At 53.7% G+C, this 71,040-nt stretch overlaps 1 long non-coding RNA gene across 1 annotated transcript; it reads right to left on the bottom strand.

The window, feature by feature from the left end:
• Positions 1 to 35,144: 35,144 nt before the first annotated feature.
• On the bottom strand, positions 35,145 to 62,877 carry LOC125081634 (uncharacterized). Its single transcript, XR_007121765.1, has 3 exons — positions 62,671 to 62,877; positions 38,134 to 38,290; positions 35,145 to 37,210 (listed from the first exon to the last, which is right to left on the bottom strand). It is a non-coding gene; the product is annotated as an uncharacterized LOC125081634 (long non-coding RNA).
• Positions 62,878 to 71,040: the final 8,163 nt, after the last annotated feature.

Genomic DNA, 71,040 nt, shown 5'->3' with positions numbered 1-71,040 from the left:
AGGGTTGGCTCTGGGTTGCTGGAGGCCTCTCACCGCCCTGCCTGGCGATGACGTCCCCTGGCACAGCTGTCTGGCAGCACCAGCTGGCACAGGGATGAGTGCCTAGTCCTAAGACGGGGGCCCCGTGCCCACAGCTCCCCGTGGGACCAGGCCAAGGCCAAGACTTAACCTAAAACTGCCCCCTTTCCTGACTCACTTCCCCTCTCCCTCCCCAGCTGTTCCAGGAGCACGACCTTAGCCATAAGTCACCCTCATAGAACTGTCACCTCAGAGTCTGCCTCTGAGGAGATGGACCCGAGACACCCGTTCTGAGCTAGGAGAGGCCCCAGGACCTAATTCTGGCCAGTGGACGTGAAGGAAGAGTCTGGGGAAGGTTTTCCCTCCCTGATGAGCACAATTGTGTGAAGAAACGTGGCCATGACGGCCATTTTGAGCTCAGGAGGGGCACCACATGGAGTGGGTACGGGTCTCGGGTCCTCGTTGTTGCCACCGAGCTGGCCACCAATCCTGCGGCCACCTGCCCGTATCTCCACCTCTGTTCTTGTGAGAGTTACACTGGCCCTTTCTCATGGAATCTTCTAGTCAGATGTGGTTACTTGCAGCAGGAAGCATGCTCACTGACAGAGACCCCAAAGGCCCCAACCATGCCCGGGGTTGACCCCCAATGACCCTTGTCTGGTGAGTGCATTAGACCTGTGGGGAGACATTCACCCTCCTTCTGACCAACAACACGTGAAAGGAGGACTTCTGGGTCCTCCTGAGGAAAAGGTCTATGTGCGCTACCCACACCGTCATGGCCGCCAGGCCCAGGAGAATGTCACCCCTGGCCTCTCCCGTGGATGGATTCAGAGTCCGGCTACTATGCCTGGGACCCGCGGGGTTGGGGTGGAGGGGGGGCTGGATCTCTTGTCATGTGTGATGGTGAATTTTCTTATTGTCGAAGCAGGGAGGGTGACCGGGGCCAGAGTCAGACGGGCCCTCTGCCGGCTCTCTGTGTGTCCTTGAGCAAGGAGAGTGAGGGCTGTGCGCACGGGGTCAATTCCCACCATGGGAACCCTCACGGTGGCCCTTGGGGCCTGAGTGTTATGTGGAGGTAAGAAATAAGGAAAGAGTAAAGTAAGAGAGGAGGGAAGGAGGGAAAGGAGGATGTGGCCTCCACTCACCCATGCCTCTGACCTGCTCCTTCTTATTCTTGCCGATTTTTACAAGGGCTTAGCAGCCCTGCTCCTGCTGATTCGTTTCGCTTATTATTATCAATATAGGATATATGAGTATCAGTATTTTAAACACCCATGGGCTAAGAACAGAGAATTCTATCGTGAACACCACTACGCACCCCCAAATTGACCAAAGGCCTCCCTTGGTCAAAACTGCTTCAGATGCATCAGAAACCAATCAAACGTTACAGATCAGACGGAGCTCGCTGGCCCCCCGCCCCTCAGGTGTCCCCTCCCCGGAGCTGAGCACCACCCGGAAGTTACCGTGCGAACCGCTACCGCTTCGGCTGAGGGTACTTCTACCCCACTCGAATGCAGTCATGTGTGTTCTAAAACGTTACCTAAGTAACATCCTACAGCAGGAATGATTTTGTAATTAGCATCTTCTGTTCCCTATTATGTCTTTGCAGTAAGCCGCGTTGATAAACTTGGTTCGAGTTCTTCGATTCAACCACTACGGTGTATCCCATTAGCTGGCGCAGCTACAATATTTTTTTAAGTCACCGTTTGACGGACAGGCGGGTGGTGTTCGATTTTCCCCAGTCACAAACAAGGGAGGCTACCGTGAAAAATCCTATGCATGCTTCTTGAGGCTCAAGAGTTCTCTAGAGCTCAAGGCCCCCTTTGAAGCCAAATGTTTGGACTGTCGCCTCCACGATCCTGAAATGTGACTCATGACTACCTACATATGGTACGTACCAAAAATAACACACAGGCATGCAGGATGCCCTGTCTGAAATATCAAGGAAAGGGATTCCTATTAAAATAATCCATATTTCTATAGGTCAGTGCTCAAATACAGGCAGCCTGGTTGGTCCCAGAGGTGGGTTTGCACCTGTTTGAGGAATCACTCCAAAGGCCCCAGGTAGTGCACAGACTCACACAGGTGTGTGGGTGGTGGTGACCCACATGTCACTGAAGGCGATGTCATCGGATATATGGCTTGCCAGAGGGGCACCCGACGCTTGGCACGGCTCTGAACCAAATGGACCCTGCTCACCCCTTGATCCCCACACTCACCGGATTCCTGGAAAACCCCGTGCCCACCAAAAACCTTGCCAAAACTATTTTTGGGTTTTTTTGCACAACTGATTCTAGAATTAGGCTCTAGAATCAGTTTGGGATAGACAGGGTCTTCAACCAAAAATGCAGGAGGTGGGACCATTCCTTCTTTTAGGGGAAGATCCCCACATTGCGGGAAGATTAGCATCTCTCTTCTCTGTTCAGGAAAAGCCCTCCGCATTCCCCCTGGTTACTGCAAATCCCAAAAGACATTATCCAGGGGCCATTAAATCTCTAGACTCCACACCCACAGGACAGAGCTGAAGGGCTGCTCTCTGGGACATTTCTCCAGGGCCCAGAGGAGGCGACAAGGTTCATGATAATGGCCAGAAAGCTTCCTGGGCTTGGACTCCTCAAGATACACCACCAACCCGTGCCAAGACCAACCAGGTCCTCAGAGGGCGAGGACCGGGACACCACCACCTTGTAGAATGGGGCCGTTTTTCAAGGCATGTATGTATCGAGGGCTGTTCTGTGAACTACAAACGAGCTAGTGGATGGGCACTTTTAGGAGTCTTTGTTTCCTTTTAACTGGGCTATAGCCTGTGTGCAGAAAAACGCATAATGAATTTTTACATATGTACACCCGTCCCTCCAGTAAAGACATACACGAGTTCTAGCACCCTGGGAGATGCCCTTGGGGACCTACCCCACCTGCACACCGTCCCTGGCAACCACTGATCTGATTTCTGTCCCGATCACTTAAATGTGGCCTGTTCTAGAGTTCCCTATAATTGGGATTGTACAGTACATATGGTTTTCTCTCTGCCTTCTTTCATTCAGTATAACGTATTGGAGATTCATCTGCGTTGGGGCACATGTCGAAGGTTCATGACTACTTGTAGAATATCTTTCTGTGGCATGGAAGTCCCACGACATGGTTATTGGTCATGAATTATCGGGCTTGTGGTTTGTTCCCCATGTTGGGTGATGGTGAATCTTGTTGCTACGAACTTTGTTGTCTAAGCCTTGGTGTGGACATGTGTTAAATTTAACCCTCTTGGGTTAAATACCCAGGACGTGGGCTGCAGGGTCCTACGGTGACCATACGCTTCCCTCTGTAAGAAATTTCAGAACAGTGTCTACAGAACAGCAGTTCGGCTAGGCATTCCCACCAGCCACGCATGGGAGGTCAGGTTTTTCGCAGCCTTGCCAGCACTGGGTATTACCCGTCTTTTCAATGTTAACTGTCCCAGTTGGTGTCTGGTGCTTCCGCCCTGGGGTTTTATTTCCCTTCAGGAGTAATGAGATTGACGTGCATGGATTTTACAGAGTGGGAAAGAGAGGGCTTTCAGCTAAATCTCGTAATGTCAGGCTCAGAGGGAACCCCCAGTCCCTCTTGGGCTCCCCAACCTGGACTTAGGTTGGCAAAGCCCTCCTGTTCTACAAGCCCCCTGGGACCAGAGAAGGGTCCCTTGGGGCCACTGGGGCCTGGGCCAGGGATAACGTCCTGCACACTGGACAAGATAGAGGAGGCCACTCCCTGCAACCCAGGGTAACAGACCCCAAGACCTCAGCCCCTGCAGTAGACAGGTGTTGTAGTAAATAGCAGGGGCTTGGGGACTAACCCCACAATGGAGCACCCATGCCACTTCCCAAATATGGGACTTCGAGCGAAGAATTTCCTCTTTAACCTCAGTTCCCTTGTCTATAAATTGGGTCTAATACTGGAACCCCAGTGTGACCGGGCCACCTTGCAAAGCGTCTATCCCAGTGGCTGACACCCGGGAATGCTCAGGACATCAAAGGGACATTAACTCCTTCTGTCTCTCAACAAATAGAATAGCCATCCTTCAGAGACACAGCAGCAACCTGATACTGGAGTCCTTGCAAAGCCTGGTGCTTCCTTATTTCTGTCTCATTAACTTTTTTTTTTTTTAACATCAAAGTCTGATCTGGAACGGCAATTCCCCAATCTGAGCACCGGGATCCCCTGGAGGGCTTATGAAAACGCAGAGCTTGCTGGCCCCACCCCCGAGTGTCTGATTCAGCAGGTATGGGCTGGGGCTGAAAGTCGCATTTCCAGCAAGTTCCCAGGTGGTCCTGATGTGGACGGCCCAGGGAGCACAATTTGGGAACGACTGGTCTGTCGTATCAAAATTAACCTCATGAGTCTCCATCTGGCTAGAGAGTAGAACCCCGCCCCCCTCCCCGGGGAGTGCTTAGGACTCTAGATGCCTATCCCCGGACCCAGGAACCCAGAACCATCCATATATGTGAAAAGCTTCCCCCGTCTCGCGCCCCCCCTCTCCTCCACCCCCTCTCCTGGTGATTCTAAACAAACTGCCCAGGGAGAACCAGAGCCTTGGCCTGAAACCACCCCAAATGACGTGTGCCACATGGGATTCTCGAATCATTTATCCCGAGAGGACCCCGAGAAACTTAATCAGATCTAGCCATGATTCCGGGGGCATGACTTGGCATTCACAGGTGTTGGCTGTCGCAATAAACAAACCTTTCAAAGATCCCTTTAAAAAAAGCAATATAGGAAGCAGTCCCTTGCTCCAGCTCATTAATAATAGATACCCACAAAGCAAATGAAACAACCCATGTCCTAATTTATGCAAAAGGGTATTCGTGGCCTGGGATAACATTTCCAGTGGCTGCGTCATATGCAGATTCAAAAAACACCATGTCTGAGAAGTTCTAGACATAAGGAGAGCAGATGGGCTCAGCCAAGCTCTGTTTGATGACTCAGACCACCGTGTCAAAGACACGGGCTGGGGGGAGGGGGCTCAAAACACGTTACAGCGTCTCATGAAGGCAAGCACGGGACAGAAAGAACTGATTCTTAATGTATTACGTTACGTATATACGCTTATGTAACATGCGACTTGACACAGACGTAAATGGGCATATGTGACTCTTTTACTAATACGAACGAGCAAGTAAACATTTGTTTAATTTATACCTCCGAATGCTTACACTGAAGCTCATCCAAAAACACGGGACGAATGCCCCTCTCACTGGTATAAAAACAAGGCGTTGCCTTACATTTGTGCATCTCTTCTATTTTTTTTTTTTTTTTTGCAGCACAGTGGTAAATAAGACTGAGGAGTCTCTGCTTCCAGGAAGCTGCCATTAGGAGAGAGACAAGAAACAAATGGGATGTTATGCAGAGGGCCCTGGGGGGAAGGAGAGTAGTACAGAGGGAACAGAGGGCCGGGGAGGAGTGCTGCTGCATTTGAACGAAAAGAGAACAGAGAGGAATTGAGCCTTGCTAATATCTGAGAGAGGAGCACACCTGGAAGCCGGAACTGCAAGTGCAAAGGCCCTGAGGCGACAACGCACTTGCAATATTCAGCGGATAGTAAGGAAGCCAGGACATAGTAGGAGCAGGGAGAGTGTGCAGGCCAGGTCTTACAGGGCTCGGTGGACGGTGGGGGGAGGTGGGTTTTATTTAGCTTGATGGGTCTGGAGTCCCCGTTTCCTTTTGGGCTGAACAGGGGGGTGACTTCTCAGTTTTGTAACTCTAGGGCCTCTGTCTGCAACTGGGTCCAGTCGGTGTGCCTGATCAGGATTCTCAGGGCCTCCAGGATGGGGGAATTAATGCCTCCAACTTCCCCATCTGCCTCCTACCCTCTTCTCCTCCCTAATGGGGCACTAAGGGCAAGGAGAGGCCCAAGCAAGTACCAGAGGGTAAGTCAGGGCTTCCCAGCTCCACTGGAATGATGCAATTCAAGTCTGAGAACTAGCGCTTATTTAGTACCTCTTAGATGCAAGGCACTGACCTCAGTTTGGCACCATGTACACTCCGCACTCAACAACACCTGCTTTTGGGGCCAAAGCTAAGAGCGGACACAATCACCCTTTGTATTTTATGGGCCTTGAGAGTGTACTTTGTTCTCACCAGGCCTGCACCCCCTGCGGGAAGAGGGAGGGCAGGAAGACAGGACTGGCGTACCCACTCAGTAGATTAGAAAAGTGAGGGGAGGCCAAGAGATTGAGGCCCCAGAACCCAGCTCTCCTGATTCCCAGTCCCTCTGCTCTCAGGGTGCACTCCTGCCACATGGGGGCCAACGGGAACAGGGAGCAGTCATGGGGGGACCCACCCTCAGAAGGGCGCATGGCTGGTTTAACGCTCTGTTGTCACCACATTGAATTTCTTCGTCATTTTTGAACAAAGTATCCTCTGTTTTTATTTTACACCAGGCCCCACGAATTGCGCGATCGGCCTGGATAGGGGCCCTGTTCTAGATGCCCAGACAGGGATCTAGAAGGCTGGTTCCCTGACAGCCCATAGAGATCAGACATGCAGCCTAGACTCAAGGCCCCCAGTGCTGTGACCTGCAGATCCCCCCCTCTTGGCCAGAAGGCGCTGGAAACCCTCTGGGCCCGTGTCACTATGAAGAACGCCTGCTGAGGTCAGAGCCGCTCACAGGAGACGTCTGTGAGGCGGTGTCTGGTTTTGATTAAATACCCAGAGTCACTCATTAACTTGCCCTACAGACAGACTTGGAAGCCCTCCCGACATAAAACTCTCTCCACCGGGGCTGCCCGGCCCCGTCCCTGCCACCTGGGTCCCTCCCAGCCAGGAGCCCCTGGTTCGGGGGCTGAGGACATGGAGGCGGGGGCTCCCTTGTCTCCCGACCGGGGTCAGAGGTCATCGCCAACCTGTTATCCTTTAAAGGGGTCTAAGAGGGCATCCTGCTCTCAGAGCCTTTCCCTATTTTGGCCCCTGGGTCTGCAATTCCATTAAAGCCTGTCCTTTTGGGGGCCTGGGTGGCTCAGTCGGCTAAGCATCCGACTCTTGATTTCAGCTCAGGTCATGATTTCAGGGTCGTGAGATCAAGCCCTAGGTCAGGCTCCACGCTCAGTGGGGAGTCTGCTTGAGTTTCCTCTCGCTCCCTCTCCCTCTGCCCCCACCCCGCATGTTCTCTCTCTCTCTCCAAAATAACAAATAAATAAATAAATCATTTCTTAAAAAGACTTTTTTATTTATTTGACGGAGAGCAAGAAAGCATAAGCGGGGAAGTGTGGGGGGAGCAGTAGAGGGAGAGAGAGAAGCAGGCTCCCTGCTGAGCAGGGACCCTGACATGGGACTCAGTCTCAGGACCCCGGGATCATGACCTGAGCTGAAGGCAGACACTTAACCTACTGAGCCACCCAGGTAACCCATAAATAAATAAATCTTAAAAAAAAAAAAAACTGTATTGGGTGAAACCTGTATCTTAAACTCTCTTACATAACTCGTTGCATTATTTGTAATGATTTATCTACCAGTCTGTCTCTTCTCCAGGTTGGAGCTTTGCAGGTCAGAATCTGGGCCCCGTTCATTCATTCCTCAAGAAAGCTGTTCCCCGGCACCCCTCTGACTGGGACATCAGTCAGTAAAGGAACTTAAGCCCAGGCTTTGTATTTGCAACACGAGGCAAAGGACCTCCACTAGTAGGGACCCTCTAAGTATTTGCTGAATGAATGAATGAATGAATGAATGAAAACTACAGCTTACATATCCTGAACACCTGCTAGGCGCTAAGCATAGTGTTACTACATTTGTATGTATTTCCTCATTCAGCTCTCCTAACGAGCCTGAGTTTAGTGCTTCTCTTGTCCTCATTTTACAGACAAGCAGACCGAGGCACTCAGGAAGGACACTTAGAGGGCTTACAACGTGCACGTGCACAGACATCCACCTGCACACACGCGCACACACACTTACACACACACCCCTCTGTAAGCCAGATTCACAGGCAGGCAGAATTCAGGGCTAAATTAGCGAAATATCTTGAGATGGTGTTTATTTCCCTTCTAGTTCTCGAGTTTTAATGACTGTTTATTCTCATAAACATCTAATTTGTGTGCTCAGCCTCCCAGTCTGACTGCAGTGCCAAGTGGCTGGGATGTTTGCCTCTGGTGGGATATCAAACCCCCTCCCTGTTTTGTTTTGTTTATAAAACAAGACTCCTTGGAGCACTCGCATGTTGCTGGCCTCTCCCAGGAGGGACGTGCTGACCTCCGCAGCCTGTGAGCTCCTGCCAGGCCTGCTGGAAGCAGGCTGCAGGGGAATGAGGGTTCCCTGCAAAGATGGCCATCCGCATGCCTCTCCTGCCTGCAGGTACCCGAAGCTCCTCCCACCAAGGGGTGGAGTCTCCCCCAAAGTGGGTGGGCTCCTTGACTGCTTTGACCAATAGGAAGCTGTTGAAGTGATTTAATGCCAGTTTGGGACTAAGCTTTAAGGGACCTGGCAGCTTCTACTTTCCCTCTCTTGGGATTCCTGCTTCCACCATGAAGAGAAGCTCAGGCCAGTTGCCAGAATGACGAGCGAGCACGTGGACAGAGGGACGACTGAGGAAAGAAGGGACAACAGATGGAGGGACCGTCCTGCAGGTCCCTGCCCTTACAGCCTGGCCAGCTGCAGTGCCAGCAGAGGGGGGGAAAGCCGTACAGATCATCCAGTCCTCCCAGCACCCTCATGAGACTTGACTGTCAGCCTTGCAAACAGCCTCTCCCCAAGTACACCCCCGGCCCCCTCCAGCTCCCCCCCAGGAGAGTGCCTGCCGGTTTTCCCAGCAGGTGTTAAAATAACGACCTTCAGGCCAAAAAGGAAGTAGTGTGCATGGGTGATAAGAGGGTCTGGCTGCCTGAAACGGAAGGAGGGAGGAAGGGAACAGAGGTGGAGGCAGTCTGGGGAGAGTTGGCAAATTTCGAGGGGGTGGCTATCAACTGGAGGGGCGGGGGGGAGAGGACCAAGCGGGGAGCACAGCGCTTTTTGCCACGCCCCCCCAACTCAAAATTCAGGCTCAGGCTTTTTCTCCTGAACAAGTTTTGCAGGAAACAAAGGTCTGACACCAATACCCCTCTCCTGCCTCAGGGCCTTTGCAAGTGCCATTCCCTCTGCTTGGAATGCTACTTCCCCCCTGTTCTGGATTGAGGAGTGTCCCACTTAAAGACAGATTGAAGGCCTAACTCCCAGGACTTCAGAATATGACCTCATTTGGAAAGAGAGTCACTGTAGTTGTAATTAGTTGAGTTAGGCTGAGGTCACGCTGGAGTGGGGTTGGCCCTAAATGCAGTATGACTGGTGTCCTTATAAGAGAGGAGCGCTCCGGAATGAAGACACAGAGTCCCTCACGGATGTCACCCTGAGACAACAGAGGCCGAGACTAGAGTTTCTGCAAGCCAAGGAAGGCGGAGGGGGCAAAGAACGGTCCTCCACTAGAATCTACAGTAGGAACATTAGCCCTGCTGTGCCTCAGTTTCACACTTCTGACCACACAAACTTGAAAGAATACATATCTGTTGTTTTAAGCTACCCAGTCTGTGGTACCTTGTTATAGCAGTCCTAAAAAATGAATACACGCCATGGTGCCCTCATTCTAGTAACCTTGCACTTTAGTAAGCACAGTTGACTCTGTCTTCAAAATATACCCCGAATCTGCCCCTCCAGCCACCCACAGTGAACACCCTGGTCTGACTACCATCTTCTCTTGCCCGGACTGGTGCAGTAGCCTCTTCCCCGGTCTCCTATATCCACCCTGCCCCCTCTCCTTCCAAGCAGCCAGAGGGATCCTTACCAAACCTACCTCAGGCCTGTCACCGTCCCTTCAAATGTCCCCATCCTGCTCACAAATCAATCACAATTCCTGCCAATGGCAGAATCAGACCCCCATGAGCCCACCCTTTCCAGTCTCTGTAGTCTTCTCTCCCCTCACCCACTCCTCTCCAACACATTGTCCTCCCCACTGTTCCTCAAGCACATCAGAAGTTGTCCCACCCCAGGGCCTTTGCATGTGCTATCTCCTCTGCCTGGAACGCTCTTCTCTGCACACATACGTGCCTCCAACTCTCTCTCTATCCATACCATTGCTTCCCTGACCACCCTGCGTCAGAGGGCTAAGCGCCCTCCTCTTCCCTTGACCCTGCATCATCTTTCTCCGTCTTTTTTGGGAAGATCTCTTGCATGGCATCCAAACCCAAACTTCTCACACAGACACTCTTTGAAGCAGCTGTTCCGTTCGTGGGAAGCGACCCTGCAGACCCTGCAGAGAAGCCGGGAGGGTGTGGAAGCACAGACAGACAGATTTGCACAACAAAAGCCTGAAAGCAAGTCAGGCGCCCACAGATAGGGGACCCAGTATGTCAGCTATGGGACTTCCAGACAGAGGGACGCTCCACAGCGATCACAGCAGGTGAGGCTGTCCCATGGTCCGGGCACAGGGCCACCTCGAAGATCTCTGCTTCCCTTGTCATTTCCGTTCTGTATTTTTTAACTGAGAGTTAAAAATACATAATAGAAGAGGACACGCCATGCAGTCGCCTTGGGTGTACTTGTTGGATTTATTTTTTTAAAATAAACTATTTTATGAGCAGTTTCTGATTTACAACAAATTGTGAAGATAAGACATCCGGCCCCCAGTCTCCCATTATTAACATCTTGAATTCACATGCGACATCTGTCACAACGAACAAAACAGTATGGGTAGGTTATTACTCAGTAAGTCCACATGTCCATCAGATGGTCTCTGTTTCTCCCTAACATCCTCCCCTTCTCTGGGATCCCATCAGGGACGCCACACCACAGTTAGGCAGCATGTCCCCTTGGGCGTCTGCGCTGTGACGGCGTGCAGACTGTCGATTCTGACAGCCTGGACCGTGTTTAGGAGCTCCGGTCGGGGAGTGTGCGGGAGGCTTCCCCGTCGGGACTGGGCTGCTGTTTCTCTTGTGCTGGGACTGGGGTGACAGGCTTTAGGAATTGTGTAAGCCATATTGTTCAGTAGGTGCAGGAGACGGAGGGGCCCCATCCCTGGTCCCTCAAGGAATATGTTCATATTTGTGTTTGTGCATTTCTGCAGGTCTCCCCTGGAAGGACACACAGACACTGGGAACAGCAGATGCCTCTGGGGCAGAGAAATGGAGGGCACCCATGGATAAGGGGAGGCAGAGACGTGCTTTTTGCCGCGCCCTTCAAAAAAATTCTTAACTTGTACATACGCAACGGAAAAATCTAGAAAGATATAATTGAGTGAAACAAAACATGCCCCCTGCCCTGTGGCCTCCGCCCCTTTCCTCAGCAGCCCTGAGAGGCTAGGCAGGAGTCCAGGAGGAAACAGGTCGGCCCAGTCTGCTGGCTGGGACTTCAAAAGACCTGAACTGCCGCGAAGCCCCATGTGGGGCCAGGTCATTCACCTCCCAGGAGGGGAGGAAGTGTCAGCCCAGAGGGACAGACCACCTGGGCAAGCAGCTTCCTCTCTGTGCCTCAGTTTGCTTGTCTGTGAATTGGGGATGCTGAGATGGCTGGCTTCTGGGGCTGGCCCTCGGGCTACCGTAACAGTGACCATCGAGGGCTTAGCTCTCAGCAAGGCTAATGACACGTGCCTTCCCCACCAACAATAAGATCAAGCTGCCGCCCATCAGCAAACAGGGTCCTGGGGGAACACCCCTGACCACCTACCTGTCGCACCCCTACCCCTTCCTCTGCCTCATCGCTCCCCCAGCTCCAGCCATACTGGCCTCTGAGCTATCCCCCAAACACACCAAGCTCTTCTCACCTCAGGGCCTTTGCACTTGCCACACCTGCCATCCAGAACGCTTTCCCCCCAGATATCCACATGGCTCCCTAGCAGCTGCTCTCGGCTGGGTTGGGGCCAGCTGTGCGCCACTGGATGGGACATTTCACCACCTGCTTTCTGGATCCTGAAGGAATTTCAAAGCAGATGTGTCCACAGGGGTGTAGGAGTCCAGCTTCCAAGGCTCCAGGGAGACCAAGTTTCTCTCCTTGAGGAGGTCTCTGGGAGTACAAGGGAGGATCCCTGATCCTTCAGTCCTTAAACGCCACTATAGGGAGGATGAGAGGCTCAGAGGGAGGGGGTGTCTTAGACATGGAAGAGAAGCACCCCCGCCCCCCAACAAGACAACGGAGGTGTGAGGCCCATAGCTCCACAGCCAGGAAGCTTCAGAAAACGGCCAGATGGTCATTTGCAGGAAGCCCCCGGTATTTCTAAGTGACAGATGTTTCCACTGACAGAGGCTTGCATGGGGCCTCTCTACACCCGAGATGCTACACTCTAGAACAGTCCTCAGTCAGGGTGGCCCTGGAAGGTTGCAGACGCAACACTGCACAATTCCAGAGGCCCAGAGTCGCAGGGCTTCCTGGGAAGGGTGTCTAGGACAGGTAGTTCGGTTCCCTGCTGTCCCCTCCCCTTTCTGCTCTAAAGCCCAGTCACAACAATGCTCACCAGCCCCTCCCCGAGGGCTGCTAAACTTCTGGAGGTGGTACTGAGTTGATGTTACTTCAGGTGCCTGATGGGCCCATGCTCTGCTCCCGCCTGCCTGCCTACCGTGGCCTGGGAGGACACATGATCACAGGCTTTGTTTCGGGCCAGGATTGGGACTGCTGCCAGCCTCCTGGGTCCAAATGCCAGCTCTGCTGCTTCCTGTTTGGCGGCACCAGGCGGACCATGGAAACTCTTTGGTCTCAGTTGCCCTCTGCATGAAATGAGTTAGAACAGCTTGCCTCGAAAGGTTAACACTGCCTTCAGTTTCCAGGCCTGAGGGTAAGTCTGGGGGTGTCGCTGTGAGTGTGGGGCACTCTGCAATTGCCTGTGAGGGTATGTGTGAGGGTGAGCCTGCCTAGACCGCCCCTTGTCCTCTCCATTAGGCAGACTGGAGGGCTGCCTGGAGGAGGCAGCATGGCCCAGTTTTCCTGTGGTTCTCAGAACCTGTTTGATTGGAGCCGGCCTCCAGGGAGCCATCACCAGTTGGCTCCAGGGGTCAGTAAGGGGAGCGATCTCTATGCTGGTGCAAATGACTTATTTAAAGGGACCTGGCAGGTTTAATTATTTCTTTGTTGTGTCCCACGTAGGAGCTTCCAGCCCACGTTGCTTGGCAAGGTCCCTGCTGTGGGTGTTTTTAAAAACCCAAAACGATCCCAACAACACAACACCTAACGGGTCACTATGTACCATGCATTCCACACATGTTCTCTCAGTCTATGGCATAGTAAGACCATCACCATCCCCATTTGACAGACGGGAAACCGAGGCACAGGCTGTCTGAGAAGGGGCCCCAGGTCCCACAGCAAGTGAGTGACCAGTGGGATTTGAGCCAGAATCAGGTCACAGCCCTCCTGGCCTGAGTCCTGCTTCCCAAGGCCCACCTATGACCCCCTGTGGAGGGGCCCCAAGGGGTGCTTGAGTCCCCTTCTCTCTATCTTGGCCCCACCTTGCTGGCTCACCTGAATCCTCGCCCGCCGTGTGGATCCCAGGCCAGCCAGGGCCTCCCTCAGAGACCCCAGAACCCTGAGTTCTCACGACTTGCATAATAAACACCGCTCCTGAAAGTCAGGGCTGAGAGGGTGGGGGGCCTGTTCTGGAGCAGACCTTTGGCAGCTGCTGGGTCTGCCTATCTGTCTCTCCCCCCTCCCCTCCCTTCAGAGCCAACCAGAATTGCTCTCTCCTCCAGCCGTGCAGTTCCAGGAGTAGCAGTTCTTGTTTCTGGAACATTCTTTGGGCTCGAGCCTCCAACCAGTGGCTTCTCGCCATGATTCTCTCAAGCCACAGCCTCGCCTGCCGTTTCGCTGAAGTCAGCCAAGGGCAGGCCCAGTGTGGAGGGAGAGCCTGCAGAGGAACAGCACCGGGGCCCGGGGAGGTGCCGTCCCCAGACACCTGAGTTTTGCGTGGAGCAAGCTCCCTGAGTGCCCGGTGGTGGGGGCCGGCAGGGTGACGGCACAGCCTGGGGGACCCCTCCTGCCTCTGGGGGTGGGGACGGGAGTCTAGGGGAGCAAAGCCTGAGTCTCTGCAGTGAAGGGAGTGACAGGCCCCAGGGAGACACCGCTATGCTTCTCACCCTCTAGCTGCCTCCGCCCCTTCAGGGAAGCCCCCTGTTTCTGTTCTCAGAAAACCCCTGTGACAGGCAAGGGCCGGGTACCTGCCTCCTCCGGGCATCTTGCCGCGAGGCTGGGCATTCTCATGGTAGGACCTCTGAGCTTCTAGGCTATTCCTCCGTACAACATGTCACTGCGGCTTCCCTTACCCGGCATCAGGTACAGATGATACTTTTGAACTTGTTTCATCCTTTCAACGTCTCTAGGATACAGAACCATTTGTAGATATGGAAACTGAGGCATGGGCGGGTCACTTGCCCAGGGTCCCCCATCCCCGGGAAGGGGCTGCAGCTGAGACTCGGACCCAGGCCGGCTGCCTCTGGAAGCCACGCGAAGACCACCAAGGGTCACACAGTCCCCACGAGGACCACCGGGGACCACAATCTCACGCGGTCCAGGAGAGACACAGCCAGGATCCAGCTCCATGATACCTCCTTGAAATCCTGTGCCCTCTCTAGCCGCACCTGTTCTGCTCCTGGCTGTGTGTTGGTTACCCACCACCGCATGACGCATTGGGACAGACTCAGCGGTTCAAAATGACACACGTTTATTTGCTCCCTGTTTTGGCCGGGCAGGAATCCAGGCATGCCTTTTGGCTCTCAGCAAGGAGACCCACCAGGCTCTGGCCAGGTAAAGGATGGGTCATGTTCTCTTCTGGAAGCCTGACTCCGGAAGGATCCCCAGCAAGCTGCCATATGCCGCCAGCCGAATTCCCTTCCCTGTGGCTGTTAGAAGTCACGGCAGCTTGCTTCTTCACAGCCAGCGGCACAGAAGGGCTCTGCAAGCTTCCCAGTTCTCCCTGCCAGACCCTCTCCGAAAGGCCTTGCCTGATTAGATCAGGCCCACCAAGGATAACCACCCTTTTGATTAGCACAAGGTAACCAATGAGGGATTTTATTCACATCTGCAAAATGCCTTTACCTTCCTCACATTCTGTGGGTTAGAAACAAGTTATGGGTCCGCATACGCAATTGAAGCGGGGGAAACAGGCCAAGCCCATTACTGCCCCAGGGCCTTTGCACGTGCTGTTCTGCTGTCTGGAATGCTTGTCCCCCAGATTTTCTCATGGCTTCCTCTTCTGAGGAAGATCTTCCTGAGTCCCCGCCCCAGGCGAAAGTCACACCCCCCTCTCCCTGTTATCCCGAGTCCCATCACCCGGGTTTCCTGGCTGCGTACCATCTTGAGCTCATTCTTGTGTTAACAAGGAGGACAGGGACCTTGCCTCCAGCCCCCTGCTCTCATCCCAGTGCCTGGCATTTAGTCAGGGTTCAGCGAATGTTGGTTGAATGAATAAGTGATCCCCTAAAACAAGGCTGCTGGGCAGTGTTGATATTGGCCCTTTTCAAGGAAACCGAGTAAAGCTGAAGGTCACAGAGCTTGTCAACGGAGATGCCAGGACAGGACCAAAACCTGTGCCAGCCTGCCCGCTCCCACCCGAAGCACCTCAGAAAACAGGGTAAAACCCTGGAGGAGGCCCCGCATGCCCTCATTTTGCCCCCTCGGGAGGGGCAGCTAGCAAGGAGAAAAGGCGCCGGGCAGCTGGCCTTCCTGGGAGGCCCAGAGCCTGCAGAGCCTCACTCGCTATGGCAGAATTAATCTGCCCTTGGGCTGTGCTGGCTCTAGTCCCAGCAAGGTGGTGGCTGTCACTCGAGATAGAAGAGGGTGCCTCTCGCCATGGCAACGGGGATGTGTTTGCACAAAAGGGGGTGTCGGGAAACACCCACACACTGGCAGCGGGAACACGATGCCGCGGCCTCTCTCCCTGCCTGGGGACAGCTGCTGGGAGGGGGCTGAGCCTCTCGGAGCGGCCATGGCCTCCCGCAGCCCCATGCCTGCTCTCTGAAGATCTGCGGCTCTTTTCTGCCCTTTCCTGAAGTAGAGAAGGGAGGAGCCGCATGTGTCCGTCCACATGCATCTGCTCTGGGCCTGGCACCACGCTCGCTGGCTTCATGCCCATTTGCACAGATTCAGAAACTGAGGCACAGAGAGGCAGGGACGCTTGCCCCAGACCTGGGGAGCCCCTGATGATGTGGGGTTACCGGTGGGGCTTTGGAGGCACAGCCAGCCTGGGCTCAAATCTCTGCTTTCCCACACACCTGCTCTATCTCCTTGGGTAAGGTGTTGGGCTGCTGAGCCTCAGTGTTTCATCTGCAAAATGGGAGTGATAACGGTTTCCAGAACAGCCCCTCTTCTATTTCTTTAAGTGTACATTTCTCTAGGGTCAGTATATTCACACGGTTGTGCACCCATCCCCACCACGTAATTCCAGAACATGCTTCCTCAGCCCCAGAGGAAAGCCTAGGCTCATTAGCAGGTGTTTTCCTTTCTCCCTGCCAGCGCCCACCCGCCACCCCGCCAGCGCCCCAGCCACCACCAGTCTGTTCTTGGTCTCTATAGCATTTGCCGGGTACGGACATTTCATGTCAGTGGAACCCCACACTGTGTGACCTTTCGTGTCTGGCATTTTTCCACTCGGCTTGTTTTCAGTGATCGTCATGCCCAGCCGTACCTCAGGGTCCCATCCCTCTTTACCGCTGAATGATATTCCACCGGGCAGAGGGACCGCGGAGTGTGCATCCGCGCATCGGTGGATGGACACTCGGCGTGTGTCTACCTCCCCACTGCGGTGAGCGGGGCTGCCGTGAGCGTTGAGGTGCAGAACCCCGGGGGGCGCGCCCTGCGTTCCTCTTAGGGCGCCCCTGGGACCGGGACCGGAGCGCCCCGGGCATATCTTCACCTTTGTAAGAAGGCGCCCAGCTGTTTTCCAAAGCAGCTGTGCCATTCTGCGCCCCCCACCCCCGCCCCCAGCGTGTGGGAGGCCCGGTGGCTCCAGGTCCCCCAGCAAGTGGCACACTGCTGTCAGATTACCCGCGAAGGTGCTCTGGAAGATCCCAAAGGCTCCAAAAGAGCCCGTACATTACTCACAATTACCCACGCATGGCGGGAGCCGCCCACAAGGCCGTGGACAGAGGAAGAGGTGAACAGGATAATGGATGAACGGACCGGGAAGTATTATTCAGCCTTAGAAAGTCCCCGCTCCTGCTGCGGGTATCTCGCGCCCCACAGTCTGAGAGATGCCCCTGCAGGCCATCAGTGCTGTCCTTGTAAATGTGAGCTAAAAATGGACTAGCTGGCGGAGATGTTAGGCATCCAAAAGAATCAAATCAGTATTTTTCATAACATACCCAGCTGGCATGACCAGTGACGTAATGTCTGATGATCTGGAATCCAAACAAATAAACTGCCCAAATACTGGGTCTTCCCACCACCGCGCCCCCGCCCTGTACCAAGAGGAGGAGGAGGAGGTGGGGGAGAGGTGGGGGGAGGGGAGGTAGGGACACATGGATGTCAACATGGAGGACCATCAAGGACAGGACACTGAGCGAAAGGAGCCAGATGCAGAAGGAAAACTCTTGCATGATTGGGCGTCCAGGAGGTCCCTGGGAGAGTCACAACCATGGAGACGGAAAGCAGAAGGGTGGTTGCCAGGGCCCTGGGAAGGAAGGGGGGGCAGTCAGTGTTGAATGGGGACATTCACACTGTTGTGCAACCACTGCCACCGTCCATCTCCAGAACTTTCTGGTCTTCCCCAACTGTAGGGCTCTGGAGGCAGAGGCAGGCTATCCCAGGTGGCGGTCTGGCAACCTTGGTGTCCTTTCTGGCTGACGGAGCTCTGGAGGCTGCAGAGGCCTTGGGCGGCTGTCTGGGGAAGGGACACAGATCCGGAGGAATCGGCTTGTACGCTCCCTTCCCCCATCACAAAAGCGCTGAGTGTTTACTTAGAGCAGCTCATAAATCCCCAGCCATGGCACAGCCTTCCAGCTGGAAATGAGTCAAGCGTTCCTCTTTGCTGAGTTCAAGGCTGGCCCCCCCTGTTCTGCTGGCTCTCAGGATCCCCTGGAATGAGCGGAGGGGCAGCGTTGCAGGAAAGCCCCTCCCCCAGGAACCAGTGGAGACCAGAGAGAGGGGGTTGAGGGTTGTGGGGGCAGGAAAGATCACCTAAGGAGGATCCCAGGACCCTGAGGAATTTGAGAGCAAACAGCTAAGACAAACTCGCAGGTGGCTACTAGCCAAGTGGGGAATTTCCATGCCCCAGGGTGGGGGTGGGCTGGCAACTTGGATCTTGTCAGGAAGGCTAAGTTCATCTTCCAAGAGTCCAGAAGCCACTTCCTGATCTTGTACCCATTCTCCAGATTCCTCCACTGAGGCTGATATAGACTGAATATTTGTGTCCTCCGAAGTTCATGTATTGAACGGAACCTGAGCCCTGGTTTCGTGGTATCAGGAGGTGGGGCCTCCAGGAGGTAGGAGGGGATCAAGGCATGAAGAGGGGACTAGCACCCTTACAAGAGTAGCCCCGGAGATCTCCCCGGCCCCTTCTAGCCCATGAGGACACAGCGAGAAGATGACCAGCCACAAACCAAGAAGCGGATCTCACCACACACTGGATCTGCCGGCGCCTTGACCTTGGACTTCCAGCCTCCAGGACTGTGGGAGCTCTGTTTGCAGTGGAAGGCCTTCTCCCATTTTGTGGTACTTTTGTTATAACAGGCCTCACAGACGAAGACAGAATCCCAGAGAGACTTCGGGGTGATCTCGGAGGCGTTGGCACACCCCCCACAAGGTGGACGGTCCACATAGCCCGCTACGGTGGGTCCATTGCAGGTGGGTCCCTACAAGACTGCCCAGCTCCCAGGTGTTGAGCTGCCCTCGCTTGGTCCTACCTGGTCTCCCTCAGTCTCTCCCCCTCCAGCCCCACGCCGCGTATTCCGTGCTGCCCTTTCCTCCAGAGGAGTTTCTCGGGTCAGCTGCCACTCCCACCTCCAACCTCTGAGAGAGTGACTCTGAGAAATGTGTCCATCCTAAGGAATTCAGACTCCCTGCTTCTTGTTCAAAAAATACACTCAAATCCCAGTGCAACATGAGTAACAGCAAGGATGCAGGAAAACCTGGGAGGTCACAGAGAATGGGGAAGTGTGGCGGGAAGATGGGTGGGGCCCACGCAGTAGAGGGCATTGACCTGCCCAGCAGTGACTTTGGGCTGAAATGGAGACAGAGCCGAGAGTTGGGAGAGGCTCCGTGCTGGGCCTGGTGCTTCTGCTCCAGCCACACAAGCCTCCTAATGGGCCCTTGGACACAGCTGGCTGGTCCTGCCATGGGGCCTTTGCACCTGCCTGGAATGTTCCTCCCCAAACCTTGGCACAGCTTGGATCAAAGGTCACCTCAACTGGCGGGGGGGGGGGGGGGGGGCAGGGGCCTTTCTAGAGCAGCCGTACCCCTTCTGTCACTCTTCCATGTCATTTTGTTGGGTGGAGGTACCCCTCCCCCTGCCCAGAAGCCATGAGCCACCTTGTTTGTTGGTCTATTGTCTTTCTCCTTTACTGCTGTGGCCCCCCTTCCCAGGGCAGCAGGATCAATCAGTGGACAAACAGTGGATGAATTGCATGATGGAGCTGGGTTTGGGGGCTTCATCACAGCACCGCTCACAGCGGCCCCAGCCTGGCCACGTCCCGGACACGCTGCCTGCAGCTCCCAGCGTCAGCCTCTGCGCGGAGTTGACACTGGCCTTCCCCGCCGGCATGCAGGCGGGGGCTGCCTCATGTTTCTCAAGGGGCAAGGGGCCGCCGGGCCACAGAGCTCTGGTTTCCCATCAAAGAACACCCCAGGGAAGCAGCTTTTTTTGTTTTCCAGAATGCCGAGGGCTGACTCTTGTCTGAGACTCCAACACCTGCGTGACAGTGAGGCAAGGCCTCGGGGCTGCTCCTGGAGCAACCAGGCCCCTCACAGGCAGGACAGAAGAGAAGGCCACGGGCTGGGTGGACACCTGCACAGGAGAGAAGCTTCGGGACCCGAGGGATGGGACAGAAGCTCCCAGGCAGCCAGAGGGGGCCGCAGAAGGACCCAGGCCTAGAGGAGGGGTCTAGCCCTCGGTAAGAGATTGCCTTGTGCACAGACGGCCACCTGGGTATCTGTCGGTTCAGCCAAATTAGCTGTTGAAAGGCCCTTTCTCCTGCATGCTGGGGGCTCAAGTTTCCACGTATGAGTTTCAGGGGGAAAATAAAACTCATTATAGAAGCAAAAGGGACCTTGAGATGAAGAGATAATCCCGGGTTATCCTGGCCGCCCGATGTCACCAACACAGCCCTCACAAGAGGCAGGCAGGGGAGTCAGTCAGAGGAGCTGACTGGGACGAGGTCCGCACATGGGTCCCGTTTGGTGTCAGGCCCTCCAGAACCCCAGAACGTGTGCGCCTGTTTGAGCCACTAAGTTTGTGACCACCTGTTACGGCAGCAAGAACGACACCTTTCAAACACCTGTGTTTGTAGCAAGCCTCCCCAAACCCACCCCTGCTTCAGGTGGCCGAGTTCTGACCTCCTTTGGGATGGGTCAGGAGAACTCTTTCCCTGGGACTGGCTCGCCTCAGAGTCTGTCTCTGGATCTAGAAATTTCCACCTCCAGCCTGAGGTCATGAAAGCCCTCGCCTCCCCCTGCCCCCTCACCACCACCCCAGGGCAGAGGGACCCAAGGGCCTGGGGCCACCACCTTGGATGAGGGGGTCTGACCTGTACGGGTGAGGAGTAGATGCAAAGGACATAGGACCACAAACCACCCCGTTTCCTCTGCCCTGGGGACAAAACTCCTCGGCCCTCAGCCTGACCTCCCAATCTCAGCTCAGACCACATCCAAGCGGCTTCTTCAAACTCACCAGGCCCTTCCCGCCTCCCCGCCTTTGCCCAGTTATATCCCCTTTTATGGCTGAGAGCCGGTGGGCCTGATTGATCCTCCAACCCTAGCTCAACCGTCTCGGGCCAGCTACAGCCCGTCCCACCTGCTCCCGCCCGGCCCCGGACTGAGGGATGGACCTTGGTTCATGCATTCACTCAGATGGGCACTGAGCAGGTCCTCGGTCGCGCCGGGAGGGGAGCAGGACAGACACAGCCCTGACCCCCGTGAGCCAACAGCCTGGGGGGTCCCGAGACCTCTTTTCGCAAAAGGCAGCCCCTTGGAGTGCGTGGTTCAGACATGTGAAGAATGTGCCGCTGCCCCAGGGGACACAGAGGTCATTTCCGTCACTCACTCACACCCCGCTGCCTTCCAGGCAGCCCCCCGCCCCGCGTCTTCTTGTTGTCACTATGAAGCCCCCTTGTGTTCTCCGGACTGGAAGGGCAATGGATCACTGTAGGTCCAGCTTCCTTCCCCAAGCAGGGGCCCCCAGGGCCAGATTGGGCCCTCCGTCTGCTTGTTTAAGCTAAGAAGGGTTTTTACTTTTATTTCTCTTCTTCAAAAAATAATGAATAAACTTCCTTTTTTCTAGTACAGTTTTGGATTGACAGAGAATCTGGCAGAGCGCACAGACGGTTTTGGGTAAGCAGCCTGTTCCAAACCCCGTCCCCCTGTTCCCAGTCTCCCCTATGAACGTCTTGCCTGAGTGTGGCTCATTTGTTCCAAATGCTGAGCCAGTATTGGTAAATCATTATTCGCTCAAGTGCATTGTCTACATGAGGGTTCACCGTGGGTGCTGTACCACGCTATAGCTTGGGACCAATGTGTGACAGGTGCCTACCATGATTGTGGCAGACGGAATACTTCCACTGCCCTCAAAATCCTCTGATCTCTGGCAACCATTGATGTCTGTACTGTCTTCTTCATAGTTCTGCCCTTTCCAGAATGTTCTACTGTTGGAATCATACAGTCTGTAGCCCTTCCAGACTGGCTCCCTTCACTTAGCAATATGCCCTAAAGGTTCCTCTGTGTCTTTTCGCGGCTGGACAGCTCATTTCTTTCTAGTGATGAGTAACACCCCATTGGCCAGATGGACCATGGTTTACCACCTCGCCTACTGGAGGGCATCTTGGTTGCTTCCAGTCTGGGAGATTAGGAATAAAGCTGCTGCAGACATCCCTGTATACCTTTTCAGATGGATGTGTGTTTTCAGTTCATTTGGATAAATACCTAGGAGCTTGATTGCTGGGTTGTCTGGTAAGAGTATGTTTAGCTTTGTAAGAAACTGCCGGAAAGGGGCACCTGGGTGGCTCTGTCGGTTAAGCATCTGCCTTCAGCTCGGGTCATGATCCTGGGGTCCTGGGATCGAGTCCCACATCGGGCTCCCTGCTCTGCGGGGAGTCTGCTTCTCCCTCTCCCACTCCCCCTGTTTGTGTTCCCTCTCTCATTGTGTCTCTCTGTCAAATAGATAAATTAAAATATCCAAAAAAATGTAATAAAAAAATAAACGGCTGAAAGTACCATCTTCAAAGTAACCGTACCGTTTTGCATTCCTACCCCCCAACGAATGAAAATATCTGGGTTTCAACCAGTTTGAAAGGTTGAGAAAAATCCAAAGAAGACTATTTCATGAAACGCATATGAAACTGAAATTTCAGTGCCCACAGATTACGTTTGTTTAGAACACAGACACACTCATTTACGGATGAGTCTAGGTCGCTGGTTTCTCCCGCACTATAAGAGTGGAGTTGAATGGTCGGCCCCGAGATGCTACATCGCACAAAACAAAAATATCCTAAGTGGCGCCTTATAGGAAACGGGGGCTGAGACTTACCTACATCGCTGTGTGGATCCGTAGGTCCCTCCTTTTCGGCACTGAATGGGGTTCCAGCATGGGCATCCATCATTTATCTGTCCAGCAGCAGACGGACATTGGGCTTTTTCCTGTCTTTACCTATTACGAACAGAGCTGCTGCGCACGCTGGTGTAAGAGACTATATGGGACGTAGGTTTGCATTTCTCTCCGGTGGATGCCTACGAGGGGAATCGCTGGGTCCTGCCGGGGCATGTTGTCCTTCATATATGACCTTGGGCAGGACACGATTTCTAACCGATGCCCTTTTTATACCAAGGATTCCTTCCTTGCCCTTTGCCTCTGCCAGATGAGACCCCAAAGGACTTTACTGCCCCCGGGAAGGAAAAGCAGACTAGAAAAGCATGTGAAAGCTTACTCTGTTTCCAAAACCAGAGCTTTTGTGTTGCAAGACCAAGCAATGAAGAGTTTCAGACATGAAATTGATCCCCCAGACAAAAGATTCAAGGGGGGGGGCGGCGGAAATATGTATAAGGATAAGCCCGCCTGTGTGGGCCCCTCCGGACCTCCCCTAAGTGTTCCCTGATCTCTTGTTGCCCTACTTGACGCCACTGTCACAAGAAACTCATGGATATGGTGGGACCATAAGATGGCAGGAGCCTGAGACACGAATGACTGGGAGAAAGCAGGGCCCCCTCCACCTAAAATACCACCCGAAGCCCAAACAGGCATGTGAGCGAGAGACTCACTTGTGTTAAGCCACGAGAGAGAGGCTTTCTAAATCAGGAGTACCAAACATGAACGCTCAGCCGGCCAGATGGGTAATGTGAGAACAGTGCGGTTGGCTGGGAGGCAATAGGGAGTGGTGGGGACTACAGCAAACCAGAGCCCACGCCCCATCTAGAGAGGAGAGAAACACCTTGCCTCCTCCGCTTGCTGCTACAGGGCAATAGGGACCCAAGGTGGCCAGAAATCCTGACCTTTCTAGAGAAGCTGGAAGTTTAGATGCTCATAAATTGCCCTCCTCGTCAAAGGGCAGCAAGTCATTTAAATTCTGCAAAAATATATTGTGCTGGCTGGATTCGATGCATCAAGGGTTGGATATGACCATGGGGCCACTGGTCTGCAACCTTGGTCCATTCATTCAATTAATATGAATTTATTGAGCAACTATGTGCCAGGCACACCCTAGGGAAAGGCAAAAGGGGAGAAGAGCTCCCTGGCAGAAATCCAGACGCATAACCCCACCCCCCAACCTGAGAGGGAGGGGGTTTGGGGTCTGTGTGGGTTGTGCAGCAGCCTCCAGGCCTTTCCAAAGATTTACTGGGGAAAACTTTGCCTCACTGTCTCCCAGAATAAACTCCCAGCCATGTGCTAATTACTATGCCCTTGAGCAAAAATGTTAATCTAAAAAACATAAAATTATAATGGCTTACTTGACATAATAGGAACAAACAAGATGAGCCAAGAAGCAGCTAGCAGCAGTGTCGCCCACACGAGCCCCCTGCAGACCCTAGTGGAAGTTGGGGAGCAGGGCGGGGGACACCAAGGGGGCGGGGCCGAGGCCGGGGGCGGGGCCCTGGTGGGCAGAGATTTATGGCCCTGGGATGTGGCTGAGCACATCTCTCCATTGCGGTTTTCTGGCTCAGATCGAATAGTCATCGTATCTGGGTGTGGAACCTCCAGGCTGAGTGAATCCTCGTTCCTGCTGTGCGTCCTGGAGACAGTGACTTCCGCTCTCTGTCTGCGCATTTCCTCATTCATGAAGTGAGGCTAAGAAGAAGGTCCACCTCTGAGAGTTCTTCCCCACATTGTGCGTTTGTGAACATGAGCCCAGCTCTCCGCACACAGGAGGCTCTCCCTACGTGATCGTGATCGTGGCTCCAGGACTATGGAGGCGGCAGGGGAGGGGCTGCAGGAGGGAGGACTCCCCACCGCACACCTCTGTCCTTCCTCCTTTTTCCTGGGCGTGTCCCACCCCTGGCTGTAGCTCTAAGGTCCCCGTTTGGGAAAGGTTCTCATGCTCCTGCCTGCCGGCCTGCCTGGCCCAGCGTCCGGTAGGAAGTTTTCCGGGGATTCTGGAGTCAGCAGGGAGGAAAAGAGGGAGCTGGTCATCTCTTGATAAGACATGATCTCTGAGAACACAAGCCCTTCTCTTCTGAGCCCATAAGACGGTGAGGGGGTAGGGCCCCACCCAGGGCCCATGCACACACCCAGAGTCCGTGCATACATCCAGAGCCCGTGCACGCACCCAGAAGCCCGTGCACATACACCCAGAGCCCGTGCACACACCAGGCGCCTGTGCACGCGCGCGCGCGCACACACACACACACACACACACACACACATACACAGACCCTCTCTTGGCTGCCCTTAGCCCCAGGCTCTCTAGAGAGTTTCTAACCGGTGGCATGCTTTGGATTGCAAGTAACAGGAAATCTAACTCAAAAATGGCTTAAACCAGGGGTCCCCAGACTACTGCTCATGGGCTGGCTCTATGTTTTGTTAATAAAGCTTTATTGGAACCAAGTTATGCCCATTTGTTTGCATACTGCCTATTGCCTTCGGCAGCTTTCATGCTCCAACAGCAGAGCTGACTGTTGGTGACAGAGACCGCCAGGTCTGCAAAGCCTAAAGTATGACTCTCTGGTCCGTTACAAGACCATTTTGCTAACCCTGTCTTAAACAATAAAAAAGACTTGAGTCATTTGATAAAGGCACAGAACAAAGGTGACAGTCAGGTGTCTATGACCGCACAGCAAATTATCTCTAGATGTAGAGGCTTAAAGCAACAATAGTCATTTCTTATGTCCCAGTTTCTGTGAGTCATGAACTTGGGAGTGGCTCTGCAGGGAGTTCGGAGCCCCAGCAGTCAGAAGGTGTGGCTGGAAGCATCAGGGCTCACGCAGGGTCATCTGGACGCCATCTTCTTTTATGCCCCTCGCACTGGGCTGGGAAGATTCAAACCGTGGGCACAGCTCAGGTATCTGCCTTAAGATTTAAGTGTTTTGTTTTTTGTGGGTTTTTTTTTTTAGATTTTATTTATTTATTTGTCAGAGAGAGAGAGCACAGCTGGGGGAGCAGAGGAGGGAGAGGGAGAAGCAGGCTCTCTGTTGAGCAGAGAGCCCGACACGGAGCTCCATCCCAGGACCCCAGGATCATGACCTGAGCCAAGGACAGACACTTAACGACTAAGCCACCCAGGTGCCCCGCTATAAGTGTTCTTTCCAGCACGACAGCCTCAGAAGAGCCAGGCTCCTTACATGGCAGTTCATGGCTCGGTGTCCGGAGCATGTCCCAAGAGAGAGTCGGGTGGAGATCCTACCAGCTCTACGACCAAGCTGCAAAGTCATGTAGCTTCACTTCCTCTGCACCCACTGGTCGAAGCAGTCACAAAGGCTCACCCAAGGTTCAAGGGGAGGGAACTTAGACCCACCTCTGCGGCGCCTCAGCATGGTCACCAAGAATCCAGGATCCTTCCATCTTTCTGCTCTGCTGGCCTTGCTTTGTACTTGACTGATAGCCCCCAGTCACAAAATGGCTGCAGCAGATCCAGCCTTTTAGGAGAACATAGCAATGTCCAGCAGAAGAAGAGGAAACCGTCTTGACCTTGTCTCTCTCTTTTGTCCCCCACATCTTTACCAAAATATGTGCCATACAAAAGAGGGCATAAATCTAAGTGTTGAGGTGCCTGGGTTAAGCGTGGGTTAAGCATCCCACTCTTGGTTTCTGCTCAGGTCATGATCTCAAGGTCGTGAAACCTAGCTCCACACACAGCTCCATGCCCACCATGGAGCCTGCATGAGATTCTCTCTCGCCCTCTCCCTCTGTCCCTCCCCACCCCTGCTCTCTCTCACTCATTCCCTCTCTCTCTCTAAAATAAATAGATCTTTTTTAAAGACACCATTTTTAATAAATCATAAGTTTCAGAGCAATAGATTTCCAGAAGTGAGCACATCCGGTGGCCAACACCCAGACGGATGATGTGACCGGAAGCTTCTGGGAGCCACCGGAAGCTGCCCGAAGCCCCTGCACTCCCCTCAGCCACTCCCCCCCATGGCTCCCCCTAGGTAGCCACCATCCCTGCCACCATCCCCGCCTCCATCACTACAACCGAATCTTGGCTGTTTTGCATTTTGTACAAATGGAATCAGAGCTACGTCCCTTGTGTGCCCAGCGTTTCCTCCCCGCCATTGCCAGGAGGAGCTTCCTCTACCGTGTCGGGTGCGGTTAAGGGCAGCTCTTCCTCCTTGCTGTGCACTAAATATCTCACCGTGAGCCACCACCACTGATTTCTCCATTCCCTGTCGCCAGCTACCCGGCTTGCTCGGGCAGTCGCAATCGCAAAGAGAGCTGGCATTAACATCTCCAGAGGCATTTCCCTGCAGAACTGGGGGTGCACGGGGTGTCAAACAAGTGAAATTACTGGGTTACAGAGGAGGTGAAGTTCAGTTTTAGTAGAAACTTCCAAACTGCCCCCAAAGTGGCCAACAATGTCCCGGCACCAAGCTCGGAAGTCTTGGCACCACACACACACACACACCCCCTCCGCTGTCCCCGAGTTACCCATTGTGTCCAGTCTCCTGCCCCGGTGTCATCCAGGCCTCTGTGACCCCCTTCTTTCCTGCCTGCTGGAGACCAGAGCCATGAGCTCCAAGGTGGGCTGTCACCTCCAGAGACAACGGGGCTGCCAAGGACACCTCATTAAAGGAAGTTTAGCTTACAGCTTTTAAAGGGTTTTTTTTTTCTTTAAGATTTTATGTATTAGTTTGAAAGAGAGAGAGAGAGAGCATGAGAGAGGGAAGGGGCAGAGGGAGAAGCAGCCTCTCCACTGAGCAGGAAGCCCGACAAGGGACTTGATCCCAGGACCCCAAGATCATGGCCTGAACCAAAGGAAGGCACTCAACCAACTGGGCCACCCAGGTGTCCCCAAAGGAGGTTGTTTTTTAGGACAATAGAAAAGGTGCTTATTATAAATATTTAGAAAAAAATTTGGACTCTAAAGAAGAAAATGATAGTGATAGTGAGGAATGTCCACTACAATTTTAATACATTTCTTTCCCGCCTTTCTTCTACACACTGATGTGGACATATGATTGTGGCCAGCTTTTCTAACACACTAACCATACGCCAAGCGCTGTTTTTTTAAGCACTTCACATATATTAACTCATTTAATTTTCCTAACAATCCATTCAAGTGGCTACTGTTATTGTCCTCACTTTTCAGATGAGGAAAATGAAGCCCAGAGAAGTGAAGTGACTTGCCCAAGGTCACACAGCTCTTATGTGGTAAAGCAAAGACACGAACTCAGCTCTCTTGGCCCACGTCTGCTTCTAACCGCTCCGGGGTACTTCTTCTGGTCTTGTTCTTATTCACCTGGGGTCGCACGACGCAGAGTGGGTGTGATCGTGGACTTAGGGGAGCCCCTTCTTCCCAGTCCCCTGTGATCAGGCCATGGCACTCCTGTTCTTTGGTCACCTGCCTGATTGGGGATGGGGGGGTATCCCAGCCTCAGGACAGTGGTCACGGAGAGCCAGCCCAGCCTCCCTGTTTCCCCGGCCCCGGGGCCTCTGCAGAAGGTAGACGTGTTGGGCGTTCACCTGTCCTCGCCAGGTGTCTTTCATCTCTGCCTCTGAAGATAAAGATCTGTTGGCTACCAAAATCGCTGGAAAATGCCAAGACGTTCTTCACCCAGGCAATAAATAGGGAAAGACAGTCATGCTCCCCAGGGCTGTGTGCTCCCTGGTGCATGCTGGGCCACTGACGCATCCAGGGCACTTTCCAGGTGCCCTAGGGTGGGGGTGGGGGGGTGGTGTCAGGGGGGTTGGGGGATGGGGGGCTGGCACCCAGTGGCACTGGCTCATGGTGGGCACATTCAAACGCAGCAAGAGCCAGCCTCTCCAAGACCAGTGGGGGCTGGAGTCACCCGGCCCGGCTTTTGGGTTCCCTCACTCCCCACACCCTGGTTTTGAGCAAGGCCAGCCTCCCTGGGCCCCCATTTTCTCAGCTGGAAAGTGGACGCATTGACACTGTATTTCACCAAGACAAAGCCACCATCGATGTCGGCTGCACTGTAATGTGACGCCCCACTAAGAAAAAACGTTGCCTCTGAAACTCTGACCAGGCCCTGGTGGTCGGAAATGTTGTGATTTCAGGGAGGAGGGAAGCCAGGCCTCTCAGAAGTGATGACTTACCGACCTCGCAGAAGGAGATGAGTCAATATGGCTCAAGGGTTCGTGGCAGGGCTTGGCACTGGTGTGGTGTGCTTATCCTGACCGACTGTCCTCTGACTTTCTCCTCTTCTGCGGCAAGGGGTGAAAGACGGTGCCAGGTTCCCAAAGGGGAATCAATCTCTGGACAGTCTGTCCTGAACTTCATGGGGGAGACGGTCCTCCCAGAGGCCACTCCTCGGGCTGGGCTCATGGGGCTTTGTCGTAACCTTCAGGCAGCCAGGTGGACCGCCCCTTGGGACATCACTGTCCTCTCTGCTACAATAAAGGGCATTGGGGTGGCCTTTGGGCAGCGAGTTTCCCCTCACTGGGGAGGGTTCTCCATGGAGATTACCTTCCATGGATTACCTCCATGGAGATTCCCACGGAGAGACAGTCAACAGGCAGCTGAACGAGAAATATTCCATGATAATGTCAGGGAGACACGATGGTGAGGAAGAAGACACAGCAGAGTGAGGACCAACAAGCTACGGGGAGGGTCCTGGCTATTTAGAAAAGGGGACCAGACAAGGCAGTGGACATGAGGTGAACAGGGACATGCAGACATCTGCAGGAAGGGTGTTCTGGGCAGAAGAACAGCAAGTGCAAAGGTCCTGAGGCAGGAACGGATCATTCTGAAGAGCAGAAGGAAGGCCCTTGGGAATGGAGCAGAGCGAATCGAAGGGAAGAGGGGAGGCCGTGAAATGGAGAGGTGGGCATAGACATCAGAGGTCGTATGACAAGTTCAGATCTTCTGGGAGCCATGGGATATGGAGTGGCGGGTGGAATGGCCTGGATGGTGTTTGCAAAGGCTGCCCTGGCTACTGTGGACATCAGGGCTTGAAGGCAGCACCAACCTCTTAGGGGCGTCCTGGAGGTCACAAAGAAGAAGGCATATGAGCTGCCTTCAGCACACCCAGCATACAGTAAGCACTCAATCAGCGGCAGTCAATGTGGAGGTTGTTATTCTCCTATTATTATCAATATTGCATTTCCACATGGCCTAAGTCCTGACATAATCCAATCCCCCAAGGCTCTGATGCAGACATTCACATGGCTTCCTCCAAGTCGGGGAGCCCCATCCTCAGGCCCAAACAAGGCTCTAGGAGCTCAGGGCAAGGGGAGTCTCTTCTCACCCCTTGGGATGTCCAGGACTAGCTGAGTCAACACCCCCACTTCACCCCATGCCTTCCTCTCTCGCTGCCTGGAAGCCCCCCATCTGTGTGCCGGCCAGGCTCAGGAGCACTGACCCACGGGGAAGGCTCTCCGGCCCCAGCTACCATTTCCCTGTGCAGAATTCTCCATGGATCTTGGCTGCAACCACCACCAGCTGCGTATCTGTGCGTGGACATTCCACAGGGGCCCACGGAGTGTCCCGGAGTCGGAGACTTTGCAGGAAATTCTGAGACGGCCAAGCTCAGGGTTGGCAAATACCCAGCACCATCCTGGGCCACACCCTGGCAGACATCACTAATCATCTCAGCTCTCTTTCCCACTGAACTTGAATATCACCCCAGGATCCTCAACCCGGACGTTGGGGCGGTCACTCTCAACTGCAAGGAGCTGGCACACAATCAAGGCTGTTGCTGCCCCCACCGAGGAGCACAAAGCCCTCATTTTTATAAATGGGAAGCCAGAGTACCCGGTAACAGGAAGAAAGTGGGACTCAGGACCCCTGACTCCCAGTGCCTGTTCTCATTTCTCACGGGCAAGGCGCCATCCATCATTGACGACCACCTCCGTGGACGGGGCTCAGGAATGGTTCTCAGGAGATGTTTGCTCAACAAATAACAGGGATTGAACAAAAAGCCAGAAGAGGAAAAAAAGGGGGGGTAGTTTAAGCTGCAAATGATGCAAACTGGGCTACATCTGAGCAGAAAATCCACGACATCAAAGGTTGCTAGGTGCTTAGAAAAGTTGACAAGGGAAATTTTCAGGGTGTCTCCCCTTGCTGGACTTTAAAAATGGGCCTGAGGGGCGCCTGGGTGGCTCAGTGGGTTAAAGCCTCTGCCTTCGGTTCAGGTCATGATCCCAGGGTCCTGGGATCGAGTCCCACATCGGGCTCCCTGCTCGGCCGGGAGCCTGCTTCCTCCCCTCTCTCTCTGCCTGCCGCTCTGCCTACTTGTGATCTCTGTCAAATAAATAAATAAAATCTTAAAAAATAATAAATAAATAAATAAATAAATAAATAAATAAAATCTTTAAAAAAATAAAAATGGTCCTGGAAAAAAATAGTGCTGATTAAGTATCCCTTTGCCCGGGGGGTGCCTACAAATCTCAGGGTTCCTTACTCATTCATCAACAAGTGTTTGTTGAGCATTAACTACATGCCAAGCATAGAGCAGTTGCCAAATGAAAAAGCAAGCTGTGTCTCTGTCTCCGTTACAGACCTTGGGCTGCGTGGGTCAAGCCAAGCCTGGGGGCTAGACGTGGCCCCCGCATGGCTATCCATGCCTCGTATTTGCCATCCGCTGCTGCAGAGCAAAAACACCCCCAAACTTACCCATGAAGCCACCAGTATTTATCTGGTGTAGTTTCCCTGGGTCAGGAATTCGAGAGCAGCCCATCTGGGTGCTTCTGCTCTGGGGTCTCCTATGAGATTACAGTGAGGGTGTGGGCTGGGCCTGCCTCACCTGCCGGCATGATCTGGGCTGGAGGTAGCACACTCAGTGGCTGTTGGCAGGTGTCTTTGTCGGCTCAGGCTGCGGTAACAAACCACCACCGCCTGGGTGGCTTAATAACAGAACGTTATGCTTTCGCAGCGTTAGACGCTGGAAGTCCAAGATCAAGGCGCCAGGCTGCTCAAGGCCTGATTCTCCCGGCCTCTCTCCTTGGCTTGCAGAAGACTGTGTTCTCACCGTGTCCTCAGATGGCCTTTCCTCTGCGCTCGCGTCCCTGGTGTAGCTCTCTGTTCCTACAGGAACGACACATAGGTTGGACGAGGGCCACCTCAACAGCCTTGTGTTAACTCCATCATCTCTTTGAAGGTCTCATTTCCAAATTCAGTCCCTTCCAAGGTACCACGGGGCTCAAGGATTCAACACAGGAATTTGGGGGTATACAATTCAACCTACGACAGCAAACCTCAGGTCCTTACAGGCTGTTGGTGGGAAGCCTCCGTTCCTTCCTCCCAACCCTGCATGGGAGGGTCCCAGAACCTCCTTACCTCCCAGGGGAGCTTCAGCCCCATCAGTTAAATCTATCTTACCAGTCTTTGGATCTGAATGCTCTCCACATAGCAACCTGCCCAAGTCAATCAATAATTCATTCCACAAACATTCCACAAACATGGGTGCCAGGGAGGTTCTGGAGGTGGGACAGAGAAGCAAATGTCCCATCCTAGGGTGGAGACACAATGTTTGCAAATAATGAGTTGCCACTTGTCTGCCCATCATGAGCCCGGCACTGTGCTAAGCCCTTTACATGCACTCGCTCACTGACCCCTGGAGGGGGGCCTGTGGTCACTCCCGCTTTCCAAATGATGGAACTGAGACACAGAGCAGGTAAGTCACCCATCATAGTGCAGAGAGACAACAGAGGTGGAGTTCTAACCCAGGAACTGGGATTCCAGAACCCAAGATTTCCACCAGGATCTGGTCCTGCCATAATGGACCTGTAGCCTTAGCTACATAATAGCGTAGCCTTTCGGACCTGCCCTTGGCCAGAGCTCCACTGACGGGTGATTCTCTCATTTTTCTGGGTGTGACCAGAGCTCTGTGGTTGCGGCAAGGAGGAAATGAAATCATAGGGAGCCAGTCCTCACCTACATTAAATCCTTTCCCCCTCCCACTCAAGTTCAAGGATCAATGGTGATGATACTGATAAAAGAAACCTTGGCACCTCGCGCGCACAGAGGACCCATTAGTGCACACGTGGCCCTTCGTTCGCTCTGCACGGGGCGCTGGCATGGTCTCCATGGAGCAGACAGCCTCCCCAGGGCCACGGAGGGGCCCCTGCTTCCTGGGAGTCGGGGTGTCTGCCTCGCCCCCGCCTGCCTGCCTGCCGAGCGCGCGGTGTTTCACATTCACACTCCGAACTACACAACCCCTAATTAGACACAGAAGCACCTCGAGCGTGCGGAGATGGTGGGAGATGGTTCCTGTTTAGTAAAAGTGTCATTTCATCTCTCTCTCCCTCTCTCTCTCTGGCTGCTTTTGAAACTTGCTGGTGGTAACAGAGATCGGAAAAAAAGAAACACCCACAGAAACACATGCCCGGGGGCTGAGGCGCCCGGCACCAGGTGGGCGTGCGAAGCAGCAGCGAATGCACTCACACACACACACACACACACACACACACATGCACTCACACGCACAGGCGCGCCATGTGCTCACGTGGCTGGGCTCCCAACATGGGCACGCCCTGCTTCCAGTGTGCTGATGGGGAGAGCTGGCAGTCGGGAGCCATGAGGTCTTGGGTTCAAATCCCGACTCTACGGCTTGCTCGCTCAGGAGCAAGGAACTTGACCTCCTCCTGTTCCTCAGACATAAAATGAGGATGGTTCCTGGTAATGATCTCAATCTAGAGTCTTCCTTGCTGTTCCTGCTGGGGCTGACCCACGTGACCTGTGTCAACCAACCTCCTCCACTCCCGCCTCTGGTTCTGACTGACCAGTGGGGAGCAACAGGACAGACCAGAGGGGAGGGGGAGAGAGGGATGGGGGGTATTTCACAGTTTCCTTAAAATTTACATTAGCATAGGGGCACCTGGGTGGCTCAGTGGGTTAAAGCCTCTGCCTTCGGCTCAGGTCATGATCTCAGGGTCCTGGGATCGAGCCCCACATCGGGCTCTCTGCTTCCCCCTCTCTCTCTGCCTGCCTCTCTGCCTACTTGTGACCTCTGTCTGTCAAATAAGTAAATAAAATCTTTTTAAAAATTTACATTAGTATAGCCTCATTTTAAGTATCCTGGCTATCTTTCATTGCCTCTCCAAACCCTCCCAGCTCAGTGCACAGGGGGCTGACCCTGTTGACTACATTACCCAGGCTCCCTTGCACTCTGCTGGGTTCAGCCAATGGGAGGCACTGGGAGAGAGGCTGGAGTATTTCCCCCACATCCCTTCAGCCTCACTGTGATTATAACATGTTCTTCTGCCGATGGTCACTCCTTTCCTACATCTACAGCTCCCTCTGGGTTCTGGGAGCTACTTGGTCCCCACGTCTCCCGGTAACAGCTCCCTGCTCTTGCTAGCCCTGAGCACTGCTCCCGTTTCTTCCTGATCTCACAAGCATACACCCGGCTTCCACCTTCATAAACTCTCCCCCTTTTCCTGTGTGAGTGCCAGGACTCGGATACATTGAACAATGATATTTGTGAAATCTCAGGTTGGATGAGCCAGTTACTGTGTTTGAACACACATTAAAATATGAATCATTAAAGCCAAAAATACAGTTGGCGTTCTACTTAACCTCATATTTCAGTGGTATTCATGGCACTCTGGGACAGGGTCATGAGAAAAAACCCTTTTACAAGGATAATCCAAAGCATATTTGACCCAACCACGGGGTCCAAATTATCACACATTCTCCTGGGATGGGAGTGGGATGTGGCTTGCAAAGGTCGGACTTAACTAGGGATACTGATGGGAAAAAAGAATGGAGGGAGGCAAACTCGGTGCAAGTAGTCTGGGTCCTACTTAAAATGTTAGATTCTGATATTTCAAATAGGAAGCTTACTATTTTTGTAAATAATTGCTATAATGCTCTTATTCAGAATTCTTGCTTCCAAGTGACCAAGACAAACTAAATGACTGTATGAGTTTCCTAGACTGCCGTGACAATGTACAATAAACCAAGAGACTTCAAACAACAGGAATTTCTTACCTCACAGATCTAGAGGCCAGAAGTCCAAAATCAAGGTGTCAGCAAAGCCACGCTCTGATGACTCTAGGCAAGACCCTTCCTTGCCTCTTTGAGCTTCTGGTGTTTGCTGGCCATCCTCGGCATTCCTTGGCTGGTAGACACATCCTTTTAGTCACATGGCATTGTCCCTTGTGTCTTCACATATTCGTCCCTCCGTGTATGTCTGTCTCTGTGTCCAAATTTCACTTTGCTATAGGGACTCCAGTCATCCAGGACTAGGGCCTGACCTAATAACCTCATCTGAATTTGATTACCTCTGTAAAGACCCTATTCTCAAATACAGTCAAATTCTGGGATCCTGGGGGTTAAGGCTTCAACATATCATTCTTTTTTTAAAAAATATTTTATTTATTTATTTGACAGAGAGAGCAAGAGTGCACAAGCAGGGGGAGCGGCAGAGGGAGAGGGAGAAGCAGGCTCCCCGCTGAGCAGGGAGCCCGACGTGGGGCTCGATCCCAGTACCCTGAGGTCACAACCCAACCCAAAGGCAGCTGCTTAACCAACTGAGCCACCAAGGCGCCCCTCAACATATCATTCTGAGGGAAGGAACACAATTCAACTCATAACAGGGACTCAATGACCAAAAAAATGGAAATTATTGTCCTGGCTAATAAGAAAGCAAGAAAGAAAAAACAGGAATGTGTCTTCAGGTGTAGCTTGATCCAGGGCTTACTACCTTCGCCAGGCCATTTCAGACTCCCCATCTCTCTGTTCAGTTTGTGTCTGTTTTGGCTTTCTTCTCAAGCAGTCTCTCTCCACCTGGGGCTCCAGGCAGCTCCAGGTTTCTGTTCTACCCGCTAAGCAACAAGAGCAGAAAGCATTCTTTTTTCCAACAGATTCCTCAGGCTGACACTCACCTGCCTTGCTTGGAACACATGCCCACTGCTGAACCAATCACAGAGGTCAGAAGGCAGGACTATGCTGATTAGGCAGGCCTGGGTCCTCTGCCCATCTGGGGAGGGGGATTGGGGGAGGAGATGCAAGGAGTCAGGTCCTGGCAAACCTGGTGGCCTGAGCATAGGAGATCACCTTGGGGTGATCCCCAAGGCCAGGCCTGGTTACCAGAAAGAGCTTGGAAGCTGGCCAGCACAAAGAACAGGTACCTACCAGATGCCTGGGGAGGAAAAAAAAAAAACAAAACTCAGGATGAACATCCACCGGTGATGAACAGTAGTTATCTTGGGAGTCAGAGATTTGCAGTTTTCACTGCCTACAGAATGCATAGCAGATTTTTGCCTTGCTAGAATTTTCCTGGAGAACGACTGTCTCCGTTCGCATCCCCAGAGGGGCAGACTCTGAGAGGGAGGTGAAATGCACAGTCTATTAAGGTGTGCCCTTGAGATCCACCTTGTGGAAGGGCAGGAAAGGACACGGGAGAGGCAGAGGGAGAGGGCTGCTCAGCCGTCCCCCTCATGGGGGTTTCTGGAGCTGGACTGGCCTCTCAGAGGGTCCCAGAGGGGGCCGAGCCGCCAGGGTTTCATCCCTGTCTTCATCAGCACTCAGGGTCTTCTCCAGCTGGGCACCTTGGACAGCTGCAGCCTGATCGTCCTTTGTTGTGCGCAGATCCCTGACCCCAACCCACCAGATGCCAGCGTCACTCCCTCCCCAGCTGTGACAAGCAGAAATGTCTCCAGACACTGCCAAATGTCCCCGGGGTGCGTGTGTGTGTGTGTGTGTGTGTGTGTGTGTGTGTGTGTGAGAAACTCCACCCCCTACCCTGCTGAGAACCGCTGAATCATCAGATGAGGAGAGTTCCAGGAGGGCCATGACCCGGAGGAGGGGGCTCTGCAGCCATGGGGTGTCCTAGAGGGGCTGACAGCTGAGGCCATCTGCCAACAGAGGCGCCCAAAGCTGGGGCAAAAGGCCCTTCCTTGGAGGGGGATCCGAGCCACCGCTCTCCACCTCCACCCTAATAAGTGGGGCTTTGTGTGTCAGAAAACTCTTTAATACCACGTTTCCAACACAAAGCTTGGGCAGAATATTAATCTCACGCAATCTCTTCTCCAGTCCACTTGGTCCAAATGTGCTGGCCTCCCACCCCGTCCAACCCCTTCCCCACAAGGAGCTGGCTCTCCAGGCGGGGGCCGGGGCACCTTCCCTCCACATGGGGACTACACAGAATGTGTTTGCACAACTGTGGTCTCTATGACCAGCCTTGTTGGTTTTGCCTCATTAACCCTTCCCCTTCCCTGCCGGCAGAACCTTGATTTTGTCCAGGTGCTAACTTGGTCCCACTTCTGCCCCATGTGGACAGCAATGATTTAGGCCAATTATGGGGAGCACCCCGCCCCCACCCCCAGGCCTCCCTTGTTCACAACTGGCCTAGGCGACGTCACACAGCAAATTCTAGCAATAGGGGAAGTGTGTCCTGTGGCTGTGGGAAAGCTTTCCTTGTCTCTACACATAGCCCCAAGGAAAGGATATTCACTCTGCTGCCTTCTGAACATTGTGACGGGATGTCTGGCTCAACAGCAGCCATATTGCGCCACGAGGGGAAGAGCCTAAAGACGGCAGAACACAAACACAGAAAGAGTCCGGATCCTCAGTGACAACAGTGAGTTGCCAAATCGACCAAATCAACCATCCCTCTCCCTCTCTTCATGTGTCGTGAGATAATAACACTTCCCTCCAGGAAGCCATTTCAAACTAGGGCTTCTGTTATCAGTAACTCCTTGATTCACCTGGACAGTCCTACAGTAAGGAGCTTGTTTCCCTTCATGTTTATCAACATTTCTCAAGCTTATCTGAGCAGAAAAAAACTAAAAAGGACATTTTTATTTTGATTTTGAGCTGGGTGACCTTTCCCGGCCTTCTTTGTGGCTAAATCTGGCCAGTGATTGAAGGCAGAAGTGTTCAGTGGAACTTCCAGGAAGACTCCTCAAAGGAGGATGACTCAGGGGGACAGTGGTCTCTTTCCTCTTTCCTGCTGCTGGGATGCAGACACAATGGCTAGAGCTCCAGGAGCTACCTTGAATTATGAGATCACTTTGAGGATGAAAGTCAGATACTACCATATAGAGGAGCCCCAGGCCTGGTGCATAGTAAGTGCCAAACACATGGGAGCTGTGATTTTATCATTCGGATCTCCAAGACCCAGGGTTTCCCCCAGCATATTCAGCAGAACACGAGGAATTTCTAAAAAACACTGTTCCTGTGATATAATTGCAATATATCTCCTCCAGACACATAAGGTATCGTTCTACATTAAATGCCCTGATAAGGCCTGCGTTCTCTTTTTGTTTAATCTTGTCCTTCCCAGATTGATTTGGGCACAAACCCTCCTCCCCTCAGTAGCTTTTCTTTTCATCACATTTACTCTCATTGCCCTGAACATACTCCAGGAAATCTCGATCTAGCCCAGTGTTTCTCAAACTTTACTGTGCACACCAGTCATCTAGGGAGACTGTTGAAAGACAAGATTCACCTGGTTTCTGGTGGGGCCCGAGACTCTGCATTTCTGGCAAACACCCAGATGAGACTGATGTTGCTGGTCCAGGCGCCACAGTTTGAGAAGCAAGAAGTAATCATCTCCCTGATGGTGTGTCTTCATTTTACTCACCTTCTCGGGCAGCCTAGGTGTGCTAGGGGAGGAGATAGGCATTAGCTTTGCAAAGTCATGTTCAAATCCCAGGTTCATCCTAGAGCTCTGGGACTCTGAACAAGCCACTCTTGCCTCTCTGAACCTCCATTCTGACATAAAACAAAACAAAACAAAACAAAAAAACCAAAAACCAAAAAAACAACAATCCAATCTCTCTCCTTTGACCTTCTCAACGGATTGAGAGGTTGAACCAAGTAACAAGAATATCAACTAAACACACCCTTATGTACAGATGAGGAAACAGGTTCAGAGAGGCTAGGCAAGTTGCCCAAGGACACACAGCCAGGAAGTAGCAGACCTGACTCCAGATACACTCCTTTGGTTTTCTCCGCACACGGTTGTGGCGAGCACCGTGAATAAGGTCAGCGTTTCAGGGAATTCCAGGTGGAAACTGGTGTCAATGTTCACTCCTTGGCTATCAGCCTCCAGAGGACCTTGGGCTCAACAAGGCAGGGTTTCATACTGTCTGGTCGTATAAGGATTGATCCCAGCCAGGAGGCTGAGCACCCTAGGTCACCAAGGTCCATCTGCCAACCCCTCTGGTATGTAGACAGGTGTGAAATGACCCCTTCTTGGCCTCGGCTGCCTCCCCCGCCGGCTGGTACAATCATCTTATTAAAATCCTGGGATAAGCAAATGAGGTCATTCTGGCGGGCCTGAGTGGCCGTGCCTGTTCCTATGAGTCCCCGCGGCCACCTGCCCACCCTGCCACCCCTTCTCGGGGCCAGAAGATCCGCTTCACTGGGGTCCAAGGAGGGAAGGCCCCCACGGATGGGGAACTTTGGGGCTTTGTTCAAAACCCTCTTTTCCTCTACCCTCCCAGACGTGGGATGGGAAATAGGGTAGCAGAACCTGACTTGCTCAGGACCGTCCCAGGAATAGCACCCCGCATCCTGAAAGCCAAGAACCGCTCATTACAGAGCAAGCTGGGGCAGTTAGCGACCCCACACTGGGGTTTTGACTTTCTTTTCTATTCCCGGAACAATTTCTGTCCAGATGCTTTGTTCCCCTGCTTCGTGATGGCGGAGCAGGGAATTGCACGTGGAATTGACACCCTGCCTCAGTCTTATCTCCTGTAGATTGGGGATAAGGATGCTAGACCCCAGGCAGAACTGCCAAGTCTGGTAAGGAGAGGAAAGACCGTTAGGGATGCAGCAAAGATGCGAGTGCCCTACGAGGACACGTTTACACGAACAGTCATCACACAAAAGGGGCCCGAAGTGAGCCCTGGCGAAAGTCCTGCTGGTGAGGGGGCCGCAGATGAGCTGGGTTTTCATTCTCAGAACCACGTAGGGCTCGCACTCTAGTTTACAGATAAGAAACCAGGGGTCTGAGAGCTGCTGGCAAGCGGCAGATGCTTCCCCACTTCTCAGGGGCAGCCCTCTGTTCCTGAGCCCCTAGGATCTCCCGCCCCCCCTCCAACCAGCACCCACCCAGCCCCCCTGGGGCTTCCCCTGCTGGGGAAGCGGGACCATCCCAGCTCTACCTGCTGCTGTCCCAGCAGCCCCAGGCTCAGGAAGCCCTCCCAGGTTCTGCCACCCACACCCCCGACTCCGTGTTGGGTGGCAGAAGGCTCAGTGTCCTCCTTGTAATCACGGGCATACTGGGGCATACTGAAGCCATTGGCAGCCGTCAGAGGGAACCTTCAGTGACCCACACAGAGCCAGAACGGAGGGACCCAGGCCTGGGAGCCAGTGTGAAAATTCTGATTAGTATGGATGCTCTCTGGCACTGGCAGGGGACTCTAGCTCTTTCCCCTCCTGGGGCAGGATGTGATGTTCCCCCAAAGGCCTGTACACTGCCCCCCGTTGGGGTTCATGGCATTCAGTGTTCCAACTCCCCCTTTACTGGCCGCCTCACCAGACCTGGGCTGGGTCTCACCTCCTTCCCATCCTGCCAGGTTCCAGCGCCTCCACGAGCCGAGCTGGGAAAAAGCCAGCTATATGCCCCCTCTGCAGCCTGCAGGGTCCCCCTAAACCAGCGGTTCTCAAAACGTGGACCGAGGACCCCGGGAGTCTGAGGCCCTTTTGGGGGGATGTCCAAGGGTCTACCTTTTACAGCCCCAGGTTGGTGATCCGGTTTTCCTTCCTGTTCCTCAGCAGAGATGACAGACAGGGTACAGGGTGCAGATGCAGACACTCGGAACTAACTCCTTTCCCACCGCGAACACGAAGGAGATTTAGCTGAGAGTAAAACAGTGCCACTCTTCTCATTGACTTCTTCGTTTGGGGGGGGGGTATTTTTTTATAAGGATACATTCTTGACATTAACATGTAATGAGCATATTATCACTTTTTAAATGAATTAATGCGTGTTTCAAAATTTTACTAATTTCAATCTCTAATCAGAGAAACCCCAAATAATAAGACCCACGTCACACAAAGACCTCTCTGGTGTCCTCCATAAGTTGCAAGCTTTGCAGCGTCCAGAGCCCAAAACGTTGGAGAGCCGCTCCCTTAAATAATCGTTTTCCTTGGCTCCTTAAACTGAAATCACTAAGTTACACAGCACTTTGTATGAGCCTGGCACCTGTCTAAACATTTGGCGTAGGTATTTTTTACATCGATGTGCACACAGGTATTCACTTAATAGAACAACAGCCCCCTGACGTGGGTTCTGATTACTGGCAGATGGGGAGACTCCCTGCCGGAGGGGAGGGTGGGGGTGGCGGGAGAGGGGATCAGAACCCAGGCAACTGGAGCTTTAACTACCAATGGTTACACCTTCCCCACCCCAGCCAGGACCACCCAAAGCTGGTCAGGAAGAAGCTGAGAATCCGGATCAAACCACCTGGAGTCCTCAAAGTTGGGAAAATCTCTCAGGATTCATTGCGTCCATTGCCCAGAGTCTCAAGCAGCAACAGGCCTCCACCCAAGGTACCCCAGACCCTGGTCTGTCTGGATTATCTATTCCAAAGGAGGCCTGGCCACCCCTCACTCCCTCCCCTCCAGCGACACTGGCCTTTTTGCTGCTCCTCAGACACACTAAACAGTTTTGAGCCTCAGGGCCTTTGTACCTGCTGTTCCTTTCAGCAAGAAAATATCTTTCTTTGTCTTGGGCCCTCTCCATCTTACTCAGGCCTGATGGGTCTGCCTTTCCCGGCAGTCCCTCCCACACCCGTTCCCTTTCCCTGCTATATATTTCCTTAGTAACACTTATCACCATGTGACATTATATTATATATGCACTGGTCTAGGGTTTAGCGTCTGTCTCCCTTGTGAGAGTCTAAATGCCACAAAGACTCGGGCACAGTGACAGGTCCCAGTGCTTTTGAATGAGTGAATGAATGAGCGAACATGGGAGCAGAAAAGTGGGAGCAGACTAAAGGGGCAGCCGCCCACCTCCTCCCCACCTACCCAGGGCTCACTGTGGTCATGCTGACAGCATAGGCTGGCCAGATTTTTGGAGTTTTCAAAAGAAGCTGAACATCCAGATTTTTATGTAGAATCTCCTGGCTTTTATACACTAGCAACTTATTCAAATTACCAAAATTAAAAAACAGCTCCCTGAGCCAACCTCATGGAGATAAACTCAGTAGAGTTTGGCAGTGGACTCCCCTTCTCTTGTAAGGGGAAGTGACATTTGAGCAAGGCTGGAGAGCCTGAACAGGGGAACGTTAGACCCAGGCCAAGGAAGGGGGAGCGGAGGGGAGGAGGTGGAGGGCGGGGAGGGGGGGAGAGGGGGAGGGGGAGGCGGGTGGGGGAGGAGGAGGACGGGGCAGGGGGGGAGGGGTGGAGCAGGACGCCGACTGGAGGGGCCAGTGGGGTGGGTGGGGACTTTGAGGACAGGCCCAGCCCTCTCCTCCCTCACTTCGGAAGTACCCCACCCTGGGTCCCAGCTGGCTGCAAGCCACACACTTGAAGCATGTGCGTGGAGTGTTTTCAGAAACGGAACACACAATACACAGCAAATAAGGCTGCTCCTCCGTCTGGCCCGGACGCGTCCCGCACTCCGCCAGATGGTCCCCGCCGCCTCCCCAGCCGAGGCCGGGGCTTTGTGAGACTCCCCCAGAGCCTCCTCGACATCCAGCATCCTGCATCCCGCAAGAGGCAGCCGGGAAGCTCTCTCCCCGGGGCCGCAGGGAGGATTTTTTTTCTTGGCCCGTGGACAGGAAGGCTGATTCAGCTGGGAACCTTCTGGATTTATAACCCCCCTCCGCTCCATCCCCCGGTGACCCGGAGCCCCAGTGTGCTGGCGTTTATTGCTAATTGTTTTCAGACAGATGGCGTGGTCCAGAGTCTAATTCCCCAGGCAAGGGGGCGGGGGACGCTGGGGGAGGAGGCCGTGCCCTTGACCGATGCTTGCATTCTTGAAGAAAATGGTAGGGGTTGCGCGGGGCGTGGCGGGGGCGGGGGCGATAACGGTGGTGAGGGCTTGCCGAGAAGCCTCGGGACTTTGGGAAGGAAACAGGGGAGGAGGAGGAGGCTTTGAAAAGAAGGCGGCTACCCTGGAGCCCCAGGGTCTGATATAGCTGGGGAGAGAATGCCCCCCTGCTCCAGGAAGCCCTCTTGGATTGAAGCCTAAGCGGCAGGGAGAATTCCTCCTTTAGGGTTGGATTAGGGATGGAGTGCGGTGGGGGTTTGTGGGGAGGTTGGAAGGACCTGCCCCGAACCTAATAAGCAGCCCTCATTTTTCAATATGATTGCAACATCATCTGAGGGCTTACAGAGCCATCTTCATGAGAAAAAGAAGGTGGCCTCTGAGAGGGCAAGTGACTAGCTTGAGGTCACATGGCCAGTCCATGAAGAGTCACTGAGCCCCTACAGTATGCCTTCTGGGTTATAACCCACAGCAAAGGGCAAGCTCCCTGTGTTTACCGTTTGTGGGTTTGTAAGAGGAGACAGATGTTACTTCACAAAACAGTTCAGAAATTACAAGGACTGGAAAGAGAATAAGATAGGGAGATGGGGTAAGCAAGGACCTTAAGGGAAGGTCAGGGAGGACTTCTTGGAGGAGACAACATTTGAACTGAGCCTTGAAGATGAAGTAGGATCCAGCCATGTCTACATTTCAGGGGAGACTGTTCCAGGCAGAGGGAACAGCAAGTGCAAAGGCCCTGAGGGTGGGGATGAGTTTGTTGTGTTTGAGAAACCAAATGAAAAGCCAGTGTGACTACTTTGGGGTAAGAGTTACGGGAGGTGAAGTGCAGGACCCAAGGCCATCATGGGTTGTATATAAGTGCTGAGGTGATAAAGACCATTTACCAGCATCACTGGACACCAAACATAGTTATTACTCTGTGTTCTAGGTGATGAAGCTGGCACCCCCTCTGGGAGGGCAAGTGACTGCCCCAAGTTCACCAGCTAAACTGCAAGAGAATCTAAGTCTCAAGGCAGAGAGAGTCAGCTTGTGTTCCATGGAAGGTTCTGGGAAACCTCTAAACCATGTGCCAGTCTTCCATGTGACGAGGAGATTGAACAGCAGCTGGCAATCTCTTGAGCCAGCGCCTGCTCATGACTCTGGGTGGCAAGTGCCAGAAACCCCAACACTCTCAGGTATAAACAGAGAAGTGAAGTCACTGGGTCATATAACTGGAAAGTTTTAGGGAAGGGTGACTTCAGGAATGGCTGGATCTAGGGACTCAAATATGCTAAGAGTCACTTTCTCATCATCTCTCAGTTCTGTTTGCCTTTGCAAACTCTCCCCAAAAGATGACAGAAGCACCCCCAGGAGCACCTAGCTTCTATCCCTCTAGCTTAGCAAGCTCCACAGAGACAAAGCGTCTCTGCTCCAGTAATCGGCACAAAAGTTCCAGGGCTGGCTCTCATTGTTCCATGTCAGGTCACATGGCCATCCCCAAACCAACCACTGTGGTCAAGAGAATGCACTCTGCTGACTGGCCCTGGAACTTGGGGTGTATAGGACCCCTCCTTCTTGTCCTGGACAGAAATTGGGAGACAGATGGTCCCCAGAGCAAAATGGAAATGCCAAAGCTAGAACGAGGGGGACAGGTTCTGGACGGGCCAGCAGCACCTGCGTGCCTCCCACCTCCCGTCAATGCCGGGAGACCCTGCGAGGCACCAAGAAGACAGGGGTGTGCACTGCCGTACTCGCCGTCCTCTGCACCGGAGGACTGCCAGGAGGGGTGTGGTGTGGGCTAGCGAGGCATCCGCACGGCGTGTGTTCATGGACTGCTGCCTCGTCTGGTCACAGACATCTGCCCTGGAAGTGGCATTCATTCATTCATAAATATAGACTCTGCATCCGGGTGGGGACAGGCACTGTCCTTAGCCCTGGAGACCGGAAAAAAAAAAAAAACCAAACCAAAAAAAACTCCTCACCTTCGTGACACTTCTACTCTCCATGGTAGGCAATACACAAAATAAAAAAGTTAAATAAAAGCTATATCCGGCAGAGATAAATGCTACCAAGAGAAATGCAGCAGGGTGGGTGGGAGGGAGCATGGGGGATGGGTGTAATTTTAAATAGTGGGGCTCAGGTCTCCCAGAAATGGTGACATTCAAGTAAAAACTATGTAAAGAAGAGAACGAGGCGGGAATTCAGGGGTGTACCGGAAAACAGGCACAGCCAATGCAAAGGCCCTGGGGTAGGCTTGGTGTGTCCCAAGCAGAGCCAAGCAGCCAGGGAGAACACAGCTGAGGAAGGGCAGAGTGGGAGGAGCTTAGCTGGATGCCCGAAGGAAGATTTGGGCCCAGATTGTATTGGGCCTTTTCCACCGAAATGAGAGCTGACTTTTACTCCAGTGAGGTGGGAAGTCAATTGTAGGTGTGTGAGGAGAGCGACGTTGCCCTAAGATTCAGCAGGATCCCTGTGGCTGCTCTGTGGAGGTAAGACCGTAGGGGTGAGTGTGGCCACAGGGAGGGCTGTGAGTCCAAGAAAATGATGATGGTGGAGGGAGTTTGTCTGAAGGCAGGGGTGGAGAGAACCGGTCACAGCCTCCGTGGATCTCTCCAATAGGATTGCCAGTAGGATTCCTGAGGGAGCAAGAAACTGGGGTGGCCACAGACTCCAGGTCGCTCAGGTTCCTGCCTCGCTCTGGCCTGGACAAGCAAAGGTTGTCTTGGCTCCGACATTTTGGGATTCGGAGACATTTCAAAGGCAGACCTCAGCTCCTGAGCCCACCCCTGGCAGCCATCTCCCAGGCCATCGTCTGTCCCTCCTCCTCAGACAGACCAGGCATCTAGACCCATGCACATTATCAATCTTCCTCATCATTGCTGTTCCTGGTACCACAGCAGGCTCCAATGGGTAAGAAAAAGAATTCTCTGGAGTCTTCTAGAATTCAACTGCCTTTCTGTTTGGAGCCCCATTCCATGGAAGCAGAAGGTTGGGGAGTCTGGGATTTTCCCACTCTTCTCCCACCCTGTACCACGGAGTGAGTCCAGTTGTGGCCCTCCCAGCAGGGACAACCCACAGGTCTCTTTTTGATCCCATCCGCCCATAAACCGTGGTCTAGCTTCAGCCACATTGACCTTTGTGTTCTCAAACACAGCGAACAAACATCTACCTCAGGGCCTTTGCACTTGCTGTTCCCTCTCCCCTGCCACCTACTTCCCATTTCACTGTGCCTTTCTCCTCATTATCATCAGGTCCTCGGTTAAACAGCCCTGCTCTGGGAAGCCTCCTCTGTGACCCCTGGGTGAAGTCAAGCCTCAGTTATGCTCCCCACCCCCAGCATCTCTCCCTGGAAAGTTTCCTGTCTTGACACTTGTTACTTTGCAAGAGTCAAGCAGAAAGCACAATGGCCACAGACTCTGGAGCCAGACTGCCTGGGTCCAAATCTTGGCTCTCTCACTGAAGCACAGTGTGACCTTGACCAAGTCTCCAAACCTCTTAGCTGCATTTATAAAATGAAGGCAGTGATCATCCCATAGAGCTGTTAGGAGGATTACATGAGATACTATAAGCCAAGTGCCTGAAACAGTGCCTGACACACAGCACGAGCTTAGTAATTGTTGTTGTCATTTTGTGCAATTACTTGTTCACCGCAGACCTCCCCCGCTGGGCTATAGTGCCGCACAGTGGAGTCTGGACAGGGGTGGGGGGTGAGGAGGGTGGGAGTAGGGGGTGAGGAGGGTGGAGGGTAAGGAGGGGATTCCATCACCATGTCTTGTCTGGATGGATATTTTGAACTCCTAGTCCGTGTGGACCCTCCCTCCTCCACACACACCCCCGCCCCACAGCTTCCCCTCTCCCCACCCCTCCCCTGCCAACCAAGGCTCACCAGCTCTTCCCCGACCCAGTCTCCTCTAACCACCCGAGTGTGATTAAGCCAAAGTTTTGATTTAAGATATTTATAAAGGCACTGAGGATGTCCTCTAATATCAGCTTATATATTTTTAATCTGCTGTTAAAGTGATTTAAAACAGAGCTCCGATGGATGAGTGTGATGGAAATTAAAAGTCTCCATCACCTGGCGTCTGGCTGTGGTGCCCCTGCTTACAAGGACACGGGGGGGGGGGGGGGCACCTCCACCCCGCTGAGCTGTGGGGAAGTGCAGCTCTTGGCCAGGGCTGGGGCCTCGAGGGGTCCCGGCGTAATTAAGCAGGGGGCGCCAAGGCCGGGCAGGGTCTGCCGAGGGAGCCACGCGGTCGCCCTGCACATGAGGCCTAATGAACGGTGACATCTGCTCATCCGTTTAATTAACGAGCCCCTGACGCTGCAGCAGGACACAGGGACCACGTCCTCTGTGCTTGCAGTGGGGGATAAAAGCCCGGTGGAGAGAGGACTGCTAATTTGCAGAATGATTTTCTTTTCCTGCCTCCTATTAGAAACCAGAGAATAGAACCAGGCTCCTCTCTCTCCCTCCCTGCAAGCCAATTTACTGGGACTCTTTTTTTTTTTTTTTTTTCTGCGAGTTTCCTGGTGTGTAGACAAGCTCGCTGTCCGTTTTCTCCTTCCTCCCCATCTCTGGCCCTCCTCCCACCAGGCCTCTTCTCAGCAAAGTCTGAAATTAATGTAGGAGGCTGAGCACATAGGTCTGCTGCTTCCTCCCGGCCCAGGGTGACAAGCGTGAATCAGCACTGCCCATCCATTCACCTGTCTATAAATGGCAGCAGGGACAGCATGCTGCCCCCTGGGAAGGCGCCCCCTGGGGGCAGGAGGAGAGAGTCTGAGCTTTCAGGGGCCAGGACAGCCCACCCCATGGTGTCCCAGAGAAGGTAGCCTGTGTGCTGGGGAATGGGACTGGGGGCGGGCAAGGGGGAGCACCTGCTGTCACAGCTCCAGGGAGGCCCTCCCCCAGACAGGGCAGTTCCCACCAGGCCCAGGAGCCCAAAGACATGCTCTAGAAGTGCCCTCCCTCGGCCCCACGGAGACTGAGGTCCGGAGTGCAGGTGGGAAAGAGTGGCTTGAGACACTTTGGGGTCCCTTGGAGACATCCAGGTGGCGGGATTAGGCACACAGTGGGAGAGTCCCCTCAGAAGGGGGGAGATTAAAATGTGCGAGTGTCTGACCCGGGAGTGGCAGCTGGAGCAGCGGGAGCGGTTGAGACTCTAGAGTGGGGAAGGGAAGGGACTCTGACAGCTTTTGGGGGCCCCAGTGGTGGAGAAGGAGCAGTGTGGTAGACAGACCCCAAGATGTCCGGTACGGTCCCTGCTGTCTCCTGGTGCTCAGATCCCCGTGTAATCCTCTCCTCTTGAACGTGGGCAGGGCCCAAGACTGGCTTCTTACCAGGAGAATCCTTTCTCAGTCTGGAGGCACGGAATGGTGGACAGAAAAGTTCTGGGTGGGCAGGAGCCATTCATGCCCCCAGAGGAAGAAAGCGAGCTGGAGGCCAGCAGGGGGGTGAGCTACTCCCGGAGCTCAGCAACAGGCCCTCCCACTAGGCAGCAGACGCAGGCACACAGGGTCGCCCTCACGGGGTCGCCTGTGTGAGGCCTCCCTCCTTCCCAGGTGCCCGGGGCTCCGTGCGGGCCAGGAGCTGGCGGGGCAGGTCGCTGAGCCGGCCCCCAGTGCCACACAGCGAGGCTGAGCGAGGGATCCTGCTGGGCCGCTGGGTTGACCTCCTGCGGGCGGCCAGCAGCTAAACAAGGGCCCAGTGTGCTTTCCTGGGCGAGGGTTTGGCTGGCGGTTCACCCGGGAGCCCAGATCAGACAGGAGCCCTTTGAAGGCAGAATGAGTGGGGCTCAATGTCTCCCATCCAGCTGAGGGCGGGCGGGGTCCAGGGCAGCTTCCAGAAGGCCTGTTGTCCCGGGGCCGAGGAGGGGCGGGCTGGGGAGCTTAGCTTCCAGGCCCTTGCAAGGCCGGGAGGCAGGTTCTCACCTCGCAGGCCAACTTCCCTGGTGGAGATTCGCACAGCCCTGGGCCAGAGTGAGCCCCGAGCCGGACAGCGCCCCTCCTGGATAATCTTGATTTTAGATACGCATTTATTTTGTATTTTTTAAAGATTTTATTTATTTATTTGAGGAAGAGAGAGAGAGAGCGCACAGGCACACAAGCAGCGGGGAGGGGCAGAGAGAGGAAGAAGTAGACTCTCCGCTGAGCGGGGAGCCCAAGGAGGGACTCGATTGGGGGACTCTGGGATCATGACCTGAGCCAAAGGCAGATACTCAACAGACTGAGTCACCCAGGAGACCTTACGCATTTTTTGTACTGTGCACTAGATAAAATACAGCTAGCCCATCCCCCCCAGGGCTTTCTCAGACGTTCCTGCTTAGCATAAGATGCCATCTGCTAACATTTAAAAGGGGGCTTACTGGAAACTCTCTGAAGCCTACCTCAGGAGAGTGGGTAAGTAAACTGTGGTACATCCATGCAGTGGAAAACCACACGACTGGGAAGAATAGCCCGGTCCTATCCACACACCAACGGGGGTCCACCAGCGTCTGCGACAGGCTGGAGACCGACGCCCATCACGGGCCTCGCTTGGCACAGGGGGCAGCACAGGGGCTGTGACAACGCCGACTTGTCACGCTGACCCCCTGTCTGCCTCTGCTTCAAGCCGACTGTCCCCAAGAATGTCCCCAGTTACTCCTTACCCACTGCTCTGTCTGCCCTCATCCAACTTTCCCGTGGGCCAGAGTGACTGAGTTCTGCTCTCCAGGGATCAAGATCTTAAAACAATCATTTGAAGAAGGTTGAACCCCAAAGAGTGAAGCCGTGGTGATGAAATTTCAGGTGCCTGTGGGTGACACACAGGGCCTGGAGTCAGTCAGGGGACCGCCCCCTGCAAAGCACAGAGCCAAAAGCCGTGAGGAGAGAAGCTGTGAGCTGGTATCTGTAGGGACGGCATCACGGAAAACTGTTTTCTGCCTCCTTGTAAGCTGAGAGTCATAGTTATCATAGAAACCCCAACTCAAACTGGCTTCAGTTAAAAGAGGAAAGTAATTGGCTTTGGTAACAACAAAATCTAAGGGTAGGGCCAGCCTCAGGTGGGGCTGGATCCAGGGGCTCCAGCACTGGCCTCCAGTGCTGCTTCTTTCTGTCTCGTGGTTGTGTGTGTTCTTGTTGGCTTCATTTTCAGGCAGGCCTTGCCCTCCAGATGGAAAAGGCATCCCAGCAGACCGAGCTGAATTCCACGGTTAGTCCTCCCGAAATCTCTCTTCCCAGCGGGGCCTGCCACAGTTCTGGGATTACCTCTGACTGGACCAAATTGGGTCACCTGATGTTCCCTGAATCCATCACGGAGGCCACAGGCTTAGAAAATTCTGACCTTCCAACCCTCAGAGCCTGCCCCTGTCGACAGGAAGATTACAGATCCGCCGCAAAGGGGAGTTCGCGGCATTCACGTGAAAGCAGCTCGCACACAGCAGGTGCCTGCTGGAGGTCCGCAGAATCAGAGGCCAGGAAGAGTCTGGGCCGGAAAGGTGGGGATGGCTGTGTACTTTCCAAGGCAGCCCCCAGCTCTCTCCTTTCACAAACTCCCTTTACAATGTGTCGTTGTCCCTCCTGCCGTCACGTGGCCAGGACACGTCCTGGGATGGGACGTCCAAGGCTGCAAGACAGAAGGCGATGCAGCTTCCTCCTGATCCTTTTGGGACACATTTCCTTGGAGGCCCCATGCGATGAGGAAGCCCAAGCCACCTGTGGAGGCCACAGCCCTGGCTGAGGTCCCAGCGGAGAGCCAGTGTCAACTGTAGGAGTTGTGAGATGAGTGCATGGCGGGCGATCCTGGAGTGGACCTGAGCCCCACCACCCCACCACCCCGCAGCCGTGCCTGCCTGGGAGACCCGCCCGGGAGACCCGCCCGGGAACCCCGGGCTAAGCCCCATCAACACCAGAACAGGAACATGACAATACAGTCAGGGCTGTTGTGCTACACCACTAAGCCGGTGGGTTTGGGGCCACTTGTCACACAGCAGCAGATCCTGGAAATGGGGCGACTGTGGGCAGAGGCTCTCACGGTGGCTAGTGTGGCCTGATAACACAGCCCAGTGTCACACGCCTGCATGCCTGGACGTGCTTGTCTGTCCCAGACAGAGAGAGGGCCTGAGTCCCCGAGTGCCCGGAGCTGCACGCAGCTTGGTGGCTGCTGGCAGAAGCCGGCCCGGCCACACCGCCAGGCACCTGCTATGACTTTCTCAGGACAAAGTGGCAGCCCCCCGAGCCTTGGGGACAGACTGTCCTCCACTGTGCTGGCCCTTCCAGAAGGAAGGCCCCGCCTGCTCTCACTGACTTGTGAATGGAACTTGTCACCTCCTGAAGGGACGGAGCGCATTAAGCCTTTGACGGTGAACTTGCTAAGCGCGTCCACAAACCGGGCCAGACAATGTCCTCTTGCTGAGAGTAGGAGGCTCCCCGGTTTCTCAGCACCATTCAGCCCTTGGTCCCCTAACTCAGGTCCTGTGGGACTTCCTGATTCCCATCCGGTCCAGCTACTCCAGGCAGGTCACCTCCAAAAAGAAGGGAGAGGGGCCCGGATGTGAACTGTCCCCAGGCGGAGTCTACACAAAAGATAATCCAGATAATCAAATCATTGACGCATACAAGGAAACATTCCACACTTGACCTCAATGCCCAGGTGGCTGCCTGCCCGGGACAAGGGACATCAGCATACAGCCCTGCGCGCCACCCCCCCACCCCCCGTGTCCCCTGGGGGAGAGATCCTGCCTCCCTTGTGCCAGAACTAGGATCTTCTCAATTCTGTGACATCAACCCCTCGATTTCTCTCTTGGCTTCAAGAGAAGCCGTGACTTCAGAAGGAAAAGTCAGATCACCCCTCACCGGAAAGCCCATATCACCTGCTCCAGACGGAAGGTGAGCGTGAAAATAAACACAACAAACCTGCAGGGTGGGATGGGTCACCGAAACCTGGTCTCCATCCTGCTGCCCGATGGTTTTTGAGACAGGAACTTTCTCCTGTCTTCCTGAAAAGGTAGCTGAGCCAGCCTTAGCCGGGCACAGAGACACATCAGCACCCTGCGGAGATCTTCTGCCTTGAAGTTGGCGGAAGAATGGAGAGGAAAAAGGGAGCGACTTTCTTGCTGTTGAGCATTATTTAATGCTGTGTCTGCATCACCCCAGGTCTTCCCAACCATTTGGGCAAGATCATAAATTGCGATAATAGCAAGGGCTCGGGGCTGGGCTCGCTGTGTGCTGAGGTGACTCCAAGAGGCTCCAGGCTCTATCTCGTTAATACTCAACAGCCCTACGAGGTAATGGGAGATGCTGTTATCATGCCCACATGGGACCCAGAGAGGTTAAGTAGCCTCCCTGAAGGTCAGACAGCCAGTTAGCGTTGAAGCCGGGATTTGAACCCGGACCTCCAGCCTCTGGCTGTGCTCCTAATTACCCAGCCTGCCTCCCGGGAGCACAGGTCTACACCCACTAGGACCCTAGATAATTGCTGAGGGCCTGTATTGTGTTGAATAGTGTCTCCACCCCCTCCCCGCAAACTGAAACCAAGTCATGTCTACCTGGGAGTGTGACCTTACTTGGATATAGAGTCTATGCGGATGGAACAGGTTAAAATGAGGTCACACCGGATTTGGGGGACCCCGATCCAATGGCAGGTGTCTTTATAAGAAGAGGGAAGTTCGGACAAGGTGATGCCCAGAGGGGAGGTCAGTGGCAGAGACTGGAGTGGTGCCCGGGGACACGGAGGAAGCCACAGCCACCAGGGGCAGGAAGGCTCCAAGGGAGCAGGACCCCACCCCCACCTTGCGTTCAGGGCTTGACCTCCCGAATCTCTGAGAAAATGTTTCCATGGTTCTTAGGCAGCCTTGTGGCTTCGGGGTACTTGGAAAGTGGCTGGTGCGTGTGGGGAGTGGGGGAAGACAACGAAATCTGCAATTTCATTACATTTAAATGTCAGTGGTCGCAGGTCTTAGTTTGCGCTCTGCTGCTGTGACAAATGAGCTCAAACATGCCGGCTTCAGCCAACCGAAATGAATCTCACGCTTCTGGAGGGCAGGAGTCTGAATGGGGCCTCGGTGGGTCTGAGCCCTCAGTGTCCGCAGGGCTGGGATCCTTCTGGAGGCGCCGGGCCGAGAAGGTTTTCTTGCCTTTTCAACTTCTAAAGGCCGCCTGCCTCCCTTGGCTGGTGGCCCCACATCGCTTGGCCCTCTGCTCCCATGTCTCAATTTCTCCAGCTCTGACCCTCCTACCTCCCCCTGGTGAGGACCCACGAAGCCGCCAGGCTAGACGGCAGGGGTCCGAGCTGCCAGTTCCTAAGGAAGCTGCTTCTGCCTTGGCCACAGCTGTGTCTCCCGAACCAGCCAAACGGTGCCCAAATGAATGTGTTCTTTTTTTTTTAAGAGCAAAGGGTTTTTATTTATTTTTTATTTTTTTAAAGATTTTATTTATTTATTTGAGAGAGAGACAGTGAGAGAGAGCATGAGCAAGGAGAAGGTCAGAGGGAGAAGCAGACTCCCCATGGAGCTGGAAGCCCGATTCGGGACTCGATCCCGGGACTCTGGATCATGACCTGAGCCGAAGGCAGTCGTCCAACCAACTGAGCCACCCAGGCGTCCCCCAAATGAATGTGTTCTATTAATGACATTTGAATATCACTTCTACCACGCGTGTATCAAAGGACAGGCTGGGTTTAAACTTCAAGTCTGAGCTAAGCTTTGCGAACTGGAGACCCCCACTGGGACCCCCTAACAGAGCCTGGGCCAGGCCTTGGGAAACTGTTCTGCTCCGGGCTCTACTGGGTGACCTCAAGCAGACCTCTGCGCCTTGCTGGGTGTCACCTTCGTCTGTATGAGGAGGGGCAAGGGAGGAAACCAGCTCCCAACCGTCTCAGGAGAGCAGAGATGACGGGCACAGAGATGCCAAGGGGCTAGCCCAAGGGCAAGGTCTAAGGAAGGGGGGTGTTTGGTCCAAATGGAGAATGCACTTCAGAAAGGGGGTGAGAGACCAGCAGAGAAGCTTTTGGCAGCATCCAGGGAAGAGAAGACGGCAGCTGAGAATCACCGACTCCTTAAATGCTGGGCCCTTTGCCTGGATGGTTCTACACTTCCTCTGACCGTTGAACTCCTACTCATTCTTCAAGACCCAGTTCAAATGTTGATTTCTTAAGAAAACCTTCCTTAACTCTCTGAACTCACTTCTGACCCCCAGGGAGAGCCCAAGATCCCTGGGGCTCCCACGGAAGCTGCGCTGCCCTACCACAGTCCAAGGTGTTAAAGCGACTTGCCCAAAGTCACGTGTTCCAGTAAGTGACAGGCCTGGGATGTGAATCCAAGTGACCTGACCCCAGTGTCCATGCTCCGATGAAGCTACACCCACACATTCACCACCCCCCTGCACACACACATGGGCACACACACACATTAGCCCCTCCCTAAATGCAAACACACACACCCACACATACAAGTATACGCATGCATGGACTCATGCACACCCACACGTCCTTAAGTTCACGGCTACGCATGCAGTACATGGCACATGTGCACACACACAGATGCACGCAGATAGACCAGACCCGCCAGCTTCTTGTGTGTGCTGGCTAGCACGCACCCAGGCAGGCTGCCCACTGGCCTGTGCACAAATCCATCCCGTGCACACTCGGACCTGCACAGAGGCCTGCCCCAAAATGGAAAATCCGCAGAAACACCCCTGGGACAGCACACGCAGTCCCACACAGGCACACACGCAGTCAGGGGTATGCGTGCTCACACTCAGGGGTAGTCACACACACACACACACACACCACGAACTCAACCACAGACGGTGCCTCACTCACATGCACGATCCGGGAAATTGCCACATGCCATCTTCCTCCAGGCGTCTGTGGACAGGCAGACACACTCACACACACGTGTGTGCACATGCAGACACGCTCCTGTCCTCTGTCCCCGGGTCCTGCCTGCCCGTCCTTTGCGGGCTCCGTCGCTGCAGCGAGGCCTGGGGGGCAACAACAGCACCATCTGGTCTCAGCTGACCCCAGGGAGGAGGAAGAGTCAGCTGTCTGGCTGGGGGGGATTAGGGCACCCGTGCTTGCCTACCTAGCCCCGCCCTCGAAGCCCTGGCCACGCCCCTCTAGAGACCCTACAGCCCAGTGCATCCTGGATGCTGAGGCCAGGTGCACATGTGACATATTCTGGGGATGCGAGCCAGAAGTCTGGGGAGGGGACAGGGACCCCTGGCTCTGCCCTGGAGTCCCCCCACTGGTCCCCCGGCACAGAAAGGAAGAGGAAGTACAGCGTGGGCCTGTGTGGGGGCGCCGGCCCAGACAGCCTTCTGTGCGGCCAGATGGCTAGCCATCTGCGGGCCCCCCTTCCCAGCGTGGCCAGGCCTGGCGCTGGGGCGAGCCTCCTCAAAGCTGATGGAGCGTGGTGGAGCCGTGTGCTGCCTGGGAGGCCGGGGGTGCTCCTCAGAGCAAGATGACCGATGCACACAGGGCCGGCCAGAGGTGGGCCCACAGCTGCTGCGGCCCTGACTGCACAATGTAGGCATCTCTGTTCTGGAAGAGTCTGGGTTTGTGGGGAGAGCAGAGCCCTTTGTCCGACTGTATCCATACCTTCTCTTATCCACTAACACCAAGTGCCTACTAACTGCTAAGCACTAAAGATACAAGAGCGAACAGGACAAATATTTGTTGAGCACCTACTATGTGCCAGAGGAAAACGAAACATTTGTTTATGCTTGCCATGAACAAAACAAATACGTATTAGACATCTACTCTGTGTCAGCTGATGGGATCCATGAGCAAACAAGTGTTTACTGAGCACCTACTATGCACCACAAGCTATTCCAGGCCCTGGGAAACAGCCATGAACAAACGATTCTTTAAGCAGCTACTGTGTGCTGGGCGCTAGGTATGCATTGCTGAGCCAGGACAGGGTCCCCGGCCTCACAGAGCTCGCGGTCTCCAGGGCAGGGGGCCAGATGAGCAACACCGAGTACTTGACCCGGCAGGGGTGAGGGGAGAGGCAATGACATCCTTATCCATTTGCCCATTGTAGATGGGACAGTCAAGGAAGGCTTCTCGGAGGCAGTGCCATGGAGCAGAGACCTGGATGGAGTGAGGAGCCAGCGCTCAGGCTCCCAGGGGAAGAGAAGAGCTGGGAAAAGCCCAAGATGGACAGGCTCGATATGCTCAAGGCCCTAGGCTGCAGCAGGCGGGGCTGGGCGGGGCAGGGGTGAGGAGGGGAGAGTCTGGGGAAGGAGACCCCTGGGGTTGTGGGGGTGGGGTTGCAGTGGGCATCCCTGGGCAGGAAGCCTCGGGCCCACCTTCCACCTGTATTGGAGAGGCTGCATTTGACCTTGTCCCAGTAAGTCTGGGACGGGAGCCCAGGATGATTCCCATTTCGCATGGGGGAAAATGAAGGCACAGGAGAGGCCGGGCTGTCCGGAGCTTGGGGCCCAGGGCTGAGCCTCCGCTCGCGGTCCCCAGCCGACCCCTCCGCGCCTGAAGCTGTCAGCCTTGGTGCCCTGCGGGCTTAGTCACCCCGTACAAGTGACATTTATTTATTCCCTCACATGGGAGCGTGGGGAGAATTAATTATTTAGCGCCAAGAAAGCACTTTGAACAGGAAAAGTGCTGAGGATGACCGCGCCGTTACAGAGAATAATGCTCCCTCCTCACGCTGGCCGGCAGCTCCGGAGGGCTGAGCTGTCTTCTGGGGTCTCCACCACCCGCTACAGGGGTGGAACCCTCACAGGGGAACACTGCTCTGAGCTCCTGATTTCTTTTTTGTAAAAGCCAGGAGAAGAGTGAAGGAGAGAGGAAGGAGGGTGGAGGGAGGGAGGGAAGGGAGAGGAGAATGAAGGGAGGGAAGGGGAGGGGAGAGAGGGAAAGAAGGAGGGAGGGAGACAAGAGGGAGGAAGGGGGAGGATGGGGAAAGGAAGGGGGAGGGAGGCAGGGGGAGGGAGAGGAAGGAGTACAAAAGGGAGGAGGAGGAGAGTTTCACACGCACATATTTTTCCGCCACTCCACACTAGGCGAGCCAGGAAGGTAGGACAGAAATGAGTCACAAGGACAGGGTTCTGGTTTGTAAAGCACTTTCTCTGCATTATTTCAGTTCCGCAAAACAGGATGGGGGTTTCTCAGTGGAGCGGGGATCTCCAGCTCCACTTTACAGACAAGGAAGCTGAGGCTCAGAGAGGCCCTTGCCCAAGGTTCTGAGCCTGGCTGCAATGGCCAATAGTGACATCTGGGAGGGGCGGGGTCTGGGAGGAGCTGGGGGGTGACCGGAGGGGTTCTCTGCTCTGTGCTCTCGCCATAGGCAGGACGAACCCCAGTTCCTGGGGCATTGGGATGCCCAGGGCACAGACACCAGCCACACCCCGGCACAGCCCAGCAGAGACCCCAAGATGGCCCTAGGACTTGACCTACTCCCTCGTGCCACCCTGAGGATCCATGTGTCCTGGGGAAGGAGGCAGGGAGGGGACATCTGGCTGGAGTGGGGGGGGGCACAAACAACTTGACAGGGAATTAGAAGTTTGATTTGACCTAATATTTACCCAAAAGGAGCCGTCAGGCAGAAGAGACAGACCGGAGGCCCCATGAGCCGAGTTTGCCGTCGTTGCTGTCAGACTGTGTGTTGCTGACCTTTCCAAGACAGAGGTCGTGGGATACACTTGACCCCCCTTTAAGCCAGAATCGAGAAATCCTAGAGGAGGACGAGAACTTGGGGGTCTCTGAGCTGCCTGGCCTGCTTTCTGAGGATCCCAGTCCTGCCCAATTCATCTCCACTCACCCCAGTAGCCAGAACCATGCCTGCATTCAGTAGGTGCCCAGTTAATGCCGACTCCTGTCCTGGGTATTATCTGAGGGACCCTACTCAGTGAAACAGAGGAGGACTGCGGGAAGCAGAGGTCTTGCTGGGGCTTAACCCCCTCGTGCCTCAGTTTCCCTATTTGTCAGATAGGAGCAACACTGATAGGACAACATCACAGACAAGGGAAGATTCCCGGGCTTGCGCGCAAAGTGCTTAACACAGCCCCCAGCACACAGCCTGTGTTCACGAGGTCAGAGCTGCACTTAGGGATGGGTCGGCGCAGAGCCCCTGTGGGACGCAAGTCCCCCACAGTGACCTTAAAGGGCAGGTTCTGTGGGGCCTGTTTCATGGTTGTTAATTATTTCTCTTAGACAATGAAACTGAGCCCGGGAGAGAGAAAGTAAGTTGCCCAAGGCCACCCAGCTAGACAGTGACGAGCTGGATTCAAACCTTGCCTGCTCCTTCCTGCCTCCTGGAAGGGCGCATGGCGGGCTTCCCTCCCCTGGCCGGCCTCAGGGGCCACCTGCTCTGGCCTGTGGGAGACTCTCCGTGCTCATGGGGCCTCAGGGGCAGCCTGAGGTTTCCCTGTGTGGCCGCCCTCGTGGGTCATACCTGAGTGATGTGCACTTAGGGCCAGAAGCCGCCCCAGCTGCAAACCAGGAGGACGTCCCTGCGTAAGCAGGCCCCCCCAACACACTCCCCAGCCACCTGGCTGCCCTCAGCAGGGGAGGTGGGCGGAGACCCCACGGGCTCCTCAGACAGCTGGGAAAGTGCTGGAGGCTGCTGCCATGGCAACGGGGCTGGCTGCCCTTCCTCTGCGTAGGCCCCGTGCTGCCCTCCTGGGCACTGGTGGGCTGGGGCGCAGCTGGTCAGCTCTCCCTTCTCCTCCCACAGGGGACCCCTAGGGACCTGAGAGCTCCTCACCCACTCACCACGCCAGCAGGGCAAAGCCGGCGCAGAGACATCCCTCTCAACAATAATGAATTCCTGCTGATGAGTCTTGCGTCCTTACCCTCTATAAATGTTACTCACTTAATTCTCATGCAGCCCATTTAGTAGATGAAAGACTGAGGTCCAAAGGGGCAACAGAACTTGCCCAGGGTCACGGTTCGAGTTCAAACCCGGGACTTCTGGCCCCAGAACTCCATCGCGTAGTACAGAACAGCAGTTACCCCAGGAGCTCTGGAGTGAGACAAGCTGTGTGACTCTGGACGAGTTACTGAGGCTCTCTGGTCTTCAGGTTCCCCTTCTGCAGTATGGGATAACAGTACCCACTCTGGAGAGGCCTTAGGAGGACCAGAACAGTTAACATGCACGAAGCAGTTAGAGCAGGGGGCCAAAACACTTCCAGCAGCCCAAGAGTGGGACACAGAACCTAGGCAAGAGGGCAGGAAGTTAGGAGCAAGGCACCGGAAACTGCCGGATGGGAGCCAGAGAGCCAGGATGTGTGGGTGGACCCCGGACTGTGTGAGTCACTGTCCTCCCTCTGGCTACTTTACCTGCCCAGGACCTCACAGCAAACCTGTCTGACCAGTAGAGTTGCCCTCCTTTTGCAGATGGAAGGCCACTGTTTTGGTCAAAGTCACACGGATTTGGGGTAGGGAACCAAATCTCTAGACTCCCAGTTCAGCATGGGTCACTGCCTACAGGGCCGAAGGAAGAGCACTGTAACTTGGGGAAGGAGAGGCTAGCAGCTCAGTGGCCTGGGGCGCCTGAGGGAGGCTCTATCAGTCAAGATGTCTTGGGCAGCAAATAGCCCCAAAACTCCAATTCAAACACCTTTAATAATGATGCAGGTTTATATTTTCTGTAAGAAGTCCTATGATGAAGGAGCTTCTGAGTGGGTTGATTCAGCTCCTCTATGGTGGCGGCAGGACCAGGGTCCTTCCCTGTCTGTCTTCTGCACCCTCAGTGTAGATCACTCCCCTCAAGGTCCCAAAATGGCTGCAGCAGATCCAGTCATCACATCCCACCAGGACAAAGGGCAGCCCAAGATGAGCCAGTCATCTCTTCGTCGTGTTTCTCTCCCTCTCTTTCTTTTGAATATTTTATTTATTTACTTGAGAGTGAGAGAGAGAAGGCACAAGCAGGGGGGAGGGGCAGAGAGAGAGGGAGAAGCAGATTCCCTGCTGAGCAGGAAGCCAAGACCCTGAGACCATGACCTGAGCTGAAGGCAGCCTCTTCATCAACTGAGCTACCCGAACTCCCCATGTTTCTCTTTTTAAAGAGCAAGGAAAGATTCCCCATAGACCCCCAGTGGAGACCCCTTACATCTCATTGCTAGAGCTGGGTCACGTGAAGCCCTGGCAAGGGACATAGGCAGCCATGGATTGGCTTAGACCCGGGGTCAGCAAGTCTGGCCCCAAGTCAATAAAGATTTATCGGTGCACAGCCACACACTTTTTTGTTTTTAACGTAGGACTGAGTTCGTGCTACAACAGCAGAGCTGAGTAGTTGCAGCAGAAATGGTCTGGCCCATGAAGCCTAAAAGAATTATTATCTGACTCTACAGAAAATCAGTTTGCTGACTCCTGGCTAAATTAATTGGGATTCACCCCTGAGCTAGACTGAGTCATTGTCCCTGAGGGTCGAATACTGAACAAAATAACAGTCTGGGAGGTAGAAGTGGATGGTGGCCGGGTCACAGCTTAGTCATCCTCAATTGCTTTGCTGCTCAAAGCCCAGTCCGTGGACCCACAGCGTCGGCCTCGGGTGGGAGCCAGGCCCGCCACCCCCACCCCCTTGCTACTGAGCCGAAACCTGCATTTGACAAGATGCCCAGAGCCAGGAGGAAGCCCTACCCTGCAGAGCGGGGCGGGGGGGGGGGGGGGCACAGGTGGGGACAAAGGGGCAGTTGCACTAGATTGGCACAGAGCTGTGGCCAAGTTCAAGTTCTGTGACCTTGACCAGCTGTGTGGCTGTGGCCAGTCGGGGAACCCCTCGGGCCCTTAGCACCCTCCCCTGCTGAAGGGCATGTGCTAGCAGCCTAGGGGGTGTTAGAACAAAGCCCCCCTCCTACCCCCACCCACCCCCAAGCTGGGTGGCCCAGGGCAGCTCTGGAGGTCAGAGGCCTGAAACCAAGGTGTGGGTGGGGTTGAACTCCCCCCAGAGGCTGTTGGGGAGGGAACTTCCTTGCTTCTTGTAGACTCTGGTGGCCCCCTAGGTATTTCTAGCTGTGACTGTGTCCTGCCCACCCCTGCCTTCTTTTGCACATGACGTTCTCCTATGTCTCTGCCTTTCCCATAAAGATGCCAGTCACACGGGATTAATGCCCACCCTAATGACCTCATCTTAACCTGGTCACAGACCCCATTTCCAAACCAGTTTGCATTCCCACCATTTCCCCCCACCCCACCAGAAACCATCCGGTTCCAGCCACACAGACCTCCTTGCACTTTCCAGAACTTGCCAAGCCCCCCACCCCCGCCTCCCCTCTGCCCAGAATGCTCCTGTTCCCTTAGCATTTGGCTGAAAGGGGACTTGCTCCCCCATGCCCTACACTCACGTGACCCCTTCGACCTCATCAAATTTTTGATCATCTTTGTAGAACTCACAACTAGCTAGAATTCTCACATTCATTTATTCCTCTCTCGGCCATGTCCTCGGTGCCTAGAATGGGGCCTGGCACGTAGTAGGTCTAGCTCCATAAAAATTAACCACACAACCGAATAGGCCCCTTTCCACCTCACCGCTCTGAGCTCTTCGTGAACACGCAGGAATTCCCAGACCCCTGCATTAAAGTCCTGGTAAGCCTCACCATGCCACGGAATTTTCCAGATGGAACTATTCCTTTGTGCGTCAACAGAGCCTTTAATCTCAGCTCATCGCACCAGGCAGGAAGGAACCTGCTTGGCTAAAGGCCTTCATTCAGTCCCAAAGCCCCCAGGAAACATGAGAGGGGCCTCTCAGGAGGAAAACCATCTCCCCACCCAACTCTGAAAAAGGTCCAACGACCCTGCTCTCCTTTGCCAGCCTGTCCCCACCCACAGCCCTGCCCGTGGGGCTGAGCTGCCCTGTGCTCCATCTCCCTCTCCAACCCTGCGACCTGCAGGATGGCCCCTCGGTGGGCCGGGACATCTTGAAAATATCTTGCACATTAACCCTTTACAAATTGCATGACTCATTTTCTTTTTAAAATTATTATTAAAAGTGTATACATGTAACCCACACATGCTGACGCTAGGAAGTTCCAAAATTTGTAGAATGTGGTGGGAAGGACATCGTGCCCTCCTAGTCCCCAAGCTCCCGTGAAGAGGTGATAACCCCAGGCAGCAGTGGTGGGGTCCTTTGGATTCCTTTATTTAACAGATCCCGCTAGATGGCCCCTGGCAATCCCCCGAGGGTGTTACTATTATCCCCATTTTACAGACAGAGAAACTGAGGCTCAGAGAGGGCCAGGGCTAGCTAGCTGTGGAAGAGGGTCCGACTCAGTCTGCCTTTGACCCTCACCGGTGACCACTGTGCCATACCACCTCTCAACAGAAATTTCTTGATTTGGTTTTTAACTGTTCTTCATTTTTCTTTTTTCCCCCCATTTTCTGGTCTATATTGTTCCGTGACTAGTTTTTGTTTTTGTTTTTGTTTTCGTTTTCGTATCACAGCTTGCCTGGGACATTAATTCATGCTGAACACATGCAGGTCGCCCCATCATTTGTCATGCCTGAGTTGTGCTCCGTAGCCCTGGACACACAGCGTGGAACCGTCATGACGGTTTGGGTCAAAATGGGCCATTCATGACTACCTTGAATTCTTAGGATGTAATTCATTGGAATGTATGCTCTAGTTCATAAATGATGCAGTGAGCTCTCGTGGGAAAACCAGTAAGAGCCGGGCAGGAGGTCTGAGTGGCCCTGTCACCCACAGACTCTAGGACTTCATCCGAGCTTGTGTTGGTAGAGAAAGTAATCCCAGGCCCCAGCGCTGGGGTCCGGAACGTCCCCAGCTCCAAAAGGGCCCTGAGGGAGAAACATTCCTTTTGCTGGTCAGCTGCACATGCAAGGACTCCAGAATGTCAAACCTTCAAAGCTCTGTGACTCGTTCCCACAGTAATGGTGCCTGGTAATTCACAAAGCAACATTCCGCACCCCACAGTTTGTCCCCATCTCCAAAGAAAGTTCTACTGAGAGTCTCCCAGGAGCAGATCAAGAGAAATCAGGCCTCTCTCCACGTCAGGTACTGAATGCTCTTTTGAGCCGGCATAAAGGGGGTGAGGAAGGAAAGGCATGAGTTGTCGTGAAGTCACAACGAAACCGCCAACAACACGGTTCTCTGTCTCCCACGAGTGACTCACCCAGTAATAGCCAGAATATTGTTCCAAGTATCCAATCTCCAGAACAGCCTCCAGGATTTGGGCCTCGTCCAGCTTAAATGAGCCAAACATTCCAGCATTTTCCTCAGGTACCCGTCAATAGTGTATTGTCTTCTCCCTGTAGCCTTTGTTTTTGAAAGCTCATAAAGAGGAACCCCGGAGGTCAGAAGACAGCAGGCTGCCCATTTCCTTCCCCAGGACAGCACACAGACGGCTTCTAAATGCCTCCCAGCGCTTGCCTCCTGCCAGCGACCAAACTGGTACTTCTGGTGCCCAGACTACCTCAGAGGCCCTAGAAAACAGGACCCTGGAGGGAGGCTGGAATCTACTCCTTTGGAGGCTCTCTCGCCTCCTCGGTCCTGAAAGGGCCACCAGCAGCGGGAGAGTTTATCATCTTTAGGAGCGAGTTAACTTCGAACAGGGGAGAAATGCTTTTAGAGTAATTTTATTAGCACTGGATTCTGGAATGCCTTTCCTATTCTTTTAAGTACTATTCTGTGCAGCCCTGTGCCCTCCATAAGGGAAGAGGAAGTAGACCGGTTTGTAGATGGAGAAAAGGCTGGGCTGTTTCTGTCTCCGGGCTGGATATGAGGGAATTCGCAAGGCAAACCTGCCATGCGACCGTTTGCCCTGCGGAGTCGGCGGGTCTCCATCACCCTACGAGGTGTGTTTTTGGTTCGTGTGTTAATCCATAATGAGTCATATAAAAACCGGGACAATTTTATCTGTGTCAGTTTTCATCCACGTTGGGGTCTGGGAGGGGAAGATCTTAGCTAAAACCTACATACTGCTTGGTATGTGCTCGGTACTGTCGAAGTACTTTGCTTGCATGAACATTCCACTCAGCTAAGGATCCGCCAAGGGAGGTACTAATGTAGTTGCCATTTTAGAGAGAAGGAGTCTGAGGTACAGAGAGGTTAAGTAACTTCCCTGAGTCACACAGCGAGAAAATGCCTGACAGCCAGGATCTGAACGCAGGTGACTTGACTCCAAGGTTCCAAGTCCCAAATTCAAAGAAATTGGCAAGGAGTGGGCTCTCTGTGACAGACACTGTGACTGACCCACAGCCCTTTCCCAGCCTTTTCTCCATGCCTGCATCTACCACCAGGACTGGAAAAGCTAACAGTCTGCTTTCCCAGGCTCCCTTGCAGTTCTGGCCAATGAGATGGAAGCAGAAGGCAACTGGGGAGATAGTGGGAAATGTTTTGCTTCCTTTGATTAAAAAAAAAAAGGCAAAGATATTTAATGTTCCCAGTGCCCTTTTTTTTCCTGCTTTGAATGTGGATGTGATGCCTGGAGTCATGACAGCCACTTTGTGATCTGAGGGAAAGGCCAGGAGAAGCAGAGACAGTGATGTGGAAAGACCTGAGCTTTGGAGCCAGCTCTCCCACCTCCCAGACTTCCTTTTGTATGAGAAAATTAAACCCGGTTTGTTTACAACACTGGGTTAGGTTTTTCCATTACCTGCAACCAAAAATCATACCAAGGGCTCTTTCCTCTCATCCTTCATTTTGTTTGTTCCCACTTGAAAGTAACTGGTTCCTCAAAGCCTGCACCTTGAGAAAAGTAACGGACAGTGAGAGGCCTGCTTTCCAAGGATATCTGATGGAATTACACCCTCCTGCTGTCTTTCCAGCTTTCGTTTACTGAGCATCTACTGTCTGCTGGGTATACACGTGCATACGGAGGTCTTTTTTCCTGCAATGCTCTGAACCACCTAGAGGGAGGGCCACACCCAGCTCCATCTCACTGATAAGGACACTGAGGGGCTGAGGCCCCAAGAACTGCCTGGTGGGTGAGGCGCTAGCTTCACCCAGGTCAGCCCGACCCCAAGCCCAGAGTCTCCCCTGTTCTTGGCTGCAGTCATGCCCGGTCACAGCCCAGCCCTCAAGAATGTCTCCAGCTTGTCAGACTCGAGGCTTCGGTTCCCTGGTGTCCTGTCGGGGCCGGTGCCTCACTCCCACCCCCCACCCCCCACCACCTCCCTTGCTTTGGCATCCTCATGAGTAAAGTGGGGACAACGCCATGACCTACTCACAGGGCCGCTGGGCCAGTCCCCTGAAACAATCTATTTGGCCCAGAGCCGGGCACGTGGGGAGATCTCCATAAAATAAATGGCGTCATTATTTCTATTATTATTACTAAGAACCCAGAGTCCTGGCCCTCAGAGCAATTCCCCAGGGACCACTGAGTGGAAAGGAGAAGCCAAGGGAACCTGGGGTCTGATGTCTAATGAGCCTGGCCTGCTGTCCTGCTCCCCGGGTCTGGACCCAGGTGCACCCTTGGGCAACACCGGGGAAGGCACCCTGCGTGGGGCTGCCTGAAGAAGGAAGCTCCTGCCAGACATCTCATCTGGAAAGAAGCACACATTCGAGAAAGGCGGTCTCCTGACAGGGACTCAGGGGCTCAGAGTCCGGCCATCGGCATCATGGGCTGGCTTGGCGAGCCCACGAGGCTTGGAACTCATCCTTGGGACCAAAGCCAGGATGACTGTCAGGAACTGCAACAGGAAGCCTTTGTTGGGGGGACATCTCCCTCCTGAGCCCCAGGCCACAGCAAAGGGAGTCAGCCTCCAACGAGCAGGCTCTGTCTAACTCATTAATTCATTAACAAGAGCATATGAAATGCCACTGAATCCCCTGTGGGGAAGTGCTAGTATCCTCTCCACTTGCAGATGAGGAAACTGAGGCACAGAGAGGTTAAAGCAGCTTGCCCAAGGTCACACAGCCAATAACCAGGGGACCAGAGCTGGAACCCAAGTGGCCAGATCCCTTCTAAGCGAGAAGGGGTAACAAGAGCCACCCCACACCCGCCCTCTTGGCCGGCAGAGGAGAGACCAACTACAAGCAGATCGGCGAGTGCACGTGATGGGTAAGTGTGGGCGGTGATAGTGATTAAATCACGCCATCTGTCCAGGGAAACTCTGGGTGGGAGGCTTGGAAGGCTTCTTGGAGGAGGTGGAGCCTGAAGCCCTCCCAGGAAGGGTGGGACCTGGCCTGGCAACAGGGGCATAAAGACACGCCAAGGGGCAGGACCAGCTCGTGCAAAGGCTACAATGAGGGCAAGTAGATGCGGGAACGCCGTGGAGCCAGAGCTCCGCGCAGGTGAAAACCCAGGCATACAGTTAGTGCTCAATAAATGGTAGTGGCTGCATGGAAGAATCTACTGGGAGGCTTTGGAGGTCGGGAGGAAGTGCTCGCACACCCTCTTCCCTGGTTTTGCCTCAGGATCTACCACCCTCTCTGGTCCTGCAGACCCGGCCCCAGGGCGAGCATGCTGATTGGTTCAAGAAGACCACGCCCCCTGCCAGGGATTGGTCTAATCCCGATCATGTGACACAATGCGGTCCACTGCGGGCAGTTTTCCGGGAAAGATTTCCTCACTCTCAGAAGGATCCTCTCCATCCGAGGTGGCACTTGGAGTAGTTATCCGTTGCTGTGCAACAAAATGCCCCCCAACTTTGCAGCGCTAAAGGCAATAAAGTATTTTCTGTTTCTGGGGAGTCCGGAATCTGGGAGTGACTTAGAGGGTGACGCCGGCTCAGGGTCTCCCCGGAAGTGGCAGGCAAGACCTCAGCTGCACTTGCAGTCGTTTGGGGAGTTTCTGTTCAACCTCACCCCCTCCAGGGGAAGAGGAAGCGTGTCAGAGGTCGGCTCGCCCAGTCCCAGCCTGCAGGTGCCCAGCCCTCGGCTCGTTCCTGACATACGGAAACAGCGAGCATTCCAGCTCAAACGTCACCTCCTCCAGGAAGCCTTCCAAGCTCATCTTCTTTAAACTGGCCCTTCCACACCCAGGCTAGTGACTTTCTGTCCTACCACCCCCGCCTTACTCCTGAGACTGGGGCACAATGTTTACCCCCCCCCCTTTTTTTGTTCTTCTTTGAGGATTTACCTTTTTTCCTCTCTACCCCACAACTAGTATCCACACTCCATGAAGGATCAGATTTTTGTCTGCCCTGTCCTGTCTTCTGCTAGATTTCCCAGAGTTAAGCATCACGCCTAGTAGGTAATAGGCACTCAGTTAAATATAGGTATATGTTGAATGAATGAATGAGTGGATATTTCACAGCTTTGGAAGTGGTCTGGGGCATCAGGTTATTCTAAAGAATCAAAAAAGAGGCTGATAATTCTTTTTTTTTTTTAAAGATTTTATTTATTTATTTGACAATCAGAGATCACAAGTAGGCAGAGAGGCAGGCAGAGGGGGGGGGGGAGGAAGCAGGCTCCCTGCAGAGTAGAAAGCCCGATGTGGGGCTCGATCCCAGGACCCTGGGATCATGACCTGAGCCGAAGGCAGAGGCTTAACCCACTGAGCCACCCAGGCATCCCGAGGCTGATAATTCATTCATTCTCTCTCTCTCCTCTCTCTCTCTCCCCTCTTCCTCCTGCTCTCCTGTTCTGGGCCTCAGTTTCCTCGTCTGCCCAGTGGAGTAAAGTGAGACCACCATACATAAAAAGGACGTCGTGTCCATGAACACGAGTCTGTGGTCACTTCGGGCAGGGGAGGGCTTCTGGCGTGCAGTAAACCGCCCCTCTGGGCAGCCGCCCGTGGCTCGCACCCTCCCCAGGCTGACCCCGCGGTCGCCGCTCTTCTCGCAGCTGCTCCCTGGAGAGCGAGAACACTTCGGCGGCCTGTATTTTCCCCAGCTCAGCACAAAGTGCAATCACTCCGGGGCAGCCAGGAAGGGCCGTTAGCTTGATTGCGTCCTTTTTTCATCTCCACGTGGGCTGTTAGGCTGTTAGGCGGCTCTCAGCTCACACAGGCGCCGCTGCTCCTTTATTACCCGGGGCCGGAGCCGGATGGCTGGAGTACTTGAGTTATAGCAAGAACGTGGCCCCAGTGCATACTACCCCAGACAGCCAACTGAAACACCTCCCCTCCCTACTCTAAGACCAGTACCAGCTCTTGATTCCCAGGACTCAAGTCCGAAGGCTCTCCCTTCACGTCAAAGTTTCCCCTAACCGTATCCTCTCGGGGGCTCTCCTCTCTATTTGGGCAGAAGAAACCCAGACGCCCTGGGTTCCAGGAGTGGTGACTGCTTCTGCCTTCTAAGGGAGGTAGTGTAATTCATTTCAGCAGGGCATGCATTCCTACACTGCTTCCTCTTAATAACTATATACAAATGCTTCAGAGCAAGGCTTGGTTCTGAGTGTTTTCCGTAAATTTGCTCAATTAATCCTCACAGCAAACCTAAGGAAAAGGTTTAATCTGTTTTCCCATTTTACAGACCAGGTTATGAGGCACAGGGAGGGTTCAGTAACTTGCTCAAGGTCACGCAGCGGCTGAAGAGAGGGGCTGGGCTCAGACCTTTTGGTCCCTTTGGCCTCTTCACAAGGGGGAAGGGAAAAGTGTGCATCGCCCAGGCCAAAGCTGGCTGTTCTATGAGGCCAGGGTATGGGGAAAGAGCGGACAACCATTTCCTCATTAAGACTGGATGACGAAAGTTTGGAAATGAGATGGGGAGCCGGGCTTGGTGGAGGGCAGCCTAGGAAAGTTTAGGAGATGTAGTTTCTGGGGGATTAGGAGAGGAGGGGGACCGAACAACAGGAAAGGCAGGGAGTCTAAGCCACATGATTTTTAAAAACCCAACCTTCAGCAAAGTCTGCTGCGACCAGAAGTGCCCCAGTCTGGGGATGGGGAAGGGGAATCTTAGAAATCTTAGAAATCTTAGAAATGAGGCCGAGTGCATCAGGACAATCAGGTAGCCGGAGATAGAATGCCAACGCTCAGATTTCTTGTTTCGTGTAGCCAAAAAGTCCAGGGCAGGTTTCAGACATAGCTGACTTCAGGGGCACAATGCCATCAGCCCCTCCTTCTTAGGGCTACTCTCCTGGAGGCTGGAAAAGAGATCTTTTCCCAAGTGGTTCCAGCCAAAGTCCCAGAGAAGGTTCTCATTGGCTCAGCCTGGGCCACATGACTATTCCTGGACCAATGGCTGTGGTGACAGGGCAGAGTCTCACTCACTCAAACCACACAGGGAGGGGGGATTCCCCAGTGGGACACAGGAGGGGAGAATTTCCTTCCAGGAGAGAGCCTGGCCAGGGAAGGCCATGGACGTGCCCTGTGGGAGCCACGAGGTGAGGAGAGGAAGAAGAGCGTTGCATGACAGAGTCCATCAGTGAGATTAGGCGGTTACAAGCAGCACCTCAGATGATCGCGACGCAAGCCCCCGCTGCTCACGCTCCGGCATAATTGCACAGAACTCTTGTCTGGGGCACTGGGCTGCCTGCAGAATGGGGAGTAAGAGAAGTGCCCCAAAAAGTAAAGAACAGAGAGGTTGAATAACAGCCTGCCTCAGTTTCCCTTTCTGTAAAGTGGGGTCAAAAATAGCACCTACTCTGCATGCTTGTGGAGGTTGAAGGGATTAACAAGCATGAAGGGTAATAAAAAATAATCAAGTAACAACAAAATAAACTGTCTTTCAAGCAAAAATAACAACAAACCTAGTCTTCTTCCTCCATGAAGCCTTCCTGGGATCCACAGAGCACTCAGAGCCGCTGGTGCCCCATGGACCTAGGTCTGAGCCCCAGCTTTGCTCCTCTAGCTGTGTGGCCCTGGGAAAGTGGATTCACCTCTCTGATTCAGTTTCCTCTTCTAGAAAATATGGTTAGTTAAAAACTCTTTGGAGGGCTCTGGTGGACTCTGAGAGTCAGCAGCAGTAAGGCAGCAGTAAGGCAGCAGTAAGAGGCTGTGGTCTCTCTGGGGTTGGGGTCCCCTCCCTGGCATCTCTCAGTGTCCTTTGGAAGCCCCATTCATGATATTGATAAGCTCAGACTGGGTTCTCACAGCTCAGAGTTGAGCCTCTATCCTTAAGAGGCTGTGTGACATTGGCAAGTTACTTTGCCTCTCTGAGCCTGTTTCCTTATGGTAATTCCTTTATCACAGAGAAGTTATGAGACTGACAGTAGCCTCTACACAAGGCTTGGAATAAGTAGATATTCAGTTAATGGACATTCTCTATTCTTCTGACTGCCAATCCAAATGCCACCTCCTCCACACAGGCTTCCCTGCTTGTCCAGCTCCAATGACCTCTTGGTCTCTCCTCTTGCCTGCACAGGGAGCAACTTGGAAGTCTAGGTCTGGCCACTAGTGCCTTTGGAGTCCCTAGTGCCTGGCACATGGCCCTGTAAACAGTGGTCATTCTAGAGATTTTGTGATCGACGATGATGACAATGCTGCTGATGATGGAAAAAATGTCATTTGAGACCACCCGGGTCTCCTTGGTTCCTCTTCCAACGTAATTTCAGCTTAACTTGACTCCAGAAGATTTTTCAAATCCTCTTTGCCAGGATGTAGGTATAAACACACACATAAAACCCAGAATCTGCTGTGTACCCAGCACTGTGTCAGGCAAGCCTCTTTTTACCCATCTATGGTGCCGTCTTGCCCTTAACAATGAAATTCTCATTCAAGCAGGTTTTGTGACCTGCAAGACAATTTGGAGTGGCACACACAGATGAACACTTTTTATTGTCACAGTTGTGTACCTATGTTAACTAGGAATTGCCTTTGGCTACCTATATGAGAAAACTCAAATAACAGCGGCTTCCCCAAATAAGAGACACCCCCACCATGCCATTGGGATTCAGGCTCTTATCTAAAACCTTTCATTCTAATGGTCACCTATGGTCACAAGGTAGCTGCTCTACCTCCAGCATTGCATCTTAATTCCAGGCACAAAGAGGGGAATAAGCCAAGGGCAAAACATCTGCACCAGCTTCTTCTGCTCCCCACCCCTACTCTCCACTTTTTTTTTTTTTAAGGATTTTATTATTTATTTGAGAGAGACAGACAGAGATAGAGACAGAAAGCACAACCAGGAAAGAGAAGGAGAAGCAGACTCCCCATCAAGCAGGGAGCCTGACATGGGGCTTGATCCCAGGACCCTGGGATCATGACCTAAGCAGAAGGCAGACGTTTAACCAACTGAGCCACCGAGGCGCCCCTACTCTCCACTTTTTACAAAAGAAGTTTAATTCACTCATTTTAGAGGGAGAGAGAGAGAGAGAGAGTGAGTGCAAGCAGGGGGAGGGGCAGAAAGAGAGAGACAGACAAGCAGACTCCCCGCCAAGTGGGGAGACCAAAGCAGAGCTCAATCCCAAGACCCTGAGACCTGACTCAAGCTGAAACCAAGAACCAGACACTCAATTGAATGAGCCACCCACCTGCTCCTCTCCCCTTTCTAAAGAGCTTTCACAGAAGTGCCACCAATGACATCCACTTATATCTCTTTGGCCAGAACGGTGTCGTGGGCAGTCCCGTATTTGCAGAGGAAGCTGGAAAGGTAGAGTTTAAACTAGACACACTACTGTCTTAAATGAAATTATGGTTTTATTAGTTTAAAAAAAAAAA

Source organism: Lutra lutra, chromosome 12 (assembly GCF_902655055.1).
Source record: "Lutra lutra chromosome 12, mLutLut1.2, whole genome shotgun sequence".
In the NCBI taxonomy this organism is placed as follows: domain Eukaryota; kingdom Metazoa; phylum Chordata; class Mammalia; order Carnivora; family Mustelidae; genus Lutra; species Lutra lutra.
The sequence above is the reverse complement of the archived record's forward strand: the minus strand, read 5'-3'. Positions and strand labels throughout refer to the sequence as shown.